At 47.7% G+C, this 71,824-nt stretch overlaps 1 protein-coding gene across 1 annotated transcript; it reads right to left on the minus strand.

Moving 5' to 3' along the window:
• Nucleotides 1-15,939: 15,939 nt before the first annotated feature.
• On the minus strand, nt 15,940-44,032 carry LOC130531498 (complexin-2-like). The gene is made up of 4 exons (XM_057043554.1): nt 43,689-44,032; nt 42,991-43,101; nt 20,441-20,616; nt 15,940-18,416 (listed from the first exon to the last, which is right to left on the minus strand). The coding sequence occupies exons 2-4, from the start codon at nt 43,019-43,021 to the stop codon at nt 18,222-18,224; spliced, it is 402 nt and encodes a 133-aa protein (XP_056899534.1). The 5' UTR covers nt 43,022-43,101; nt 43,689-44,032; the 3' UTR covers nt 15,940-18,221.
• Nucleotides 44,033-71,824: the final 27,792 nt, after the last annotated feature.

Below are 71,824 nucleotides of genomic sequence, written 5' to 3' on the forward strand. Positions count from 1 at the left end.
TCCTACATTTACTTTCTCCTCTGGCTGCAAGAGCTTCAAATGGAACGCTCGTTCTCTGGAAAAGAGCCACATAAGAGCAGGGGATAAAGGAAGAGTTCATATATGTTACTAAATATCAACGGAGCTTGTTGTCCTGCTCTACTTTCACCACCTCAGACCATCTCTGCAGGTGCTGGACTGAGGGTAATGGCTTCAGGGGCCCACAGAGCACAGAGGTCCCTTCCTGGTGTAACCTGTGGGGAACTGGCGTCACTACACAGACTAATATAGTCAGCTGTGCCCTTGAGCAGCTCTGGAATGAGGACATTGACCCTGAAAGGAAGCGAAGGCAATCAACAGCAAATGAAATCCAAATAAAAGAAGTGATTGGATTATTTTGGTCAGTCCTGCAGCCAGCGTTGTTGGCAGGATGAAACCAGAAGCCAGACACGCTCAGGGAGCAGCGGAGCACAGAGGGAAGCCTATTTTTGCTCCAATTACCGCACCATTGCTGCCTGGGTCTTTTATTCGATATTTAAAGCGGAGAGCACAGCGATATAGTGGCGCTCTCGCAGCGACTCTCATCTCTGGACCGGCTCAGCAGGCTTTGAACTTCAAAGTGTCGTCATCACAGAGAATTCCCTATGAGGTGTTCCACATCTGGGAGCCCCAATGATCCATCTCATGTGTGATTGCGCCATCATTTCATCCTCTATACCACAGATTTACTCTCAGCAACGTCATGAAAAGCCTCAAATCTGACACATTTCTCTGCTCCGGGGAAAACACAGAAAAAAAAAGCGGAGCAACAAAACAAATATCAAATAAAATCATAAAACAGGCAGGACACAGAAGAAAATGTGTGTGATATTCTTTGATTTAAACAATCTATTTAAAAGCCAGACTTGTTTATGTTCACTCTTTTTGCTCATGTGTTTGAGACCAAATGGGAATAAATGCATTTCCTGACTTTAAGAAATTCAGCTTTTAAATATTCAATCAGTTCTAAAGGGAACCGACGACATTTGGGGCCATAAACACGCAGGAAAAACTGGTGTTAGAAATGAGCCCTGAGTTACATCATAGCTGGGGGGAGCAAAAGTCAAAAGAAGAGGGTTAATAGCTAAAGGGAGGAGGTCCAGGTCCAGGTCCAGGTCCAGGTCCAGGTCCAGGTCCAGGTCCAGGTCCAGGTCCAGGTCCAGGTCCAGGTCCAGGTCCAGGTCCATGCTGTGCTAGCCCAGTGAGTCAGGCTCTTACGGACAAAGGCAGGTGAAGGCAGGTGTTCTCCGTCTAAACCCTTGGCTCCTGATGTTCTCTGACTATTTTAAAAGAGTTCACCTGCTAAACATTTAGTGTGTCTTTGGTTGTGGGTCGGTCAAATCCCTGTTGCACCTCAAAAGCATGCGTTTATGGTGGGTTCTTCACTGTGATACAGGCAGGAAATGGTCCGATATGAGGGTGATATTGGGCGTCGTTCACAGTGGCAGTGTTTTATCACACAACTACCGTCGTTGTTGGACGTGTTGTGGTGATTCAGAGCTGCTGTGGACGGTCAGTACTCTTTTTTATAATAGAGCTGTATCTAAAAGGAAAAAACATGACCTGGTTTTATTTCCTCAACATGACTGGTTGTGGGTGATTAATTCATCAGTTCTATTGACAAAGAAATTGCATGAATGGACTACAAACTCTTGACCATCATGATGGCTCTGCTGCCTCTGTACCACTCATTATTCACTTATTATTTACAGATGCTAGTTCCTCCGTGGGAGAGGAAGACGCATATGAAGTGGTGATCACACAACAGCCAGCAAGATTAGAAACTCTCAGCGAGATCAGCCGCTGGTCAGTTTTTACAGGCTGTTACACACCTCCACCATCTGACGACGCTGCGGTTGACCTTTAAAGAGATGAACCTCCATCCAGGATCAGGGACATTCCCACACAGACGTCGGCCTCCGCACCAGCAAATCTGCGCATTTCTTATACTCACATCAGGAAAATGTGAGGGAGAATAAGAGGAGGAGGCGACGTCTCAAACACACCGGAGTTTACATTATTTAAACCATTCCTCAGAAGTCTTGAAAGGCTGAATGTATTAAGTTGTAGGGGGGAGTTTAAGTGTATGAGGCAGGGCTGTAATTACATTTCTATAACCCATGAGTTCTCTGCTGCTGCCTGGGGATGCAGATGTGAGAGCGGGATGAAGGAGGCCCCCCCTTCCCCTCACTTGTTCTCTGAATACATTTGAATATGAACCTTCTTGTTCTCATCTACACATCGAAATATCATACATTCTTAATGCCTCCATCGCTTGGTGCTAATGAAACGAGTTTTGGGATTTAAAAAATGATAAAATATGTGTTTCTGCTTTTTTGATTGTCATTTCAGACAACAGAGTTTTGACGAGTTCTCCTGGAAGAGCATCCATGTTCCCACGTTACTCTAACAATGTGCTTTTAGCACAGAAACAACAGTTTATGGACTTAAACAAAGCGTAAAATCCACAAGCGCGAGCGTATGTGCACAAACACGGAGGCCATTTATTAAACCTCTGCAGGAGTCTGGTGTGTTCTTGTGCGCGACCTTCACAGGAGCGACAGGAGAGAAACGCCTGTGACTGCAGATTCAGCCCCTGAACAGCTGGAGACGCTTTGAGAGGCAGGGGCCCATAGTTCCACCAGCTCGGGAGCCCGCCGCAGGACACACAATGCTAAATTGGCTGGATAAGATTGAAGGCATGAGGAAGATTCAATACGTATACATGTAGCCCGGAGCGGAGAACAATGGCGACAGCAGGGGCTGGTGGATGGAAGTCAATATACAAGACTCCCCCTGGAGACAGACTAACTCCTGTAACAACAAGCAGATCAGCCTGAGCCACTTAGGGGCCCATCTCTCTGGCTCAGACCGACACCGATGCTGGTCCAGGGGATTCCAGATGTTGGAACTTTGTAATGGCTGATTGCGTGTTGTAGCCCAACCTGTGACCTCCACGTCACATTAATAAGGCTTCGACGGGGAAGGAAGACCCTCAGAGTGACGCATGAGTCCTGGTTTGTTGAGTGTAGATGATGATAAAGGCCCGCCTCCGCTGTCCTCACCTACAGTAAGTGGATCAGCCTTCAGACACCAGGAATTATTGCATCCAGTTCTGTTAGATATTGCCCACAAACGCCTCAAAGCCCACAGATCCTGGGACCCAGGTCAGCAGGAGAAGAAGCCCCCAGGTGACTGTTCAGGGTCTTTTCTCAGTGTGTCAGAAGTAGCAGTTGAGTAAAATTACCAGAATGTGATTCTGGGCTTTTTCTTTAGACCGTAAATTATTTCCTTTGAGTCTGAACCCCAGGGCAACCTCCAGTTTCTCCTACTGGGAGCCGAGCTGGAGAAGGGAAAGAGCGTTCGCCCCGGGCTGCCCCGTGCGGCAGAGAGAGGGTACCTGGAGGAAGATGGAGGAATGTAGCTGCTGCTCTCTGCTTGGTTGTCTGGCCACACTACATATTTGAAAAGGTAAAAAAGAAAATAAGTACAAAGACTGTCTGAGTAAGAGAGCCCATATCAACCAGTCCCAGTCCATTCTCCTGTGGGTCCAGGATGTAGAGGAGTCTATTTTTCAACTTTGGTCCTTTTAAACTTGCCAGTTAAATCCATAAACTGCAAATAAATAAGAATAAGGCAACACAGAAGTGATTTTTCTGCCAGATGTTTTCTGGACACGATGCTGCAGCGCTGTGGCTCTCGCTGGTGTCACCTGAGGCCAAGCAGGGTTGGACCAGCCTTCCAGAACCACTTAGGTTATTACTGCTGCCCTGCAAAAGCCCGGGAGTCCGTGCCGCACTGTGAACGTGTGTGAGGCGTCGCTCAGTCAAACCCAGCGTTTTCAGCACCAGGCCAGCAGAGATGATTCTGATTTATGAGCTTTCACGCCTCATCTACTGTTTCGTGCTTCTACACTCACATTCTTTTTTATTTACTGTTGATATTGTCTTGACAGAATGACAAAATTGAGGCAAAAACATCTTTTGCTGGAGGCTGTTTTCATTAAGAATTCAGCAAACTGTGGACGCCAGTGGAGGAATTCAAAGACGTCCTATAGAGGGAAGACCAGCAGCTTCAGAAGCCTCCTGGAGGCCTGAGCATTAAGCATGAAGACTGTGGCTCACCATCAGTCACATTTGTATCCAGACTACAGGCAGGAACTCTTCCTGTGTCTTCAGGAATCACAGTTTGTGTCATATTGATATTTGATAGTTAAACTGTTGATTTCGAAACGCTGTTTCATAAATTCAGCTTCATCTCAAATGAACCTTTTCTCCTTTGATTGTGTCGTGTTTTTCCCTTTAGAAGTTGCCTCTTTCATGCCGGCCGTCCACGCTCATCTCCTTTATTTCAAAATGCAATTAGGTGCCACCAACACTGTCATTCAGCGGTGCCACCAACAAACCGGTCCACGAGGTACCTGTGGCTCAACATCAAACATCTCACACCTAATTGGACATTTGAGAGGCAGCAAGAGCACGACGAGAGCTGGATGCCGTCTCTCACAAAGTGAAATAGCCTAATTGGTATGCAAAGCAGGTCCCCCAGTTTCCCTCCTGGTATATTTATTAACCTTTATCACATCAGCAGATGACGAACATGAACTTTTGTGTGACCTTTCGGCGTTCACCTACTGGCCGTGCAGGAGGGAGTCAGCGTGCGCCACAGTTCAGCAGCAGCTTCGAGAAGGTCAGAAGTTGAGCGACGAGACGTTTTGAACGTCCTCGGCTGTCCAGTTGGCAGCTGCAGATGAAGGCTGTCTGTCATCTTCTCCCGGGCTTCTCTCATGCCCACCGTTGGAGCCTTTGTGCTCCCCTCTGTGCAAATAACAGGGGCGGAATATTGATGCTCCACTGTCCTTCATGTATCACTGCCTCCCAGTGCAGAACAGAAACACACGGCCATCAAAACCAGTCAGCTGTTCAAATGAGCCCACTTCCTCTCTGGCTGGGTTTTTGATGTCTGAAGGATTCCTCTGTCGCTCTGATGAAAGCAGCCACACATCCTTCAGTGAGCCGAGCTTCAGCGGCTGTGCTAACACACCCCAGTTAAAGCAAACCTGCATCATTTCCACGCCTAAAAATGCCTGTAGAAGATGCTACAGAGCAGCAAGATGTTAGGCTGGAAGGTGTTGTCAACGGGTCGGACGCAGAAACAAATACTGTGAAGGGAAAGAGTGAAGGGGAAGAGTGAAGGAAGAGAGTGGAGGAAGAGAGTGAAGGGGAAGAGTGAAGGAAGAGAGTGAAGGAAGAGAGAGTGAAGAAAGAGTGAAGGAAGGAGAGTGAAGGAAGAGAGTGAAGGGAAAGAGTGAAGGGAAAGAGTGAAGGAAGAGAGAGAAGGAAGAGAGTGAAGGGGAAGTGTGAAGGGAGAGAGTGAAGGGGAAGAGTGAAGGAAGAGAGTGAAGGAAGAGAGTGAAGGGGAAGAGTGAAGGAAGAGAGGAAGGAAGAGAGTGAAGGGGAAGAGTGAAGGAAGAGAGTGAAGGGGAAGTGTGAAGGGAGAGAGTGAAGGGGAAGAGTGAAGGAGAGAGAGAGAGTGAAGGGGAAGAGTGAAGGGGAAGTGTGAAGGGAGAGGTGAAGGGGAAGAGTGAAGGAAGAGAGTGAAGGAAGGAAGAGAGTGAAGGGGAAGTGTGAAGGGAGAGAGAGAGTGAAGGAAGAGAGTGAAGGGGAAGAGTGAAGGAAGAGAGTTGAGAGTGAAGGAAGAGAGTGAAGGAGAGAGAGAGAGTGAAGGGGAAGAGTGAGGAAGGAGTGGAGGAAGAGAGTGAAGGGAAAGAGTGGAGAAGAGAGTGAAGGGGAAGAGTGAAGGAAGAGAGTGAAGGGGAAGAGTGAAGGAAGAGAGTGAAGAAAGAGAGTGAAGGAAGAGAGAGTGAAGGGAAAGAGTGAAGGAAGAGAGTTGAAGGAAGAGAGTGAAGGGAAAGAGTGAGGAAGAGAGTGAAGGGGAAGAGTGAAGGGAGAGAGTGAAGGAAGAGAGTGAAGGAGAGAGTGAAGGGGAAGAGTGAAGGAAGAGAGTGAAGGAGAGAGTGAAGGGAAAGAGTGAAGGGGAAGAGTGAAGGAAGAGAGGAAGGAAGAGAGTGAAGGGAAAGAGGGAAGGAAGAGAGTGAAGGAAGGAGTGAAGGGAAAGAGTGAAGGAGAGAGTGGAGGAAGAGAGTGAAGGGAGAGAGTGAAGGAAGAGAGTGAAGGGAAGAGTGAAGGGGAAGAGTGAAGGAAGAGAGTGAAGGAAGAGAGAGTGAAGGGAAAGAGTGAAGGAGGAAGAGAGTGAAGGAAGAGAGTGAAGGGGAAGAGTGAAGGAAGAGAGTGGAGGAAGAGAGTGAAGGAAGAGAGTGAAGGGAGAGAGTGAAGGAAGAGAGTGAAGGGGAAGAGTGAAGGGGAAGAGTGAAGGGAAAGAGTGAAGGAAGAGAGTGGAGGAAGAGAGTGAAGGGGAAGAGTGAAGGAAGAGAGTGGAGGAAGAGAGTGAAGGGAAAGAGTGAAGGAAGAGAGTGAAGGAAGAGAGTGAAGGGGAAGAGTGAAGGAAGAGAGTGGAGGAAGAGAGTGAAGGAAGAGAGTGAAGGAAGAGAGTGAAGGAAGAGAGTGAAGGGGAAGAGTGAAGGGGAAGAGTGAAGAAGAGAGTGAAGGAGAGAGAGTGAAGGGGAAGAGTGAAGGGGAAGAGTGAAGGGAAAGAGTGAAGGAAGAGAGTGGAGGAAGAGAGTGAAGGGAAAGAGTGAAGGAAGAGAGTGAAGGGGAAGACTGAAGGAAGAGAGTGAAGGGAAAGAGTGAAGGAAGAGAGGAAGGAAGAGAGTGAAGGGAAGAGAGTGAAGGGGAAGAGTGAGGAAGAGAGTGAAGGGAAGAGAGTGAAGGAAGAGAGTGAAGGAGAGAGTGAAGGGGAAGAGTGAAGGGAAAGAGTGAAGGAAGAGAGTGGAGGAGGAGAGAGTGAAGGGAAAGAGTGAAGGAAGAGAGTGAAGGAAGAGAGTGAAGGGGAAGAGTGAAGGAAGAGAGTGGAGGAAGAGAGTGAAGGAAGAGAGTGAAGGAAGAGAGTGAAGGAAGAGAGTGAAGGGGAAGAGTGAAGGGGAAGAGTGAAGGAAGAGAGTGAAGGGGAAGAGTGAAGGGGAAGAGTGAAGGGAAAGAGTGAAGGAAGAGAGTGGAGGAAGAGAGTGAAGGGAAAGAGTGAAGGAAGAGAGTGAAGGGGAAGAGTGAAGGAGAGAGAGTGAAGGGAAAGAGTGAAGGAAGAGAGTGAAGGAAGAGAGCGAAGGAAGAGAGTGAAGGAAGAGAGTGAAGGAAGAGTGTCAGGTTCCCAGTTTCTGGGAACTCTTTTGCAGGGTTTCTCCTGCGGGGGGCGTGGTGGAGCCATGCTTCAGCCACAGGTGGTGCCGGGGACTGGTGCACCTGCAGACTATCGGCAATCAAGCCACCTATTTATGGACTGTTCTCACGGGTGGCCAGCGTTGGAGTGTCTTGTCTGTTTCGGAAGACCCCAGCTACACTCACTTGGACTATTGTAAAACTTTTTCCTTCGTGGATTACTTTTGTACCCGTTCCTCGGACTGTTCGTTTATCTATATCCTTCGTGGTCTGCTTTTGACTCCGCTCGGAATTTTGTAGTAAGTTTTCATTTTTCTGTTTGGGTGAAGAACGGAGTCGTGGTCAACACGCATTTTGAGTTGCGCGATTTTGTGTGAACAGAAATAAAGCTTCACGGAAGACGATACGCCACTGTGTCCTGCCTGCTTTCGGGTCCTAACACAACCGCTCGTAACAAAGAGAGTGAAGGGGAAGAGTGAAGGGGAAGAAGAGAGTGAAGGGAAGAGTGAAGGGGAAGAGAGTGAAGGGGAAGAGTGAAGGGGAGAGAGGAGAAGAAGAAAAAGAGTGAAGGGGAAGAGTGAAGAAAAAGAGTGAAGGGAAGAGAGTGAAGAGGAAGAGTGAAGGGGAAGAGAGTGAAGAGGAAGAGTGAAGGGGAAGAGAGCGAAGGAAGAGAGTGAAGGGGAAGAGCGAAGGAAGAGAGTGAAGGGGAAGAGCGAAGGAAGAGAGTGAAGGGGAAGAGCGACTGAAGCGTCCAGCATCTCCAGCGTCTCCAGCATCTCCACCGTCTCCACTGTCTCCACTATCTCCAGCATCTCCAGCGTCTCCAGCATCTCCAGCGTCTCCCAGCCTTTTCCAGTGTCTCATGATTGACGCCGCTCAGATCCTGAGGGAGATACCCTGAGGGTGTTTTGAAGGTCTCTGTTGTCAGTGTGAACGTTCCTGCCTCCTCCAGTTTGTTCCAACATGGAGCTGGTTTATGCTGAAAGTGTCCATAGTTGGACATTAAGGTCCTGGATCCACCGTTTCTCTGGGAAGGTGTAGTTGGCTCATCCCTGGCCTCCACTCTAGGGTCCATTTTCCATAATAGATTGACTTTTCAGCACTTTGTTTCCTTGGTAACCACCCTGAGAAGGAGCTACGGAGCGACGTTTATTGTTCTGGACAGAAGTGAAGAGATGTTGGTTTTACTTTTTGAGCTTAAAAAAGATGGAAGAAATGTTGACATTGGTCAGTCGGAACCTTTGGAAATGACAAGTTATTCGAATAAAAGGGAATTTTCCTGAAGAAACTGTGAGGAAAGCATCAAGGTTTTGGCCCCCTGGCCCGAACATCCATATCTCCTCGTGGTCCTGCTGCATGTTGATGTGGTGGCTGAAGCATGTTCAGAGCACTCAGGATGTTCCTGGCGTTCCCACCACTCCACTGGTCTGGTAAATAAATGATCCTCCTCCGATGCTGCGGCAGGAAGGGGTGGGAATTCCATGCTTGACAAGCGAGCGTGAGATATGAACCTGAGCTTCTCTCGGGCTCTTTAGCTTTGATGTCTACGTAGCTTTAATGTTCTGCTCTCTGCTCACATGCAGGGCTGAGGTGGTTCTACTGTTTGGGCGGGGCCACGAGGGCAGCGGGTCTCGTCCCCGAGGCCAAGACCCACAAAGGTTCCCACCCTCACCCAAACGTTCTCCCCATCCTAAATGTCATTTTAATGGTGCCTCCTCAAAGCTTTGTTAGCAACATAAAAATGATGATTATTGAAGGTCTGTTATTGGTAAATGGAATTCTGCTGCTCCATAAGTTGCTTTTTAATGCAGTAAAAGCTTTAAAACACCCACTAATCCCACCTTGTTGCTCTGCCCTGATGGTTTCAGGTTAGAACCATTCAGCATCGCAGATAGATCTCAGTCTGCAATGTTTCCTTCTGACTCACGTGCACGCTCTTAAACAACACACACACGTGTGTGCTGCCTTTATGGTCTAATCACAGCTGATCCAGACGTTCTCAGCATCCATGAAATGGAAATGAAGGTGACACTGAGTGATCCTGTTACTGGAAAACCAAGTGAAAGTGGGAGAGCGGGACTGTCCACAGGTCTGTTCAGCATCCTCCGAGCACCCTAGCGACTCCTCCTCCGAGGACTCCTCAGAATCTTCGGCTCCTCCTCCTCCTCCTCCTCCTCCTCCGACACCCCCAACACCAACCCCCTCCTCATCGGCCTCCTCCCCCACCACTCCATCTCCTCTTCCTTCTCTTCTTGCTCCTCTCAAGAAGAAAAGCCTCAGACCTCCACCTCCACCTCTTCCTTTTTCATCTTCCTTCCCTCTCCACCTCCTCTTCCTCCTCCTCTGCCTCCTCCTCCTCATCTTCCTCCTCTCTTCCTCCTCCTCCACCTCCTTCTCTTCTTGCTCCTCCTCCTCCTCCAGTTCTCCAGCTGGATAAACTGTCTGCTTACAAGTCACGTGCATGTTTCATTTCATGCGTTTGAATTATTAAGCTCTCAGCTGCAGAAGTTTCTGCTCCACTTTCAACTGCAGCCTCAGCTATAGCTCAGCTATAGATCAGCTATACCTCAGCTATAACTCAGCTATAGCTCAGCTATACCTCATCTATAGCTCAGCTATACCTCAGCTACAGCTCAGCTATACCTCAGCTATACCTCATCTATAGCTCAGCTATACCTCAGCTACAGCTCAGCTATACCTCAGCTATACCTCAGCTATACTCATCTATAGCTCAGCTATACCTCAGCTACAGCTCAGCTATACCTCAGCTATACCTCATCTATAGCTCAGCTATACTCTCAGCTACAGCTCAGCTATACCTCAGCTATACCTCAGCTATACCTCAGCTATACCTCAGCTATAGCTCAGCTATACCTCAGCTATACCTCAGCTATACCTCAGCTATAGCTCACTATACCTCAGCTATACCTCAGCTATACCTCAGCTATAGCTCAGCTATATCTCAGCTATAGATCAGCTATACCTCAGCTATACCTCAGCTATACCTCAGCTATAGCTCAGCTATACCTCAGCTATAGCTCAGCTATATCTCAGCTATACCTCAGCTATACCTCAGCTATACCTCAGCTATACCTCAGCTATACCTCAGCTATAGCTCAGCTATACCTCAGCTATAGCTCAGCTATACCTCAGCTATCCTCAGCTATACCTCAGCTATACCTCAGCTATACCTCAGCTATAGCTCAGCTATAGCTCAGCTATACCTCAGCTATACCTCAGCTGTATCTCAGCTATAGCTCAGCTATACCTCAGCTATAGCTCAGCTATATCTCAGCTGTAGCTCAGCTATACCTCAGCTATACCTCAGCTATACCCCAGCTATACCTCAGCTATACCTCAGCTATAGCTCAGCTATACCTCAGCTATACCTCAGCTATACCTCAGCTACAGCTCAGCTATACCTCAGCTATAGCTCAGCTATACCTCAGCTATACCTCAGCTATACCTCAGCTACAGCTCAGCTATACCTCAGCTATACCCCAGCTATACCTCAGCTATACCTCAGCTATACCTCAGCTACAGCTCAGCTATACCTCAGCTACAGCTCAGCTATACCTCAGCTACAGCTCAGCTATACCTCAGCTACAGCTCAGCTATACCTCAGCTATACCTCAGCTATAGCTCAGCTATACCTCAGCTATACCTCAGCTATACCTCAGCTACAGCTCAGCTATACCTCAGCTATACCTCAGCTATACCTCAGCTATACCTCAGCTAGCTCAGCTATACCTCAGCTATACCTCAGCTATACATTGTTCCTCAGCAGCTCCCAGATGTTTCCGCTTATTTGGAGCTTGTGAGATGTTTGACGCTCCTGAAACGGATTAAGGAGCAGAGATTTTATGACCATTGGAGCGTTTAATTACATGCAACTGTTGAACACTTGATTATAATGAGAATGATTAGAGATGAAGTGAATATTTATAAGTTCCATGAAGAGGCCACAGTAGAGCCGTGCTGATGTTACTCACCAAGCAAATGAGATTTAAAGAAGTCGCTTCATTACAGATGTTTCCTCTCAGGGAGGAAGCCTTCCTGCTGCCTGCGCTAGTTTAGCTATAATCAAAATGTGCATGTTTATACAGGAGGCACGTACGGAATCATCTCCTCCAGCTGTGATGTGGCGCATGAGTGCGTTTCCTATCTGAGCTCTCATTATTGGGAGAAGATCATGTAGCCAGCACCATCTGCCATCAAAGCAGTGGCAGAACCACCACGTGGGGGGGCACCTGACCCAGAGGAAAGAGGTGTTCCACACCACAGCGTCGGGGACAGACGTGTGCCTGGGCCCCCGGCCACGTGGCTCGTTGCTGGGGCACCTCCCTGTGCATGTCTGGGACGATCGGGCCCCCGTCTCAGCCTCTCTGGAACCCCCCAATTATAACCCCCCTCTCAGCTCTTCTCACCACTTTGTTGACAGTTTAGCAAATGGAGCATAGCCCCCCCTCGCATGGTCAGCTCATATGTTTCATGACAGTTCGCTTAATAATCTGCCACACAGCTCAAATCCCCCCCCCCCCCCCCCCCCCCTCTCGCGTTCTATTTTTAGAAACCTTTGGATTGGGAGGATGTTCGGTGCAGCACTACATGTGTTTGTTTGTCGAAGCCAATTTTAAAACTCACCGATTTGCTCAAATGAAAACGTTTCCCAGAGATTTTCTGTGGTTTTGTGTTTTCATGGTGCTGCTCCGTGTATTCAGACGGTTTGATCTTACAAACTGAGCTTATTCTAGCGTTAGCCAGCGGCCGCTAACTTAAGCAGCAGAATATTGCACCTGCTGACGCAGCTGTGTGTCCTCAGATTAACCAGTTTGTCAATGAACAATTACATTAAAGTTGAATCATTTAAAATAGGACAGCTATGATGTGTAAAATCCAGATATTTCATGAACTGGTATTTGTTCTGCAGCCCAAATCAGCTCTGAATTAAGCTAATGATCAAAAGGTTCTGGTGAATATCAAACGCTCCATCTTTTCCCTCTATAAATGGAGTTTTTTGGCTCCGTACGGTGTCAGTGAAAGTGACTTTGCCAAATAAAACATATGAAAGAGGCTGCTGTCCCATTTTCACCCGTCCACAGAAGTTCAGCCAATTGTGAGCTGTGTGTCCTCGTTAACGACATTTCTGCCTCTTTACGCTTCAAAATCCAGCACGTTCGCAAACTCACCTTTGAATTGAGGTCAGCAAAAAGATTTGAATGATTCAGCTTGTGATTTTTTTCCTTAATCTTGTGACTGAAGAAGGTTCTTCTCCAACCGTTCGGTGCAGAAGCCTCCATCATCAGGTCAACGGGTCTTTTCCAATGAAAAGCCTTAAATTGAATGAAGGGACCTCTGTCACCCCACCATCTCCAGCCGGCCGCAGCTTCTCAACTTCAAAGCTGCTCCGCTAGCTAAACACGGCTCCTCTTCCTCACTCTTGAGCCGCCTCTTGACTGAAGAACAAATTAACGTCTCCAATTAATTTGGAGACAATTAGTCTGCCTGCGAGATCCAACTAGCTTTGTGATGGATCAAACTCGGGTCTCTGTGGGGGGAAACGTGGGCGGATCAAGAAGTCTCAGATGTCCCATCAAACAAGGAAACAGTCACTCAAACGGGAATTTCCTCCTCCTCTCCTCTTTCTTCTCTCTGCACAGGGAGGCCGAGGACGTGGCCGAAGTTAAACAGTCAAATATCCGTTACCAACGGTTCCGGCTGACGGACGCTTCACTTCTGCAGCCCAGCAGATCCAAAGAAGAGCGGCTGCAGATTAAGCTGCAATAATTCAGTGAAAATCATCGGGTGAGTTTGGGAAAAGAAAGAGTTTCTCCACCGTCTCCACCATCCTGGAGAAACCTGCTTGTTTCTGAATGGTTGATATACACGTGCACCTTGTCATATGTGCCTAAAACTTTATCTTCACGTTTCTTCTGAGGAAGAAATCCACATGCGTGTGGATTTTCTCAGTATTAAAGGTTCGAACATGTCCAGGACGACTCCACCCCTTAGAAATCTTAGCTTAGCTTAGCATGAAGCGACGTGTTTTGACCCTCCAAGCTCTGTTGGGACCGGCGGAAGGACGAGTCTCGTCTCTTCCTCTGAGCAAGTTTCCACCAAGAACATTTGTTTTCAGTTGCTGTGACGCCTGCGGGCGCCGCCATCGCCTCCGGAGGCTAACGGCGGTATTCCAGGAAGCTGCATCCTGCAGCCGATGGTGACCTTCTCTCAGAAGGGTAGTTATACAGTCACAAATATTCAGTGGAAGAAGAAGAAAAACATACTTTTGAACAACAACAGCGGCCTTTGTGGTGCATCAGGAATGTGCTCTACATGCTTTCAGACAGACTTTGAGTTGATGAAACAGAGTATTTATGTGTTTATTGAACAGGCAGGAGAAGCAGAAACATCAGAGCAGCACTGAGGTGAAGCAGCGGTAATTATAGACGGAGCAGAGCAGCGTGTTTATTCTATTCAAACCCTACGGTGGAACATGAACTATTCATCCCGTATTCTCCTGTCACCAAGGAGCTTTTATGTATAATGTAGAGCTGAACGCAGGAGCGGCCACCTCCTCAGCCCGTCCTTCAGACGCGGGGGTGGGGGGGGCTCGCTAATTGAGGTCAGAGCCTGCTTTAACTGAACACCGTTTGGTCTTAAATCCTTTTCAGCCCATTTGTCGGCCCAGTTTAACCTGCTGAAATGGAGGACCGTCCCCCCGGAGCTCTGCTGAAATTAAATATTAGATTTATAAAACCTGGGACCTCTTGTCACTGAGGTGGATGCGGGAGCAGCTTCCACACATTCCGCTAGTCCTGACTGGCTGGTGGGGGTGGGGCTGGGGAGCAGGGGTGGGTTATTCATTAAAAGAGGGAGGGAGCTGTAAGTCATGTAGGTCGGATCTTCCTCTCAAGAATTCATTTCCATATCATCAAAACACACAAACGGGGGCTGGTCACCATTCGGTTTGGTGGGAAACCTTCTCTGACCTCCAGGAGTTCCGCTGTGCTGCTCGTGCATAAATCAGCCCGTATCCGCCTTTCACGGTTCCGGTTCCTGTTGTCATCCAAGGAAAAGACAAACAAAAGCCCTTTCCAGATTCCCGCCCCGGTCCGTGCACTCTGGCTGCTTTATGGTGCCCAGTGGAGAGCAGTTAATTGACATTGACTGGAGCATTTGGACAGGACACCGGTGGCGCCGCAGAGCGCCGGAGCAGCGCTGCCTGAAAAGGCCGCCTCAGAGCATGAATGCTAATAGAATTGATTTAGGCCCCATTTCCTGCAGCGAGACTGGTGGACTTTTATTGCTGAGAAGGAGCTGGGAATCGTCTGTGTTCAGCAGTCCGAAGAAATCAAAACGCCGCTCGACGCAGAGCGCCGTGGGTCCGCCGGCGCCGCGGCTGCCTGGATATCACGAGTGGGCCCAGATCTAATCAGGAGGTGGAGATTCAGGTGCAACAACCACCCTGCGGCCTGGTGCTGTGATGATGTGGAATTATTTCAGTGAAAACATTCATTTAAATGCTTTAGACCCTTTCAGTCAAGGTCCTACACCTTTAAAGTGAGATTTCATCCATTTTCATGATGCATCTGGCCCAGCAGCATCTTTATCTGCTCAGAATCAGCCACGTCCTTGGTTTCAAAAGTACGGCAGAATCCATTAGAAATGGTGGTGTTCTGCTTTTCTGAGCACTGAAAAGGGTCTTCGTCTTTTATAAACCCTGCATGAATCAGACTTCAGAGGTTGAATCAGAGGATGATGAATCTTTTGTCCCTTTTGGGTTATTTGGTGGATAATTTCTCGTTTGTGGGGGTAGCGCGAGCACAGCGGTGATCCAAAAGTTCCATCTGCTGCTGACAGACTAAAGTTAGTCAGTCTGTGGGAGAGGAGAACGGGACCTTCCTCGCTATCCGCTAACATCTGGCGCAGCAGACAGGAGCCGTGCGAGCGTGACGGCGCTCCACCAACTCAGGTAAATCACATGATTTTATTTTTAACGCACCGATCCATCCGCTACATAAACATGTCGAACAGAACCCTTCGGGTCTGACAGGAAGCTGGCAGCCGGTCTTTGTAGCCCGGTTCTTCTGAGCGTGGCAGGCTGAGGGGTGAAGGCCAGAAACCTTCTTAAAGAGCTTCATTGGCAGCCTGAAGCACCACTTCAAACAAGGCGGCTCATTTGAACGCTGCTGTCCTTAATCCTTGCTCACTGTTCCTCCATTATGGTTCCAGTGGGCTTGTTTGATGTGGAAAGGTTCGCCAATTTCGCTGCGGCGGCGCCGCTCGCCACAAAAACAAATTGCTATGAAAGGAAGATGCTATTCGCGTGGCTTTGATGTCCCTGCAGGGGAAAGCCCTCCAATCTCAATTTGAACAACACAGCGCACTTTCTGTTTGCAGCCCTTTTCGCTTTTACTGAAGCGACGCTGAAAATCCTCTGGGGAAGAAAAGAAATGATTTTTTAAAAAAGATAATCACAACGTTGGGATGAGAAGCAGGCTTGGTTGACAGTGACAGTAACGCCTTCTATACATCGAGGCTCAAATATATCGTCACCGATGACACCACCCCCGTCTGTGGGGGGGCAAGGAGGCCTCCTGCATCCAGGGAGGCCCCACACCAGCGTGCAGAAACACCAGACGGAGACAAATCTATGAAATCACTTTATTCTCAGTGTGCTGTGATTCCATTTTTGCAGTAAATGTACAGACTGAAATCTGTCTAAAAGAGCATGCAGAGAGGCTCACGGTGAAACACACAGAAGACACTTTAATCAGCAACCTGGCCTACGTCACACACCACAAGCATGCACACGGTTTGGCAACAAACAGGGAAGTAGAGAGAAGGGGGGAGAAGATCTCCATGATGCACCAAAACCAAGGAGAGGCAAACAAGGAAAAGAGGCAACCACCGAAGGACGGAACAGGAAGGACAGCACGCAGGAGAGCGAAGGGGAACTACCGCCGGAGAGCAAACACCTTCGCAGCGTGGACGGAGCAGAGACGAAGCAGAGACGCTTACATTCAAGTCACATCAAAGGAGCTTTTTTCACGGAATATTGTTCTATTGGCAGTTTTATTCATCATAATGGCAGCGCGAGTGGTGAACCGAAGGAGTTCCGTGTCAGCGGACAGCTAAATATCGATCACGCGTGACTTGGGCAGTTGGGGCGGCGGCGGTGGTCTAGAAGCCATTTAGAGCGCAACCGGTCGGCATTTACAGGAAGATGGATGGGTTTGTGATGGTTGGGGACGGGGGGGGTGACAGCTGTGACCACGCCCGGCTCGGACGCCGAGGCTTCGTTTGTGGAAGGATGCAGACGGCTTTGACGGGGCAGCACCGTCCTTCTAATGCTAGAGCGCTACACATGCTAACAGCCACAGAAATTCTGTAAGGTTGCAAACAAAATCACTAGAAATTTTCAAATGAAAGGTAGAATCGAGCAAATCACCTGAATGAGCGCCGCTGTCTAGCTGTTATCAGCTCTAGGTCTTTGGTTTGATTGTACGTCTGCGTTAATCAAGGGTGGGGTGAGTGGTGCTGTGGCCCAGAAGGCTAAATGCTAATGGTGGAAGGTTAGCAAAGGCAGTTCACGAGTACAACAGAATCACAGGAAGCTCAGTAAATATTCTCTAGACTGAAAGTACCACACTGATCACAAAGAGCCAGTAATGTAGATTTTCCTCCTCTACGCCACACAGATGCACACAGATCAGAGTCAGTTTGGAATGTTGAGCCGGACACAGTTCCGTTCCAGTGGCTCCTACAGCTACTGCTCACGTGGAAACCACAGAAGCATTTCTGCCGCCACCAGTTGACCCATTCCTGCTAACGGCTAATTGATGCTCCCGTTTAGAAACCGCAGCTAAACTCGTTCACAATTATCTAGTTTTGGATTTGGGTCATTTTCCAGGACTCGTCCGGGCTAAAACTTCAGTGGAATGTTTGAGATCTCTGGAATGTTTTGACGTGACGGAAGATCACAGAGGAACTAAAACGGAAGGAGCCACGTTGTCCCTCTAAGGATGCCTGAACGGGCCGGCTGTGTTGCCATTGTGTTGTCGTGTCATTTGGACTTCCGGTTTGCGGTTTTTTAAACACCAAACATGCTTTTCACAAACACTTTAGACGACACGGAACAAAACATCCCACCTTCCCCCTTTTCTCGTTAGCAGTTTAAATCAAATACGTCCACGGTCACAATGCAGACGCGCGTGTCTTTTAAATATGGACGAGCACATTTAGGAGTCTAAACAAACAACACTGAAGATTGTCTGTTATTGCTGATTCGGGGGTTTGGGCTCCCATCAGTTTAACCAACTGGACAACTTCATTTCTAACAATATATTGCACTATTGTCACTGTCTGCTCACTGTTGGCCTGTGAGTTGAACGTTTTCTAAATTTTGGAAAGACAGAAACTGGATGAAAACACAAGGGGGGTCTAAATGAAGTCCTAATAAATAAATAAATCAATCAATGGAGAAGTGTTATTGCCTCGAATATCAATGGACTTCTGTTCTCTTTAAAGTGGCGTGGGGGCGAGCCCGACCCTAACTCCAGAGACGTTCTTGACGTTCCGCTCCCACAGATGCAGATAACAGACGGAGAACAGAGGAAACGGTGTCTGCGCACATAAACCACCAAACATCAGCAACAACACAACAGAAAAAATGGTTTGGATCATTTCTTAAACCTTAAAAATATGGCTTATACTCTGTATCTTGATATATGTCACGTTTCACGTCTTTATAGTAATATCTGCGGTTATTTACACAACCAGAGGGGTGGGAGATGGATGATGCTTTATTCTATGTGCTCCACAGTTGGGCCCCGTGGAGGTGGAGGTGGAGGTGGAGGTGGGGGTGGGCGGACTGGAGGAAACTACAGCGTTATTCTCACCGCACCGACGTGTTCATCACATTTCACATTGTTACTTTTTGTTGAACATGTCCATGATCGGGGTCGGGATGAATTTCATCACCGTGTCCACGATGCTCTCTTCCTCCTCCTCATCGCCGCAGCCGGTGGGCACCGCCTTCTTGGGGCGGGTGAGGCTGCCCTCGGAGGCCTGCTCCATCGCAGCCGCTGCCTCCGCTTCCTTCTCCTCTTTCTTCTTGATGCCGTACTGCAGCGAGAAATAAGCCAATGAAGACACGACTCAGGACGCTGCTGAGGTTTAGACGTGGACGACAAAGAAATACAGCTTTAATGGGAGAAGAAGCTGAAGTGAAACGTCCACCGTGCTGGTCGACTATCCTGTTATTTGTGGCTCCATTTTAACAAAATCAATACATCTGGACTGGGTGGAGGCAGCGGCCGAGCTCAGAGGGGTCAATAGACTGAGTGATGCTTGATGGGGAGGCAGAGATGTGGAAAATGAGCTGGACTCCTGCGTGACCTCTCTGCCGCTCTCCCGGGCGTTTGTTAATGTGATTCTGGACCAATAAATATCTTAAAAGGAAGATTGCCAGTGTGTGTTTCCTCTCACAGAAGGCTTTTAAAATAGCTAAGACGGTGCTAGCGAGGCTGCTAGCCTGGGAATAATGCAGCAACGGTCGTGTAGCATTCTCCTAAATCACATTAAGATGATGCAAATTCGGTTGTTTGCTGCACACGGGAAGAGAGATTCGCTCACTCTTGGGCTGCTTTTCATCCCCAGGAAGTTTATGGTTTCAATAACTGCAAACCAGTGGGTCCAGTTCCCCTGACATCAGTTCTGCCATCCCATAATAGCCAGCCGAGGCCGGGACCGCGATCACTCGCTGCTCGTGAGGCCACTTTGGCTCAAAGGCCTCTGCGTGCCCCCAACAGTCGCCCGCTGCTTCGCTCTCGCCACAGTAGCAACGGCCCTCCCCCCCCCGCTAAAAAATACCCCGTCACCTCGCGTGTGGAAGTGGGATTCAGCAGACTCACGACAGCATTCTGGAATATTCCACCCAAAGCTGCAGGATCAAGCTGTCAATGAAGAATTCATTAGCTCCGGTTAATCAAAGCCCAGAATGAGCCCAAAAAGGCTCGTTAAGAGGAGCGAGTCAGACTCTGGATGCAGCTCCCGGTGCTGCTGTGCTACTGTGCTACTGGGCTACTGAGCTGCTGTGCTGCTGTGCTGCTGTGCTGCTGCGCTACTGTGCTGCTGTGCTGCTGTGCTGCTGTGCTGCTATGCTACTGTGCTACTGTGCTGCTGTGCTGCTGCGCTACTGTGCTGCTGCGCTACTGTGCTGCTGTGCTGCTGCTGTGCTGCTATGCTACTGCGCTACTGTGCTGCTGTGTGCTGTGCTACTGTGCTACTGGCTGCTGTGCTGCTGCGCTACTGTGCTACTGTGCTGCTGCGTTGCTATGCTACTGTGCTGCTGTGCTGCTATGCTACTGGGCTGCTATGCTACTGTGCTGCTATGCTACTGTGCTGCTGTGCTGCTATGCTACTGCGCTACTGTGCTACTGTGCTACTGTGCTACTGGGCTGCTGTGCTGCTGTGCTGCTGTGTGCTGCTATGCTACTGCGCTACTGTGCTACTGTGCTGCTGTGCTGCTATGCTACTGTGCTACTGGGCTGCTGTGCTGCTGTGCTGCTGCGCTACTGTGCTGCTGCACTGCTGTGCTACTGTGCTGCTGTGCTGCTGCGCTACTGTGCTGCTGCACTGCTGTGCTACTGTGCTGCTGTGCTACTGTGCTACTGTGCTGCTGTGCTGCTGTGCTGCTGTGCTGCTGTGCTACTGTGCTACTGTGCTGCTGTGCTGTGCTGCTGTGTTGCTGTGCTACTGGTCTACTGAGCTGCTGTGCTGCTGTGCTACTGTGCTACTGGGCTGCTGTGCTACTGTGCTGCTGTGCTACTGTGCTGCTGTGCTACTGGGCTGCGTGTTCCATTTTTACCCCAACTCTTCCTCTTAATGACGTGTCTGATTTAATCAGTATCATCGCGGTGGTGATTGATGCCGCTTTAACCCTACTGTCTGATTTAGCTCTGTGAGCACCACTGTCCTGCCCCCCCCCCCCCCCCCGAGGGTTTAGGTGCGTGATGTGTTAGCTTTGCCTTAGTGATGGCTGTACAACACAGCGGGCTTCATCTCCAGGGAGAAACCTCAGGACTCAGCGCTCTTGCAAACATTTATGATCTCGTTAGCTTGGTTGCTATATTGAGTTTTTTCATCACCTTGTCTCTGATCCCCTGTCGGATGTTTTCTCTCTCTGCCTCCATTTTTGCATACTTGGCCTTCCTCTCCTCCTCCTGTTGCCTCAGTGCTTCTTGTCGTTCTTCTTCTTTCTTCTGAGCATCTGGGTCCTTCTCCTCCTCCCCTCCCAGCATCTTGCCCATGTCCTTGGTGGCCCCTGTTAGCGGTGAACAAAAAAAAGATAAAACACATTTGAAAGAAACCTCAAACCACATCGACCACCTCGGTGGCCTGAGCGGAACCAACGGCAGAGCAAAGGAATGAACGAATGAGCAGAACAGTCTCAGAAACCTGCACCTTCCCTCGACTGCTCTCATTTCAACGGTGTCTTAAAGAATCAGGAAATTAATGCTCCCTGTTGGAGATGAGAGTTTGGATCCAAATGAGCTCCCCGCGAGGCAGAACTGAGCGGGCGGAACATCTGCCTCAGCGAACAGCTGCTGCGGCCCAACGGTTCCGCCACCACCCAAAGTCACGTTGCCTTTGGGCTGTTTGGACCCTTAATGCTCCAGTCAGGGTGGATCCGCCAGCACCGCCTTTGACGTGCGTTGGCAGGAACGATTGGAAAACGTCGACCTTCGGCTCTGAGAGGGCGTCGAACCCTCCTCCTTTACAAGGGCAACGACCATCTTGTGAGGTGGTGACGTTAGGTCGCTGCTCAGGAACCTGACGAGTCCTGAAGGTCGCTCTGCTCTCCTCACGGGAGAGTCGGGAGAGGGCCGATCTGAAGGGCCTCCTCTGATCTGCGTCACGCTGCCGCTGCCTGCTGGTCCTCGCCTGCTAAGCTGCCCCCCCCCCCCGCACGCACGCCATCAGCTCGAAGACACGGCCATCTGCTACAGACGCTGCTTTGATGAGAAAGCACGACCTTGAGGTTCTTGGCTGCCGCAAGAACCCGGCGTGTTGGCGACCCGGGACCCGCCTCGGCCCCTCGTCACGCAGAGCAGCGTGACTGCTAATTACCAAACAGACGCGATGACACGGCGGCGTTCTTCTTCTCTGGTGGCAACATGCTCAGAAGATCAAAGCCAGTTCGCAACCTCTGATTCTGCAGGGATTTTTCACTTTAATGTGCAAAAGTCGGGAAATTATTTATTTAGAATTAGATCAATATTGATTTCATGAACAAACCAGTTCACTTGTTGTAGAAAACAATCAACGACTTTGATTGTGCAACACTGTTAAGAGGAATTTTCAGCAAAGAGCTGAAATTTGATTTAAAGATTGGATGTTTTTATTTTAACGGGTAATAGTGATCGGCCCCTAATAGTGACACCATCTCTGGCCTCACTGATACTTTGTATCCTCCTCCTGCACGTTGGCGATTAAACTCAAAGCATCAAAGCTATTTCTGTGCTACTTCCATGAGTTCTAAATCCTTTATTAATGTCAGTGTACCTGCTGGGAATGAGTAATGAGGTGGGTCTCAGCATAAACCCTGGTTTTGCCTGCAGGTCTGGAATATTCACCACAACTTAAATCATGACTCTGGGTCAACAAAAGAGAAGAAAACAGCATTTAAAGGTGTCAAACTGGGTTCAGAGTGAATTGGGAGCTGCTAATTATCCTCACAAGGATGTTTGACTTTATCCTTCAGCGCTAATTTCAGGCACCCAGAATCAGGAGAGCCTGTGATTTACCCCAAATAAAGCAGCGTTTACAGCAGGGTGCTCAATCCAACGCTGGCTCGAAGCAAGATTTAAGTGGGGCCCCATCCATGCAACGCACCCCCCCCCAACACACACACACATGAAACATGTAGCTCAAAGTGGGGACCTGTTTTAAGAAGGAATCAAAAACACGTTTGATTTTTAATTGATAATTCAGCTGTGATGTAAAATCGTTTCACATTGCTTCAGCAACAACGATCTTTCTTTCCTCTGATGAAGAGTTTTAAATGAAAAACCAAGTTTCTGATGAACTTTATTCAGGTTAGGTTCATGTTAAAAATAGCACCTGTTACATTCTGCTCCGTTTCAGACGCCTCAACAGAACAGAAACGGAAGCGATAATTAGCACTAAAGCAGGTCAACGAGGAGGAATGGAACAGTTTTAAAGTAGCCAAATCTGCATCGTGTTGTTTTTAGGGGACACATTTGGCAGCAGTATTTATAATTGTTGTGTTTTGTGGAATTCTCCTATTTCATCTTTAATTTTCCCTAATTATTTCTTTAATTCTCTTTAATTATTTCTCTCTAAGGGATAAAATGACTAAAAAGCCAAGACCTACTTGGTAGCTAGGCTAGTTGAATGAGCGCTGTCACTTTATTAGCGTCTGCACTTTGTGCCCATGTGACCCTTCTGCCTGGTTAAAGGGAGCGGGAGATTTCAGGTGCTACCTGTCCACATTCTCACCTGGTGTCGGCTGCTGGGTGAGTTTATTGGGTTTCTAACTTTCTGCTGTCATGCTTTGTCATCTGCTGTCATGGTGGCTCCTGCGGTGCTGTTGGGGCTACTTGGTAAAGCTAATGATCAGTTCTGGATAAGTCTTGGGTTTGTTTGGTTTACTTGTGTCACTGTCATTGTCTCCATGCTCCTAAACTTAAATATTGATATTGTGATGTTGTTAATGGAGATGGATTTGGTGCTTGACCGTCTTTCTGAAGCTTTAAATGTTTGTTCAGGTTGCTTTTTCCCTTTTGAAATGTTAGATTGTTTGGCCAGCTTGTAGCAAGGATGTCCACTTCCTGGTTTGCCCAGTGGTTTCTGGGAGCTGTAGTCCAGCTGTGTTTCCTCTGGAGAGACAGAGGCTATTGGGGCTGCTGGGCTATATCACATTTGCCTTTCAGACGTGCATAAATGCTTGGGATTTGCTACTTTGAATGTTATTAATGTGTTTCAAGATTCCATTTGCTGCTGATATTTGATGTTTGATATTTGAATATGATGCAATGTGTATGTAAATACTGGAAAGTTGTGCTTATAATGCACATGAGTGAAACCTTGCATTTCCTGATTTCAGGTTTATTACCTGCTCACTGCACTTTGGAAATAAAAATAACAAAAGTGGAAAAATTAAAGAGTAATATCCTTATAGTTTGGACACCAAGTTACCCTTTCCATGGGGAAAACGGAACAATAATAATGTTCCATGTTTGCGGCTTTAAACTCTTATTTTAGCTCTTCTGCTGATTCTGTCTCCATTTTGTAACTGATGCCAGCTTCTCTTCTCCCCAACATCCACACGTCTAATCTCCATGCTCGCGGCTAATTAGCTCGTCTGATTGTGACAAAGTTGCCGGGTTGCGGTGTGAGACAGTTGCCGCTCCCAACCGTTTCAGTGTCAGGAAGTGTCGCCAGCTGTGGCGTCTGACAGTGTTGACAATGGAAAAAAGGGAAAAACATCTCGGAGAATATGGAAAATTCTTCTAAGCACCTCATTAGAAAACACAACCATTAACTCATCCCTGGCGGCAATGTTAGAATTACAGACGCCCACAGACAGAAGGCTTCTAAATGATGGTTTCAAAGTTCATTACATTGCCTAAAAGTTCTCATTTGGATGAGCAACCCCCCATTTCGTTCGCTGCCCTGGTAGCTTTGCTTGTCAAAATCGATCTCTGGGTTTTTCCTGAGGTCACCGGTAATCACGCCGAGCTCAGCAGTCCCACGGCGGCTGCTCCGACCCCCATGACCACCACCATCAACATCATCCTGGTGCTCCTGAGCTGCTCTGTGCTGTAGCCCCAAACCCCCGACCGGACCTCTCCACTAAAACATGGCTGCCGGATCATATGACCCCCCCCCCCCCCCCTTTGATCTGACCGACTTCCATCGTAACAAGCGGTTCTGTTCGAAGGTTCGAAGGAACAAATGAAGACTTGGAGTCGTTCGTGTAGGCCGATGTCGGAAGGTGAACAATCTACCTGACCGGTCGGAGATGGAGGAGAATAAATCCTGACAGGAGCTTGTATGTTGCCATGGTTACCAGGCTGCCTGGGGAATATTTGTCAGTGTGGAAACGGTTCACTCGGTTCTTTTGATTCATTTTTGGGTTAGGGTGGATAAAGTACCTGGTACTGGATGGGGCTGATTCTGGGGATTGATGCTGACTCGAGGACCTGCTGGAACAGCTCAAGTGTTCCTGTTGAGCTTAAATATTTGCTGAGGTCATCGTGTTGGGAGAGATGGGCGCCTGCGTGACGCTCTGGGGGCGGGTGGCGGCCTGGCCGACAGTAGCAGGGGGGAGGATTCATGACTGGCAGCCGCTACACGCCCGTCATCTGCTGGGCCGCCTGTCAACGCTGACAGAGGTGCAGACGGATCCTCATGTGTCGCAAAACGGTCTGAGCCAGCGCCCCCCCCCCTTACACACACACACACACACACACACACACAGCAGGTCTCAGTAAATCTGAAAAGCACCAGGGAAATGGAGGCTTGAGGTGCATCAGTCCTGTGCTTTATCACCCCCTCACACCCATTATCACTGGAAGACAGCCCACAGAGTCCGACCCCGTGCACGAGCAAGGCCGCATTTATCACCTCTGAGGCTGGTGCCAAGGAGGAGGGAAACCAACACACACACACACACACACACACACACACACACACACACACACACACACACACACACACACACACACACAGATACATGAAGACTAACCCTCTTCACCCTGTGATGACCACACCAATCATTTTGAATGTCGCCATGGGTGAGACTGCCTCTTTATTTCCATTAAATTGGTGGAATTTGACCTGATTTCGTCCAGTTTGGTAAAGTTGTGCCTGAGCAGAGAACTACCAGGACGACACGAACACACGGCACACGATGCTGCACGACAGTGCTGAGTCCACATTATTGATCATGTGCTCCCTGTGGGTCATGACCCCATGAGGAGACTAACGCAGCATGAGCGGCTCTTCCTGCTCCCGGGTTGATGAGGGGAGAATATGTTTGAATCTTCCAATTTGAATCAATAATCTTTACGAGGCGAGTCTGGAAAGTTATTTTGTGTATTTGACAACAGGAATCTTCTGGAAGGACTCAGACGCGTTGTAGTTAACAAGGTTCAAAAACTGGAGAACAAGTTGGCTTATTTCTGCATCCGTGTTTGATCTGTGGGAGCTTATTATTGCTCCGAGCGCTAAAGCTCACAAAAGGTTTTAGTCACGTGGAAAAACCAATTAGCTTCATGGAAAAGCTTCTACTTGACAGATGGCAAAAGCAGGTTCAGTGCTGTTTTGATTGTTAAACTGTTTTCAGGGCGTCTCTGCTGCCATATTTGGAGCTTCTTGACCTCAGGCTTCGTCAGTTCTGCTGCGTCCTGCAGGGTGATGAAAGCACTAATGTCAGATTTAGCTTTGACAGAAGTGAGTCGACTTCACACTGAAGGTGCTGAACTCTTCCACCTTATTCCTGTCTTGACGCGACACCTGCTCCGTCACTCTTAAAATATCCGACCCCAGTGAGCAAGCTTCAATTAACCCATCCCTCCACGTGCATGAGCAGAAGGGTGAGCAGGTCCTTTTGGTGGCTCTTTAGGAGCCATTTGTGTTTGATTCAGTTCCAGATTAAAAGGTTCGTTGGCCGATTTCACGTTTCCACTTCGTCTTTCCTGCTTGGCTCCGGATTCCAACATTGTTCCGAAAAGATTCTGACAGGATTTTCATCTTCCTGATCTCCGGCCTGAATGTAACTGCAATTCCACGTCTGGAAGAATGATGCTCTCCTCTCAAAGGTCTCCGTGTTCATTTCCATACATGCTCAAAGCCTCCGAGGCTTCCATCAACTCCTTGTGGGGCAAAGCTGCTCAGATTCCCCTGCTGTGGATTCTCTGCATATGCAGCTCCGATCCCTCGGACCTGAGCCGCTCCTCCACCCTCAAGTGTGTTATTAGCTCATTTTGTCTTCCTACTTTCCAGCCAACGTCAGGAACTCTGATCCCATCCTCTGTGCCTCCTAATGGAATTGGAACGGCTGCAGTCTGAGAAGGAAATCCGACTCCAGTTACAACATTATCGAAAGAGGAAACGGTTCCAACCTCTTTGCTAGCAGGAGCAAAGCAGAGACATGTGGGCCTAAATATTTGCTTGGCTCAGAAAGCTGGATGTCAGAAACAGGCCCTGGAATTTCATTTTCAGGACGGGGAATCACGGACCTTTGTGGCTGAATTGAAACGTCCCAGCAACTCTGGACCAGGACCATGGTTTTTAAATCATGTCCCAAAGAGCGCTACAAAACTGGGAGGAGAACGTTCAGCCGGTACGAACATGGAACACAGTTATTTCACGGTGTGAATCAGAAGCTGATGAACAATTACAGCCTCTGATTTGGTTGTTTCGCTCTATAAAAGAGGTGAAATGATGAGCTGAGAAACAGCTGCTCTCTTGATACTGGCATGATCAAACGTACAGCTGTGACCTCTGTCTGTGACCTCTGTCTGTGACCTCTGTCTGTGACCTCTGTCTGTGACTCTGTCTGTGACCTCTGTCTGTGACCTCTGTCTGTGACCTCTGTCTGTGGCCTCTGCAGGTTTACAAAAGAACTCTTTAGGATGTTGGTGGAGGTTTTAGTTTTCCAGCCTCTCCATCTGATCTTTGAAGTTGTTGAAGTCTAGGAAGTGAGCGAGGAATTGAGGTCACCGCCGGATGCGGTGCAAATCTTTAGTCACGAGACACTTCTGGCTGTCTCTCTTCTCTGAGTTTCAGGAAATTTAATCTCCATGTGAAAGCAGAGTGAGAAAGAGAAGCAGAGGTGTGAATAAGGAAGCCAGACGACGGAGAATGAAATTGGAAAGCAGCAGATCCAGACAGTTTGATGTCAGAAGTGTGAGTTGACCTTTGAACAGGCGGATTTATTTGAGGTGTCTAAAGTGTTTCATGGAAAAGCTGAACGAGGACACGTTCAGGCCATTTTGGCCTTTTGTTGGAAGATCTTTCCAACTTCCCCCAACTAAACTCTCAAATAACAAACTCTCCCAATAAGGTCAATAATATAACATCTGTACTTCAGTTATTTGCAGCGTTCTTCTCCAATCTTTAATCTTTCCTGCACAGGTTCACCTGTAAGAATGCAGGTAGATGATGACGATTGTGATGCTACTGAATCATTTAGCGAATAAACCAATGAATGCTCGCCTGTTTCCCGAAGTGTCGCGATGAAATCAGCACCGAGACTCCTGACAGGAAGAATCAGCAGTTATTATTACGCTAGAAGAAGATGATGATGATGATGAAGATGTCAGATAGTCACAGACTCTGTCAGCACAGCAGCATCAACACGCTGTGGTGACACTTTAATTAAGATAACATTTTAGCTCCGTCTAACAAGCCCTGGTTAATGAGCTAACAGGCACACGTTGTGTTCAAAGGCCACATAAATCAAATGTATCACTTGATGTGCTACACTGGCATCATCATCCTTCTCTAGTCCTAGTTTCTGGTCAGATGTCTGCTTTTCTTCAGCAGAAAATCTGTTCTTTGACGCAGCAGAGGTGTCATTTGTAGAAGCTCAGTCCTGTTTTTGCAGAATTCCTCCAGTAAAGATTCCATTCGGGGCAACAGATCACACAAATCTGGTGCTAATCTTCACAGATCACCTCATGGTTCAGCTCTTTTGACGGCGGTGGGCTGTTCAGGAGGTTACACCTCTGTTCTCCTGCATCAGCTTCATCCTGCCTGACCTCACAATAAGAGAAGAGCCAACAGATCTTTGCTGATTACTTCTGCTCTCCTGATTAGTTGCACAAAAGATTGTGATGAAGTTTCCTGTGAGTTGTTATTAGAGAGCGAGACAGACAGAGGTGCTCTGAACCTCTCCTCCGCAAGGGAAGAGTCATTGATGCAGCTTTATCATCATCTCATCATCAACCTGGATGAACCGATTTATGGGAAAGCTCAGGTTCAGGGTGGAAGCAGAGCACACGGCTCACACCGAGATTTCAGGGATTAGCCTGCATCAGAGTTGCAAATAATAGTTAAATATAAAGTATAAAGGGACCTTTGAACACTTCTGAAAACAATTAGGACTCATCTGTTTGCCAGGGTCACCATGACAACCAACGTCTTTGCATCTCTGCTCCGCTTGATCACGTGGCCGCACCTCTTATTCCAAAGTCGAACAGAGTCGTCCAAGATTCTGGACAGAAGCGCACGTCTGCTGACACTGTGGAAAGGCTGCAAACCCAAGTTAGCTGTGCTGCTGCGTGAGCTCAGACGGTGCCGCTCTGCCCCTCAGACTGGCTGGATGCTGCAGGAACAGCTGCTGTTTGTGTATCGCACCAACACGCTGCACATTAATGCATCTGACGGGAGCAGCTCACTCGGAAAATTAACCTTTCCACCTCGGGGGCTTGATGCTGGTCCTGGCCGACATGTTCAGATTAACGGGATGATGAACAGCCGGAGAAAGTCGCTCTGTGGCCTTTCAGGCTTTCTTAAAGACTTCCTCCGGTTCTCTGAACAGCTGGTATCTAATTTGGTGTCATTTAAAACAAGACCGTCTTGACTAAAGTTTTGGGTTCAAAGGTTTAAGGCTCCGTACCTCCAGATCTGATTAGGAACATTTTAATGTGCTTCCATAAATAGTATGATTGATTCACCCATCAGTGGAATAAAGTTTAGTGGGAAACTATCAACGCAGCTATTTAGATATTTTGTCTTTAATCTCTTTAAGTTATGCAAATAATCTGTCATAACTGGTGAGATGATAAAACAGCTTCCAAATGCAACGTTCACAAGAGCCTCGCTTCAACAAACGGAGGTTTCCAACATTCAAGGCAACTCCAGTTGCTCTACAAGAAGCTCGGTTGCTCTCAGGGAGGTGAAGCCACAGCTGCTTCTGCTAAACTGTTTTTGAGAGTCACGTCATCATCCAAGAGTGGCTTTAGCATTAGCATCTCATCAGCGCTGCATCGGTAATGAGCCTGTCATTTAAATTGTATCATCGTGTCTCTTCAGTCTCATCAGGGGGAAACAGGAAACCACATCTCAGCCTCCTTCTGCTACACTAGAATATTTATCTGGATTATTCTAGAATGCACGTTGCCATTAATATTTGATATGGATGGTGAAAGTGAAATGATGAGGAAACATGAGCATGGTTTAAATCTTAAACATTCTACATGAATGAACATCGTACCGCTTTTTGAAATCATTTTCCTGTCGCCGCGGTGACAAACCTAAAATTGCCGACACTGCGGTTGTCGTCACAGCTTCTTCTGGTCATCGTGCCACTTGCACGTGTCCATTTTGAGCTCTAATTTGCTAAAGCTGCAACAAGAGTCTCTCATATCAGGTGATTCGGAGCCTCCTCCGGATGGGCTCTGACAGCTTCCTCTTGGTTTGGTGCTTTCCTGAACACTCTTGGGGACACGGGTTTGAAAACTCGGCCTCCAAATGTGTATTTTTGTGTGCATCCTGCACGCCAGCTGTCAGACTGTGACTTCCATCACTACAGCTGTCAGCTCCATCAATAACATCTCTCCAAGTCAGTCAATTACGGGCTTTTATTCTGCCCGTTTGGCCTGTGGGACACGTGTCTTTGTGAGACTGCAGATATGAATGGAGCAGATAGCGACACTCTATTCACTGGCGAGACAAAAACCTGCATTGATGCGTGCACCGTGCACCGCCCTGATAACACAACTGCCAATTCACTCTCATAATGACTCTGCTACTAGAAAGGGCAATTGTCCTGTTTTTATGACCCTCAGGCTGCTATTGATTCCACAGCGTCGCCTCGGTGTCGTGACTTTGGTGCAGCAAATACAAACGTTACTGTATGTGAAGCCCTGCAGCCGGGATGATTTTGGAAGGAGTGACCTTTGCAGGAAAATGGCGCCCTGCTTTACATATTCATGAGAATACTCCTTGTGTCAGGGAAATGAGGTTGCCTTGAGTGTCTGACAGGAGGCCGTGCTCCTCGCCCTCAGTCGTGACCCTTTCACCATGACTGAATAAATTAGCCAAATGCACGCTTGAGCTAGCAGGAGGCAGCTCCGCCCTGAACCATCTGCGCCGACACACAACCTACTGTTTAGCATCGGAAAACACGTTCGCAGGACTAAACTAGTGCAAATCCAGCCAGCTGCTGCTGGACACGGTTGCTTCTCACCTCACATGCAAGGAATGTTCTTTTTGCATAGATGCTCTCCATCAAACCGGCCGTGTCCTTCAGCTCATATCTGCACACCAGCTTCATGATATGAGCTTCATCATTTCCACGTCTCTTAGGTGCTTTATCGAAGTTAGTTCCTCACCAAATTCACAACAAGCTCAAAGAATCCAGACCTAAAGAATCGACTCTATGACATCTTCCGATCCAACAACAATGAAAGGATCTGGTTTCCGGAGTGGCTGCCTTTGCGTTCTGTGAGCAGGCAGCTCCAGAAGCTTCAAAAAGCTTTTTAGCAGTCAGCAGAAGTTCACACTCCCACACACAGCAGCCTGCCAGCCTTTTCTCAAACACCCACACCTCCGCTCCTGCCTCTACCTTCAGAAAGTTTCAGAGTGAGGAGAGAAGCTGAGGGAGTTCAGAGACTTTCAGCGTCGCAGCGCGACTCATCTGTTCACGTCTGACAGAGGAAGAACAACTTTTCAAAGACCCCAACGTGCGTGACCACGTTCCACAGTGCCAGTCAGTGGAGAGGCCTGTCCAACAGATTCTTCTCTGAAAGCTTCAACATATTCTGTCTTTGTGGGTGACAAACAAATATGCTTTCATTTGCTGTTACATCACATGTCTCTTTGTTGAATCTGCATGTTCTCCTTGAGCTTCTTTGGGTTTCATCTGGGTTTGGAGACATCAGTATGATAAACTGGTGACCTGATAAAAGTCTATTTCTGCCTCTTTGTGTGGTCTGTCCCCCTGGTTGGGAACAGTGAAGAACAGAAGATGAGGGATGGATGGATCTCCCCAAAGAAGCCACCTGAGCAGATGTAGATGCTGCAGGCAACGTTGGTAGGTGTGTGTTTCACCACAGTGCCGATGCAGCCGGGTCCAGAACGGAGCATATTGTGGGCAGCACATTCAGCCTCTGAATGCTTAGATGCAGCATGAGCCGACAGCCTGGAGTCATCACCTGAGCTCAGGTGTCAAACGATGACTCAGCTCTGAAGGTATCACCACCGAAGCCTCCAGCGTTACCACCCTCAAAGAAACAACATAAAAGACTCAGGGTTTCCAGCCTGAACTGTGATGGAGCTCCAACTGCTGGGAGAGAGCCCGGACAACAGGAAGTAACGGTTTTCCCGACCAATACCAGAGCCGATCAGACATGTTTCTCAGGTCCAACGTGTACTCTAGCGTGTGCATGTGTGTAGCTCGCCTTCCGTCTCCTCCTCTGCTTTTGTTGTATCTGTCACCGGTCCCTGAGTCTAAAGCAATACAGGGGACGTTTCCAGAGACAACTGATGAATGACGGGTACCTGAATGCATCACAACCCCCTCCCTGGTCACGTGCATCTCTCCAATAATGAGACCAAACACCACCAGCTATTAAATGCACACAACCACAGGAAAGCGTGCGTGTGCGTGCGCGTGCGCGTGTTCGCCTCATGCAGGGATCACATCCCAGAACGTTTGGCAGAGTTTGGGATCATGGATCGTTCTCAATGCTCGGCAGATGATCCGCTACAGGACACCAAGTGTCACCTGTGCACACGGTTCGAGGACCATTGCCAACACCCATATGTTTCCCAACAACCTATGTGGGAAACATAGAGATAATCTGTAAATCAGTGGTTAGCAGGTCGGCCCCGATGACCTTTGCCAGGTGATAAGAGACAGATTTAGACCCCGGAGAGGGAAGGAGGTCCGATCACACCAGCTTCTGGCCGACTAGAAGAGCGGCAGAGATGATATCGGAGCTGTTCGTTTCACTGCAGCAACCATCAATGTCACTGAATATCCATTTTGGAGGGCAGTTGTTCAGTAGCAAATACACAAAAGAGACCAGCTGCAGGTTAATAGTCCAGAAGAACAGGTGGAAGGATACGTTTTAATATGGACTCGACCTCCATTTATAACCGCATTTGCATGTGTGGGTGCAGCGCAACTTAAATCCTCCAGTTATTGGAGGTCGATGCAGAGAACAGCCGGAGGTGTCGTACGTGTGAGGGCGGCCAGTTTGGAGGACAGTCAAGAAGGTGTGGTGAAGGTCAGCTGCTGCTTTTTGCTCTTGCCAGAGAAATACTGTTCTCTCCGCTTGGAACTGCACAGCGGGTCCTATCCCAGAGCCAAGTGGAAGATTAGCGGTTATCTGAGAACCTGCACGTCACGGCGGTTATTTTTAGGCAACAGTGGTTCCTTCGGAAAGAAATGTGCATTTTTAAATCAATAAAAAATGATCGTGTGTGCTAGGTAGTATTAAGGAGCAAGAAACTGCACGACACCAGGACCGGCTGAACAACGTGGACACACCAGCCTCTACAGCCACCCAAGTCATAGACTTTTTGTCCTTCTTCCTTCAGGGCCATCAAGACACAGCGACCAGCTTCTTCTCCAGAGCCGAGCTTCTCTTTCGGACCGCCTCGACCTCCACACGCGCCCGGCGAGTGAAGCCCGATTCACCCCCAAGGCAGCTGCTAATGCATCGGTGCCTCTGCAACAATAACTGCAAGTCACTGTGACATAAGCCAGTCGCAAGGTTCTCGGTGCTCAGAGCCCCACCAGCAGCACCAACACGGCAGACCTGCACACCACCGAGGCCCGACTGGCTGAAGCGTGTCCACGGGCAATGAGATACGATGCTCTTTTACATTCTTGGACCAAAAAGGAGAAGTTTGCAAAGATTTTGTCATTTCTTCTCGGGCTGATTTACTTCTTGTGTTTTCCTTTTTTTTCACCTCTGGTCCCTGAAGTTATCATAACGCAGCTTTTCCGTGCGTGTGCGACTGCTGACCCACCGTAAACGGTGTGTTTTGACGTTAAATGGCCATAAACGCACGGCAGAGGTTGTCACGCCACTGTTGCGTAATGTGGGTGCAAACACTCAGGATGAATCATTTCCTCGCTGCAGAGGTGGAGACGGAGCCCATCTGTGGTGTCCATCACTGTCTCCATGTCTGAACAAAAGCCTCCAATTTCAAGTTAATGAGCACTTTGGATGTGGCTGAATGCGTCTGTCTTTTGCCTATATTTAGGGGACCCACGTGTTTATTGGTGTACATCTCATCATAATGAGTGCAGGTTCTTCCCACAGCTCCCAGCACACACACAGGTTTGGAAGAGTGGCCAGTGGCGGCCATGAGGAGCTTCCCGCCTGTGTGTGCACGTCTCTTCGTATCAGGACTGTCAGTGGCAGCTGACGCCATCGATGGCTCTTCCTGAGCTGCCGCTGCCAAAATGGCTTTGACTCCATTCCAGATGTACGTGCACGTTAGCGTCAGACCCAGCTAAGCTTAAGACATGCTAGGGCAAAGTCTCAACTAAAATCTCAACTAACACAGGTGAGCGAGTGATTGCATTGATAAACGAAGGTAAAGATGGTTTTGTTTTAAAGTTCTGCAGCCGGATCCCCCCAACCTGTCTGAGGAGCCTCTGACATGGAGCTGAAGTTTGTTTCTGTTCTTTTCTGCTACATTGTTGTGAACCATGTAAACCAGATAAACAATGATAATATTCGCAATCGCTTGTGCACGACCGCCATCCGTTGATCGAATCGCACGTGCGCGCTCATTCCAGCGGAAGCCAGAATTTACTTTGCAGAGATGCAGTTAAAAAGCTGAGTTTATGTTTCCACCTCTGATAAAAATGCCATTTCTGAAGGAAAAGGAGACGAGCTTGGTAAATGTGACCTACAGAGGAGACAAACTCAGAATTTGTCTCGATGGCGACTGCTTTTATATCACCCAAAAGCCTTGACAGCCCATCATTCCTGATACATTCATTTCCTCTGAAGTGCTGAAGCAGCGTTTGTGATTCTCTGCCTGCTGGGAGCATCAGTAAAGGCAGACTATGTTTCCTACGGGACTGTAATTCATCTTGTTTCTGGTGTTCCCAGTTAATCCGCGGTTAAACACAACGTACAGAGGATTTGAAAGGTGTCGCAAAAATTACAAATTACACCAAAAACTGCTGCCATTAAAAGTCGAGGCTCCGATATTGCAGGCGAGTGTGGGCACCGATTCCGTTCCCCCACTTAATCTGGCCTGCCCATTTGGCTGCCAGTGGCTGGAAGAACGCCAGCTTGTGTTGTTCTTGGCACCGATCTGACTGATATATGAGCTATCTGAGTGCTGCCAGCAAACACGGAGGATCCACACCGGCATATAGTTTCCAGGGCATCTGATCTTTCAGGAGCTGCTGTAAAGCTGTGGCAGCACTGCAGCAGTCAGGTCCCCTTCACCCACACACGTGTCCCAGGAATACACCCGGAATCCTACCGCGTCTCTTATTACTGTTGAAAATGCTCGGTCGGGTCGGCAAAGCGAGAAAAATGTCACCTGGACGTAACCTGTTACAGAGAACGAGTCCGAACCAAAATGATAATATAGGCAGCTGTTTTTCAAATCCCCAGAACAGAACACACATGCTGGTGTTCTATTCAGTCTCTTCCACTGTAGCATAGATTGATGTCCTGCAGCCTTTGAAAGCTTTCTGGGTCAGAGCGTGAGAGGGCAGCACTCTCTCTGCTCCCTGGTGGTGCAGGTTGTGTGTTTGGGTGCTTGCGACTCCTCAGATCAAGAATATAATAATACTAAAGCAGCTTTAAGTATTACCAACCCTATCAGCACTGATGGGGAAAATGGTTGTGTTCAGGTTCTGGCTTATTTGCTTAGAAGATTCTTTAGAATTTTGGATCCACCCACCTGTTCTAAAAAGACACATTCTGGCTTCCGTCTTTGTCAGAAAGACTCGTCCCTCTTTATCTGTTCTGGCAATTTCCACACGGATGAGGTGTCTTTTCACGGTGAGTCTGGAATGACAGCAGCCTCATGGGGATTCCTCGCCAGCAGGCTGCCGCTCGGCAGCAAATCCCCCTCACACTGTTTTATGTCAATCAGCTGCTGTGATTATGTATAGAATGTCTGGAGAGTGTGTTGCTTTTTACAATCAGGAGGCTCGTGGCAATCGTGATCATTCGTTACAAAAGCTCCTACAGACGTGTTTTAGAAGAGGGACTTGTCAAACAGTGGGACGCCATTTGTGGTGGCCATGGTGATGAAAGATTTCAGCAGTCTGCCGTCACGTTTCACAGCAGGAAGGTTGAAAATAGAGAAACCCTCCAAGTGGAAATGGTCAAGAAGCTTTTTCCCAAGTTGGGAGAACATCAGATGGGCTGCAGCCTCTGTTGTGTTTATGGTTTGTTTGAGCAGAAAACAGGTAATTTAGCTGACAAAGATCTAAAGCTAGCAGTGAATCTATGAGAAGAGAGAAAGGCTGATATTATGGGTTGCTGAACGCTGCTTTAAGCTCAGCCACATGCTATTAGGCTGCATTTAGAGTCGCTACCTGAGGTGATTCTGATATCTGGTTAAAGCTCCAAACTCCGGAGGGGGACTGGTCGGGGCATGTTTTAGACCTCAGGGGGACACCTGGGGCAGACCTAAAACATCCTAGGGAGAATAAACCTCTCATCTAGTGGGAGAATGTTGGAATATTCTCTATGGAATACAAGTTAAAGTGGCTGAAAGAAGAGAGTTTCACTGCCTCCATGACCAGGACCACCAGGGCCACCAGGATATCAGGTTGTCCTCTGTTCCTCGGCTCGGAGTATTTCCACACAGTTGTACTGCACCTTTGTTTAAGCAGCCGGGTCAGGTTCATCTTCTATGTTGGTAACATTTTAATATTTTTATTGATCTAAGTGTAATTTATCTGGCAGCTTTAAGAGAGCACACCTGCCCTACCAGGGTTCCAAGAGAAGCATTTCCCATTTAGGCAGCTCTCAGCAGACTCTAACAGCGCGTCAGAGGATCCCTGCAGGTCACCATCATGTCAGCGTAGCCAAACACAAAAGAGAAACGATGACACCGAGACTTCAGGGTGAGCTGCTGCAACCAAGGTGACAACTAAAACCAATACATCAGCTTTTTTTCTTCCTCCTTGTGCGCCTCCAGTCAGCTGACGACAAGCTTTTACAAAGCCTGCCTTTCCATTGTGGATCCTGAGATAAACGCTTTCTTCGTTTAGGTCACGTCCATCTATCCCAGCAGTCACCAGATAAAGACAAACACACTTGTTCCCAGTACTAAGGAACTCCAGTAAAGGAACCCAGAGAAGCCTGAAAGAAGCTTCGTTCAGGTTGGCCCACACGCCCTCACTGCAAATTTAAATTAAAGGGTTATTGTATTATATCTTTCACAATAACAACTAGCAAACCTGCCCACAAAGAGGATCAGAAACCACAACCAGACGCCTTAATTATTAGAGTATTGAATTGTAAATAAAACTTAAATCCTTTATATTTGCTGCTCAGCTTCACGTTCACAGGTATAATCTTCCCGTGATCACTTATTATTGCACAACATAATACATTACTAATCAATATAAAAGAAAACAGCCTTTGTTGTGATCTTCTGATTATTCAACACCTAATTTCTATAAACACAATTCTAACACTGCGCTATGATTTTAAAGGCAATTTTCTTTTTTCCACGTGCTCTTCCCACCAATATGTTGGTCAGGAAACGACTGCAGTGCCAGCATGTGAACATGGGCCAGACATCATTACTGGACAGCAATTCGTCAGGATTACGCTGCGTCGGCTCCAGGCTCATTCCTGTGAGTTTGGCTGAAATTGGTTGATATGCGCCACAAAACATTATTCTTACAGGCCAAACCGGCTGAAAGGCAGTCGAGTGTGAAGAATTGCCCGCAAAGACCTGCCCCCACCTCGTGCACAAACAGCTCAGGTAAAATCCCGATGGGGGCTGAAAAGAATCAACATCATGGTATCTAGATATGTCTTATTCATTTCAGTCGCTGCTAACTGCTACAGACCATGGAAAAATCAATCAAGTTTTATAAAATGGTGTTTTTAGTGTGTGATCCCAAGCTGGTGAGCAGTGAATAACAGCCATCTTTGAAGTCAGAGATTCCTACATTCCCATATATGCTGCAGAGCTGCACAGCCAATTCCAATTAATCCTATAAAATAATTCTGTTGCGTTATTATGAGTTCCTCAGAGACCATGTGACCAGAGAACAGGAAGTAACAGCATACAATACACTGCACATGCACAGTCACAGCTGGTCCTAAATGTCATGTTGATGCCAGGCGTCCCGTTACTTTCTGTTATGAGCAAAAAATTGTTTATTTAAAGAGTTAATTGCCAAATCTCTGTGCAATGAGGTCATCAGCGCATGTCAGTACAGTCAATATGCTCATTCGCCTCCAGTAACAAGTTTGTCCCAAATCACCTGCAGCCCTGGCGACAGGTGATTTACAGGCCAAACAGACTATTTAACGCAGGGGTGCCCAATACGTCGAGGCAGTGCCAGAAAAAAGAAAGTGTACATAAATAAATAATAATATTTTCCACTGATATGTGTTACATTTGGAGTATGACTACACATTTCTGCCATTTTATTGAGTAAAAATTGCCGAATTTGAGTTTTTCCGATCAAATCCAGGGCAGAAACCCCGGGTGAGGCAGGGGCGAACTGTGCCTCACGTCTGACTGCAGGGTCCAATACAAACTGGGTTGCATGACGTGTGCCAGTTTTGGTTCCTCAGCATATCGCTAATATGAACTTTGCAGAAATAGTCGTTATACACCATGACTTTCTGCAGTCTTTAATGTCTTTTATGCACGTGTGAGAGAACTATTCCTGCTGACCGCACAATAAAGTGCAGAGAAAAGTCAGCAGGTGAGTCAGGCAGTACTCTGCCTCAACTCAAGGGGGCGCACGCAAGCTGGCAGGTGCGTTCTCGCTGCAGCGCTGGCTCATTTTAATAGGCAAACTTTATTAAAATTTATTGAAGCACCAGAATTTAAAGTTTGAAAAATAACTTTTTACTGTTGGTCAAAATTAAATTATTGCTGCACACATCTCTGCACTTTAATTTGTTTGCAGTATAAATGAATTTCTTAAAACACAAGATGGGTGCTTGATCCATAGCTATAAAAGAAAGTTCTTGATAGGACAAATATGTTCCTGTGTATATGTTTGTGTTGGTTTGTGAGTGTAATTGAAAGAGGAATGCTGATGGGATATGAAGCATTATCAGTAGTTGTATCCCTCACAATTGTGTTCCTGGGATAGTTGAAGGGGCCACAAAATCATTGGGGTCATTAGGTGGACCCCCTCCTCCTCCTCCGGTACTTCAGTGGATAGGTCTACAGCACCGCCTTAGGGACCGCCTGCACGCCCCACCCCCCTTCCCCACAGCTGCAGCCCCTTCCTTTCTCCATATATACCATTGCAACAGGTGGGCTTCAAGATCTCCTTTATTGGTAGGAGTTCAAAGACCCCCTAAAAACTTGAAAGGATCTTTCGAATTGATTGCCACACTTTTCCCTCAGGATTGACCAGTTAATGGCAGCTTCCACCTTTATTCCACAGGCGAATGATGCCCCAATGTGCTTGTGTCCTCTATGAACCGTTTTCCATCTCGGTGCTTCTCAGGAAGTAGTGATCGATGCAAGGTCCCTGTACCGCTATAGTCAGGCATGTAGAAGGTGCAGCATTTGAGGGGTGGATTTCTTGAGCTTCCTTTGAATTCTTAAGCGTTTTCGTGGTCTGATTCTCCTCACTTTATGGATCGCCTTCTTTAGATGGTTAGAAGCCAGTGTTGGGTGGAGAAGGTACACTGAAGATCGGCTTTGCTGGCTGCTCTCATCTCAGCAGAAGATTGTTTCCAGGAATGCAGAAAAAATGGAGTTCCTAAGTTAAACCCTAAACTTTGGGCAGTCAGATGTATTTGGCGTGACTGAGCTCCAATGCTATACACATGGGGACCACCATTTTAGCTGATGTGAGGGTAGCATACCAAACTGAAGCCCTTTGATTTCCATACTTTCTGTACAAAGTGCTTGAAAGAAATCACCAAAGCCTGCAAAATTCAAATGTCTACAGAGAGCTGGCTTTGAACTTTCAAACTACTTTCAAGCGTAAACGTAAATTTTGCTTTGAAATATAAACTTGAAAAACGTACTTAAATAAACCTTGATTGTAAACTATATATTGCTCAGTTTGAGTTGTTTCAATTAGCATTCGTCATATTTACAATTTTGTTTCTACAATGACGACAGAAAAGCTTTGCAATGTTGTTAAACCTTTGGTTCGGTCATTCATTGAAAAGATGACAGTAGAACAATGGAGCTCTTTGATTTCTACTTCACCGGACCATGCCTCAACTATTCTACTGGCAGAACTCATTTTAGGTGTTATACATAACGTCAGTGAGTTTTTGTTGATGAGCGTCGGATGTGGAAATGCACCTAGTTGTGAAAATAGAATGTCCACTCTTCATACGGACCTCTCACAGACCATCGGTGAATCTCTTGGTCTTAAGGACCGAGATGACGATAGTTTAGGCAGCCTGGCAGATATGATTCAGAAAGAGACTGAAGAGATTGTAACGTTGTCCATTACTGAGGAGTACACAGAGAACACATACATCATCCAACCTGAAAGACTCAACGCAATCGTCAACGTTACTATTGAACTGTTTCGAAAATTTGGCGACAAGATCAAGGCCGGCGGACTTCGTTTTAAAGACTGGTATCAAAAGAGGCACGAGGATGGTGAGTTGCTGGCATCTGGTGTTGTTGAGGGAGAACCTCTAGACAGCCAAGAAGACATTTGCTTACCTCAGTACGTGTCACCAGAGTCAGTTCAGGAGGTAATCAAGAAGGACTGGAGTGACATCAGCTCCACTTTGTTGGAAGACATCACTGTTGGTGAATACAAAAAGCTGCAGTCTGAAAGCTCCGTGGAAATCCAGAGTGTGCTTGATGAAATCACTACCGTACTGTCCGAGAAGAGGAAAAAGCCTTTTCAGGCTTTGAAAAAGAAAGTCAAATCCTTTTTTTCCACGGGGTTCCTCAGAGTGTGGCTGTGCCGCCTGTTGGCCAATGTGAGGAAGAAGCACCCTCAGGACACCACAGAAGAGAGCTATGAGATGGTGGAGTCCATCATTGATAGTCTCACCCCCGAGTTTGTGAATGCAACGGACGAAGAAGTTGAAAATGAGAATGGCGTCGTAGCTATATTCCAACACACGTCCAGACATAATATCCTAGGTTTAACCAGAGGCCTGACTGATTTAATTTACCAAAATGTCGTCCAGGACATTCCAGAACCTGAAAGAGCCACTAGTACTTTCAGAAGATATAACTTGTATAGTGACATATGGAAGCAATCAAAGCTCTGCATCAGCATGATGAAATGGTTCATGAAAGCTCGGACAAAGATACTCTGTGACAGACTGAACCTCCACAGGTTGGAACCAGAAACGTGTCCCATTATTTCTGATCTTCCAGAACAAGGAATTCTACCAATGCCATCTACCACGAGCATTGTCGGGCACACAGAGAAACCTTTTACAGGAAGTACCGAGCCAGAGGAGATCGGATGCAAAGGTGTTTCAAAGGTCGGCACTGCAGGAGAAGCAACTTCAAAAAAAGGGACAGGAGTTAATCTAGTGGTGGAGACTCAGCTGAAGAAGACCTACATCAGCTCTTTCATCGACATGGTGGTCTTCCACATCTGCAATGAAGCAGGGGTGATAGTTGAGGGCAAGCACAAATTCAGCAGCAAGATCTTTGAAGGAGTGTGGGTGAAGGTTCAGGAAGAAAAGATGTACATCACCCAATCATCCTTCAAGAACCTGAAAGGGAAAATTCACAAGTGCATCTGCCAACAGGTTGGATCTCTGGACTTGCTATATTTAATGGCCACGCTGGACCCGATCATAATCGAACTGATCACCTCCCTCATCAGAGAGAGACTGATGACACCTCCCAAGAAAGAAACATTCCTCTCTGCTGTCGTAAAATTTCCCTGCAAGAAAATGGGAAATTGACACTTCCAAAATGAGATGAACAATTGTCAGTAATTCAAATGTGAGCTGGTTCGCTGTACTTTTCACTTGCCTGTTAACAATGATTCGAGTACCACGAATAAACCTCTATTGTTGCCTTTGGACGATATTTCCATGGTTTAATGGTGTGTTTGTGTGTTCACTGCTGCGGGGTCCCATGTTTGGGCTCACTACAAACTCATGAAAATCATGTGCTGACCTGGGAATTGGAGAAGTTACACAAAGGAAACCACCCAACTTTTTTCTTAAGGAGCAATGAGTTTTCAGTGCACGGAGGATAAGTTGCGTGCTCTTAGCAGATGGAGCAAGGGTTTCTCCACAGAGCACCTACACAGGTGTGTTTCAGAAATAACCACCTCAAGATGTATTTTGAATGGTTTCTTCTCACTGGACCATAAGTAGACGCCAACTGTTTTTCCTGCCACATCTTGCCTTGTTGCTGGTATTTTGGCCCTTTCCAGACAGAATCAGTGTAACTGTCGGATGGCCAAATTGCTCTCTTTTTAACCCTAACCCTAACCCTACCTGACCTGTGATGGTCACCGGAGAACACTGACTCTACTGTCCTTAAGACACTTTGTAGTTCATTTGCGTTTGGAAGATCCATTTGTGCCAAAGCTTAAATTTCCTGATGTCAGAAAATGTTCCACGCCTGCTCAGCTCAGAACAGGAACGCCAACAGAGGTTGACCAAAGCGACCTGGACACGCGGTGCACTGCTGGATGAGGTGGAATTTCTGCTGCAACATGATCCACCCCGCCTGCTCTCAACAGTTCAGGCTGGTGGTGTCATCAAACTGGGATAGTGTCTTATTGGCACACTTTGGGCCCCTTTATTATTGCTGTGGACCACGCCCACCCCTGTCCACCCCGTGGTGAACCAGATCAGCATCACAGATGCACAGCCGACGGACCCGCAGCAACTCCCCGATGCTGAGGTCTCTAAATCTGTGCGCTGTTTCATGTATGCAGTTGAATCTTTGCCAGGAAAGAAAGATGATGTCAATTCTGAAAGCAAACAGGTCCAGTCTGGTACAAGCAAGGCGCCCCTCGCGGTAGGCTGGTGACGTACACCAAATCCAGTTAAAACCAGAAGATTGTAGCGTCCAGATGTGTGAAGGTGCCATGAATTTCTAATCCAACTGAGCCGAGATCGTTCATGCTGACCTCAATGCTTGAATATTCTATTCGGACTGCAGCAGAGGAGCAACATCCTGGCAGCGATGCACGTCCTTCACTTTTCAAAATATCAGTCCAGACGTGCATCAAGTCCAAGACGACTGCTTGGTCAGCTGCTTCTCATACATGTCAGTACGTGTGGTCCTGGTGTGGAGCAGAGACAAAGCCTGAGCTGTTTTTGTAAGCAGGTGGTGTTCACTGGAACATGAAAAGCCCTTTTGGCTGCCTCAGCTCCCCACCAGCCTGTTACAGTGAGCTGCGCCCGATGAGGCGGCTGCAGCATGTGGAGGAATAACTCAAGTGCAGAAGTGAGGCGAGCGTTAGATAAAGCGATCAAGTCGCACGGGCACTTGTGGAAGAAAACAAACACGCGCATTTGCACCTCTGGGAAAAGGGGAGTAAGAAAGGTCGTCTTACCTCCCAAAGCTTGTTTCATAACGAAATTCATGATGATGGCTTTTAATTCCCCCTCTTCTCCTTAATGAGCGATGTTACATTCAAGTGTAAAGAAAATGGTGACGTCCAAATCTGAGTGAGGAAAATGACAAAATGTCAACTTGGATTAGCCGTAATTTCATATCGGAGATGAAATGAGATGCGTGCTTGTTTCTCCGCGGGTGACAGATGGCGGTCAATATAAACTCGATGATTTCCTGAGAAGTGGCGCGGACAAAAGACGTGCGCGTTTCCCGTTTCCTCAATGCGTCAAATGAAGGACACCAAGGTCAGTGTGGTTCAAACGCACCGAGACGCGCATCCAGCAGAATCAGCATCTCGTCTTTGTCTCGGAGATGTAACTGTTCTGCCTGCAGACACATGACCCCCAGGAAGTGCTCAACCTGGTAGGACAAGTGTTTCATCACGCACGAATCGTGTAGTAAAACTTTCCATTCACGAACATTTGCGCCCCCCCCCCCCCAAAGGCGCGATGGTGGAAGCGTATTTACGGCTCGGCACCAGCGCGGAAAACGTTTCGGGAAGCAAATGAGACGCGGCGACGGCGAGGACGCGCGGCGGCACATGCACTTCCTGGCTCCGGACATTCAGCACCACCGCCGAGCGGAGCGCGGTCCGAGGCGAGGATGTACGCGCGGCCGCCAGGACGGCTGCTTTACCTCGGCCGGCGTCCTGGAGGATGTCCGCGTCGCACACGCACGTCGAACAATACGAAAGTGGAGCAAATCTTCAGAGTTATCCTACAGCAGGCGGCGCAGGCGTGGGATGGTCTAACTGGGACGAGTCCCGTGCATCTCCGGCTCCCGGGGCTGGATAAAAAGGTTGTCCTTGGTGCCTCCTCCTGCCTGCCTCTTCGTCTTCCTGCACGCACATACACACGCACTCACGCGATGTGTGTGTGAGAGAGAGAGAGAGGAGTTGAAGTGGGTGGTGATGATAGTGGGGGTTTACGGAGGGTGAAGCTGCACAACACACCGTGATGGAGTCACGTGGAGGGAAACGTCCCGCTCACGTCCTCCTGACCGACAGGGAGAGAGAGAGAAGGTGCCCTGATGGTGGCTCCTGCTCCCTCCTACAACCCGCCCTCTTGTCTGCTACAGCTTCACTTCTCCAGTGCAGATTAGAGGTGGAAAAGGACGAGCAAATGTGAGCGAGACCACGTCCTGAAAGATGCACATCGTCCAGTGTCACTATACATCAGCTGTAAAATGGAATTCCAAGGTCAAAGGGTCGGAAGCTGCTGTTGCCCTGTGAGCCAGCCTGACCCGGATGCTTCTCAGCCACGTTTCCACCAACATTAAATATTCTCAACAACTAATGCACATGCAAACCAAGACTGGAATTTAAATCTGTTGGCACTCGTTTGGAAAAAAGTATCCCCTGGTTGTTCTTGTTAAAAACAAACACGTTGCTATAAGAGATGAGGATTCTGAGAACTTTAACAGCGCTGCAGGATTTTGCAGGGACATTTAAAAAAAGCACAGCTGCACATGCAATCATCAGGAAAAATGGTTCTCTTTTTAAAAAAAAAATCACCTACATCAATATGACTAGTTTAAAAGAAGATCAAAGGGTTTTCATGGAATTCTTCTTTGTCCACATCCCATCATTAATCTGTGGAATACCACTGATGTTTATGTTGTTTTCTTAAACCTGCACTGAATGAATCACTACAGGACTGTGCTGCTACAGAGTTTCCATAGAAACAAGTCACTATGACTGTTTGTTGTCTTCCGTCTAAACTTAAACGGGAGCAACAGTTCAACAATAGTGGAAAAGAGAGATTCTGACAATTACTCTTCATCTGATTTTGCTCCTGTTTGTTCCCTTTCTCATCTTTCCCGTCTCTCGCGTGCAGAAACGGATCTGCCCATCTCCTGCTTGGCCTCATCACATCTGCAGTAATTGTTCAGACCTTCCGTCTCGGGTCCAAAGCAGCGCCCCCCCGCTCCCGCTTTTCCTGTGAAACGGTTAGAAAACAAAGTGTTTGCTGTTCTGCTGTTGCAGGAACTCGACACGTCTCCATGGCTGCTGTGACACGGGGAGAGTTCGGGTCATTATTTCATCTCACTCTCTGCTTTGTTTGAGTCGCTTCAGTCACAAATGGTTCATCATCGATGTCCATCACGCTCGCCTGCTGCCACAGGGCAGAGCTGCTGCTGGGGGGGGGGGGGGGGGGGGGGTCATCGGCGTCCACCCACACGCCCCCGTGGGTCCTCTCCATCATCCTCTGAGATGACTATTGATCAGAGCTGGAATCAATATTAACTCTCATTAAGTGATTTTTCTAAGGCTGTTGCTGCCATGGCTGAATTGTGCCGCCGATGAGACTTTGAATTCATCTGATTGTGATTAATCTACTGATCAATCACTGATCAGCGGTGTTTGAATTCACAGAACCTGCAGCGCCGGAGCACTGAAAGCACCAGCCATGTTGTGGGTGTTGATGAATGCACGCGCTGTTTTTGCTCAGGCGCTGCCCTGGACGCCACACAGTGATGTCATAGCTGCGCCTCTACTCCCCAGAAACCACAGTTAAGGCGTCAAACAACAACCACATACAAACCCTGAGGCTCAAATGGCCAGGCCCGCTTGTAGTTTACCATATTTGTGAAGCAACAATGCTCGTGATGGTGGTGGAAAGACAGTTTCCCTATGAGCAGCAGACGGCGGCACCGCGTGGGCCTTCCCGCTGATCCTGAACTCACCATTGTCTACATTTGATGTCAGCCATTTGAGATGTTCCTGGACCCTCAGTGGGTCAGGCAGCAGCTTCGTGGGCAGGCTCTTCCTGTGAAGACTGAGCAGAACAAGGGCAGAAAAACACTTTGCTCACATGCACACACTCCCCCAACACCTCGTTAATGCGGCCCAGGCCCAATTTAGAGCGCTATGCTGGCAGCAGTTGACCGCTTGTGTCTACATGTGAAGCGGGAACATTAATGCCTGCACGGACTCGCTGATGAGCGCCGGATCCCCTCTGGGCAGCCGACACTCATTTGTGCGGGGCGGCCTGTAAATCACCACGAGGGGCTCCCATCAGGCTATTGATATTTTGCTCTGATTCCCCTGAGAGGCTGATGAGCAGCAAGTCCATTTTTGCCCCCCCTGGAGGATGAATTAAACCTAAGGGTGGAGGGTGAGGTAAAACGGTGGTTTCCTGCACGTCTGTCTTCCATTAACGCAGCACAAGCAGGTCCAGAAGCATCACTGTTGGTCCAGTTTAGATGGGAATGGCTCAACAAGCCTTTGGATGTCCAAAAGTTCCTCCTCTGGACTCTGCTCAGTCTTCAATAATCTGGAAGGAATCCTGATTCATCTTAAATGGCCAACTTTACTTTACTATAGATGGGCAAACTAAACTAAACCGGTTTTCACTCCAGACTCATGACCGACCTGACAAGTTACACTTGCATCCATCACTGAACCTTTACCAATTTAAAAAGGTCAACAACTTGGTGAGACGGATTTTATGAATATTTTAACAGCCGTAAGCAAAAAAAAAAGTCTTGACTTCCATAATCTGCCAGCAGCCAACGCTGACACGCTGCCGCCATAATTACAGAGATACACCTGCTGTGTCCCTCCCTCTGGTGCTGTTGCTTTTTTATTATGTGAAAACCTGAAGGAATTGAAGCTTTATTATTATTATAAGCTTACAACAGCCGAGTCTACGTTATTAAATTGTGCACCATTAATTGCTGCCCTGTAGTGCTCGTCTCTCTTTTCATAATAAAATCAAATTGGTCGACTGGGTCACCAAATGGCACCAATGAGCTACAAACCTCCAGCCTTTAGAACACAGGCGGAAGCAAAGAGGGGCTTTATCCTTAGCGTCAGCACGATCGAAGGTGTCTGGATTGTAGCCACCGTGACTTGACTACGGCCATTCCTGGTTTATTTAAACCAAAACGATCCTGCAGCCACATCAGCAAATAATAATCCCTTTGTGGTTATCCACCAAAAAAGGATGGTTGTAAGTTAAAAGAACGACAGTAGCGCCTTCCAAAGATTTGGAGAATAAAATGGGGCAAGTCAGGACCCGGTCTTTCTGCTTTAATAATGGAGTTGATCCTATCAGCTAATGACTGACGGCTTTGATGCCCTCGTTAACATGGAAAATGTTACAAAAGCCTCCAGTTTAAAGATGCTAATCAACTAGCGGTGGCCTGGCGCGGTGACCTCCTGGGGAAGCTGTCCCTCCATTGATCAGAAGGCCGTTCCCTCAGTCTGCCTGTCGATGTGTCCTTGAATGCCCAGTCTGGGTTCCCGATGCACAATGGTGTGAACGGTTATCTGCTCTAATGAGCGGCTGGCAGCCTGTAAGGTCATCTGTCCTCATGAACAAGAGCGAAAGCAGACCGCTTGATTCACACAAGCATATTTTCATGCAGCCCTTTAATATTTAGCAAAAACATTGTACCAAAAATGTATTTAGAGTAGCACCAAGCAAAAGGGTGTGTTAATTAATTCAAATTATTTTGACGCAAAATGAATGTCATTTATTTTAGGATGGTGCTTTGTCATCAAAAAGAAGACGTAGCGCTCCCTAATCTTCAGGAGGATGTTCTAATCCCACAGAAGAGTTTGCAGAGCACGACTGACTGCAAGTGAACGCACCACCACACTTCAGTGGTTCCCGTCAGCAGATCCTTTATTGAAAACAATGTTGTGTTAGGTTTGATTTCCTCTGGACGGCTGCATCCTAAACGGCCTCTTTTTAATGAGTCTCATTGAAATCTATCAAGTGTTGCATTCATATTCAAATCAGCCCTTCATACATGTCAGAAATAACCTGTGACTAGACTGATCATGACGCTCCTGACAGACGGATGGAGGCTCCGTCCAGAATAAATCACACTGACAATCATTTCATTAAGGGGCAAAAACATTTTCTCCCGGCCGAGTGATTGAGGGAAGAGTGGTGAGAGATCAGGATCCATGCTGGGAGCTGTGCTGCTGTGATGGTGGAGCTGAACCCCCCATCAGGCGGGAACATAGTTTAGTGGATAAATAACGGACAGTTTAACGTTCAGACATCTTGGGTCCAGAATAGGTACAATGGAACGATCCATGACGTTCTTTAAGGGGAGAAATTCAGGAAAGATACGAAAGTGTCTGAAAGTTCCAGCTCTATAGGAATTCTCCTTCACTTTGATTTTAAACTAGCAAATGGTGGAGAGATGATCACACCAGAGTTCTCGCGATGCTAAATATCTGAAATCAACTGCTTCGGTCGCTTCATCCATCTTTTTCTTGGCAGCCATTTTAACGTTTTTCTATAAAAAGCTCAATAAACAAGAACAGGATCCTTCTGCTTCCTCTCAGGTCTTCTCACCTTCGTCTACCAACAAATAAAGAGCCACTTTTCACCCTCGAGTCTCGCACGAGTGGGTGTGGCACAGAGGGGAAGAAGAAGGGAGCAGAACAGAACCACTCGGTCTGTGGTGGGTCCTGGTGTTGGGTTGTTGACTGGTCACTGGTTACTGTGGGAACGGTCCAGTCTGCAGGGAGCGTCCCCAGCATGGACGAGCGAGCAGGCAGATGGATGGCGCTGATTCTCAGCAGGGCTCTTCTCCCCGTGCAACTTCTCATGACAGCAGGAGTAAAGACGGTAATCCAGGAGTCCCAGTTTGAGAAGAATCTGACTCATCTCCCACTTCCCAAATGTTTGGTTGTGACTGTAGCAAACAGGAGTCGCGGGTGGCTGAAAGCTTCTTGTCTTCCATAACCTGCAGAAAAATCTGCCATCACAATTCAGAATATTAACCCCAAATGATGTCATTGTCTAATTCACAAATGAAATTATTTACTGGAAGTAATTACCAAGTTATTCTCCTCTTGTGTTAGAAGAAAGGCTAATGGAGAAAAGCTGCGCCTGGCTCTTAATGTTGCTTCCGTATGAGTCATTACTTTAGCATCCAGAACTGATTACCAAGGATAAAGCACGTTAGTCTGCGTGCCTGCAGATGTCTGAATATTGGCCAACTGTTTGGAATTACAACGTATTTTTGCTGGCAACATTACAAATGAAGGACATGCAGCTCCTTAAAAGCTATCACACTTCTCGTTTTAAAGAGAATAAATGAAACTTGCACCCTCGTATTCAACCCTCGTTCTTTTAACACTGCAGCATCTCGCTGACAGGCTGTGATGTTGTGGAGGATCACAACGTCTGAAGAAGCCACATGGGAGGCTCCAGTCGGCTCGGCTCAGAACAGGAACCAAAACAAAGACCTTCACAGGCTGAGCTGGCAGATTTTCCCAGAATAGCTTTGGAAAAGTTCTGAGAGAAAAGAAAGCTGGAAAACTTTGCACGCGCCCGTCCGTCCAGTCCTCTTCATCCTTTTAACCCCCTCTCGCTGTCGCCCTTTGAGACAGCAGGAAGACTGTCACAGCGTGCTCGGCGCTCCCCTTCAGTCCAGAGCGGCTCTCCATCAGGCTTTTATTCCTTTTGGTCCAACATTCATCTGCTTAAAGCGAAATGAAGAACTCCAGTGTCGCATTTATTCATGGGATTAAAAAAATAACTGAGGCGGAACATTGAAATAATGACGGATACATCCTGCTGCCTAACCCTAAACCCTTTCCCATCTATAAACATGACATCTCATTTCTGAATGTTACGTTCACAATCCTCAAATAAAACCAATAAAACTGGCGGGATTTTTACTGCAGCTCTGCCGCAGACAGGCGGCCGAGGCGATAAAGGGCGATCAACCCAGAGATCAGAGCCCCGTGGGGGTGTCAGATTCTGTTTTTCAACCCACAGAACATTTGGAAAGGCGGTGCTGTTGGTGATGTCAGTGTGAAGCCAAAGTTGCTGCCACCACACGGTCGTCGGTCTCAGCAGGACGTGCTGATGGTAAAAATAAAATGTTTGATCTGGGCCGACTCGTGCTGGCTGATTCCCGGGATTCCATCTCAGAAAAGGCCAAATGTCTGGAAACCTACAAAAGGAGAAGCTGAAAAATATAAAAATGACGGACTACCATCTCCACAGCCACTTCCAGCAGTTAGAAAATAACCCCAATCGCTGCCGGCCTGGAGGAAACCTGCACTGGTTCATAACAAATTAGCAGCTCCAGTGCTGCCAGAGGTGCTGCTGTTGCTGAACCACTTTAATTAAAATGATCCATCTGATGCGCGGCTGCGGTTTGCTCTTGTTTGCGTGCTCTGACCACATATTGCATTTAGAGAAATGATTAATAATCAACCGCAGCTTGTGTGGCCCCTGGAGGAAACCTGCCGTTCTCAGGTGTGCAGAGGAACCCGGAGGGGAACGTCAGAGCTCTGCAGCTGAGGGGGATCCTGCAGAGGTTTCTGCCTGCTAGCAGAAGCCCAATCCCTGCTGGCCTGTTTAGCAGCACTGGTTTCAAGACGTTGCAACTATAGGTGATGTTTTCATGAATGCTGGTGACCATGTTGGTGCTCAGAGCCTCAGGGCTCTGCTTGAGGCTCTGAGCACCTTGTGCCGCCGCTACGCAGATTTGGTGTCGTCACGTTCGTCTCCGACTGGACTGACCTTCTGGAAACGACGTCAGCTGAAATCCGCCTCTTGGGTGTTTTACACAGCAATTGAACCTCATCCAGGAAAACCTTAAATTAGCCGGCTAACTGGGAAATTTGTGACCAACGTGATTATTTCTATAGCTTATTCTTATGTGTCGCGGGAGTGTTGTCACACTTCCCCAATAAGCCTAAAATACGTAAAAACTTACTGAACCAGGATGAACAAGACAAAGGAAGTGAGACAAATTGGGAATTGTCATCTTCTCCTCGCTCCGTTTCCTGCGTCCAGTCGACCGCTAACGAGGGTGAAGCTCATATCCTGCGACTCTGCTCGGCCCGGAGGTCACCGTCATCGCCGGAGCGCAGACCGAGACCAGCCAGGGGGACCGGCAGCGGCGCAAATGAGAGTTTATTGTGCTGCTGACAGAAACCCCATTTTCCAAAAAGATGGATGTGAGAATTTAATCAGCAATTTCCAGCAGGGTCACTGAGAAATGATTGTGTGTCTCTATCGCCGATACACCACATCACACCTGCAGGGCCTGTTTAGATGAATTAGGCTGTACAATTAGACTGTTCAGTGGTCGGAATGTGAAAGTGAAGGTCTGGAATTGCCCTCGGAGCCACAGGCGGATGTGTTGAAGCTTTTAAAACCTCTGGGAATCCTTCAGGACTGGCGTCCAGGTCTAACCCTGACGAGCACTAATTCAGCCGAGTGTCGCTTCTCATTCCTTAAGATTTATGAAGCTGGTTGTCGTAGCAACTTTGTTTGGTGAAAAGTTCTTAAATCCCACCAAGGTCCTCAAGAAGTGGAATACAGGACAGAAAACTGGACTGTCGAGCCTGAGGCAGCGATATTTCGATGCATTCGTGAGCTGTGTCACTGCTGCAGCTTTGGGATTCTGTCACCTGCAGTTTTCCTTCTGAATTATAGAGAAAATGGAAAAAGTCTGCTGAATATTTGTGGCTTGAATTTGACTCTGCGAGAGGATTATAATAATAATAATCATAATGTAAGGATCTTTTGAAAGGGCGGAACACAGGCGGCCGGATTAGAATCTATTTTATTACAGCTGAGATGCACCTCCGCTCAGGCTCTGGTGGCTCCTAAATGCTGCCAACCGGTTCTGCTTTCCACCATTATGACCCACCGTAGCCCAGCCAGTATCACCGAGGTCCCCCGAGACTCTCCCCTTCCTTACAGCTTGCCTTATCACACATGCTAATTAGCTTCTGGGAAAAACTGAATTTATCCAGGATTAACTGCTGACCTTTGTCTCCTCTGGCTGAACAGTTGACGTCGGGACACCGTGAACCAGTTCTGGAGCTTCATCCAGTCTGCAGAAACCTCCTGCAGTCTTTGGCTGCTGTCAGAGGGACACAGCCCGAAGCTTCCTTCTCCAGGTTGGCCTGTCGACCTTGGAACTGTTTCAGAACTGATTCAGGGAGGATTTCCCAGAAACTGGACGTCATCTGCTCTTTACAGCTGATGTGGTCCTGTTGGCGTCATCGGCCCGTGACCTCCAACGATCACTGGATCGGTTCGCCGCCGCTTGTGAAGCGGCTGGGATGAGAATCAGCACCTCCAAATCCGAGGCCACGGTTCTCAACCAGAAAAAGGTGGAGTGCCTTCTCCGGGTCAAGGAGGAGATCCTGCCCCAAGTGGAGGAGTTCAAGTACCTCAGGTCTTGTTCATGAGTGAGGGAAGAATGGAGCGGGAGATCGACAGACGGATCTACACCGGTCCGTAGTGGTGAAGAGAGAGCTGAGCCAAAAGGCGAAGTTCTCGATTTACCGGTGGATCTTCGTTCCTACCCTCACCTATGGTCATGAGCTTTGGGTCATGACCGAAAGAACAAGATCAGCGGCCGAAATGAGCTTCCTGCGTAGGGTGGCTGGGCTCTCCCTTAGAGAGGGTGAGAAGCTCTGCCATCCGGGAGGAGCTCGGAGTAGAGCTGCTGCTCCTCCACGTTGAGAGGAGCCAGATGAGGTGGCTTGGGCACCTAGTTAGGGTGCCCCCTGGACGCCTCCCTGGTGAGGTGTTCAGGGCATGTCCCTCCGGTAGTAGACCCCCGGGGAGACCCAGGACACGTTGGAGAGACTATGTCTCTCGACTGGTCTGGGAACGCCTGGGGATCCCTCCGGATGAGCTGGAAGAGGTAGCTGGGGAGAGGGAAGTCTGGGCCTCTCTGCTCAGGCTGCTGGCCCCACGACCCGACCCCGGATAAGCGGTAGAGGATGGATGGATGGATGGATGGATGGATGGATGGATGGATGGATGGATGGATGGATGGGTCGATGGATGGATGGATGGATGGGTGGGTGGATGGATGGATGGATGGGTCGATGGATGGATGGATGGGTGGGTGGTGGGTGGATGGATGGGTCGATGGGTCGATGGATGGATGGATGGATGGATGGATGGATGGATGGATGGATGGATGGATGGATGGATGGATGGGTGGATGGATGGATGGATGGATGGGTGGATGGATGGATGGATGGATGGATGGATGGGTCGATGGGTCGATGGATGGATGGATGGGTGGATGGGTGGATGGGTGGATGGATGGATGGATGGATGGATGGATGGATGGATGGATGGATGGATGGATGGATGGGTGGATGGATGGATGGATGGATGGGTGGATGGGTGGATGGGTGGATGGATGGATGGATGGATGGGTTGATGGGTCGATGGATGGATGGATGGATGGATGGATGATGGATGGATGGATGGATGGATGGATGGAGCGTCTCACTCTTTGCCGCTCTGTGATGCAGTCAAGAATGTAGAAGCTCTTCCACAAATAACCGCAGGAAGCGTTTCCCGCTATTATTCATTTGCAGAAGATCAAGGTCGGTCATTTCTTGCAGGTCAACAAAAGCTCGACAAAAAGCTCGATTATCATGCAAATGAGCAATATTATGGGCTGCTCCCCCGGCACTCAGCCTAATGTAATAATGCTGCCTCTTCTCTGGGCAGTGCAGTCGCGTGCTCTAAAAGCCGCGCACGGGCCCATTTCTGCTTTCACCAGGATGTATTTTCGTTATCTCCATTTGCCCCCAAGAAGCAGATATTTAGGCTCCAAATGCAGCTCAGAGAGATGAGAGCCGAGCTGGACGGTGGCCAGAGAGGGAATTTTAATACCAGCAAATGATAGTTGCATTATACTTTACCCTTTTTCACCCAATTTTCAGACACTTCTATCACCTGAATTTTTAAGTAAATCGTCACAAAATCCCCTGAATTTTGTTTAGCTGCCGTTGATGCCTTTGATGGGATTTCCTGCACAAATGATCAATGTGCCGCATGAATAGTTTCGGAGCAGACGCCGACCCTGGAGGGACCCCACAGACGCCCAGGCACGATACTGGGATACTGGGATACTTGTGATACTGGGATGCTGGGATACTGGGATACTTGTGATACTGGGATACTTGTGATACTGGGATACTGGGATACGTGTGATGCTGGGATACTTGTGATACTGGGATACTTGTGATACTGGGATACTTGTGATACTGGGATTCTCCCAGCATCACACGTCTGAGTTGCTGCTCCACAAGATTTCATGGTTTATGGTGTCGAATGCTTTCAGAGACTTTGAACACTGCATATTTCCTGTTATGTGACATTTTAGTGTAACAGGTTGAGCGGTTAGACCTTGTAAATGTGTCCCAGCTGTCAGAGCAGGTTGTGTTAGTCTGTAAAATCATCTAATCTTTTATTATGAGAGAGACGAGGGGATGAGGGAGACGGCTCATCTGTTCATACAAATAAATTGTTTTTTTTAAAGATCTTTACATGTTAAAGCCTCTATTTTATTGCGATCTGGTTACTTTTTGCTGTGTAATGTTGCCCGTGGCTCAAGAAACCATGGAAACATGGACAGCGGCCTTCAATAGACCCACTGCTGGGTTTTCTCTCATCCACTATGCAAACCACGCAGCCCACAAGGAAATGCTGCATTACAGCGAGGAATAAAGGAGGGTGGGGGGTGTCACTTCTCTCTGCAATCTCCGTCATTTCCCATGACTCGGGCCTTTTAATGGGTTTTCTCATCTTTGTGTGTGAGGTGATGTGATATGTATCTGACTGGCACCACATGGGGCAACAAATTGAGGGAGCGGCTGCTCGTGCGCAAACATGCCCGTATTTTTCCTGCAAGGATCACATTGATACCCCCCCCCCCCCCCCTTCATTCATCGCCAGCAAGCCCTTATGTCACGGCTTCAGCCCAAACACTGTAGTATCTTGTTCCTGCTCTTTGTTCAGCAGCGGCTGGTTAATCTCAGCTCTGTTCTTTTGTAACGTGAAGCACAAACCCTCAGTTATGAAATTAAGAATTCTCGGTCGCTGTACAAGCACGATGAATCGGAGGCTGACAAATTCAGCCTGGAACAAACGGAAGATTATTGCATCGATGCAGCGTTGGATGATAAATGTCACAATGAAACGTCACCAACTTTTAGCCGGCGCTATTTTGCCGCTCCTTGCTAACTTTCGAAAGGCCTGTAAGACCCAACCAGAGTCGGGCTGGCTCCAGCATTTCTAGCACTGAAAGGCAGCAGCACATCGTTACCCGTCTCATCACCGCGGCGCCTGCCTGAGCTTTAATAATAGATCAGTCAGCGAGCAAGAAGCTTAAAGATGTTGGTTCTTTTCGTACCCACATTGTAAAGACAAGGTCAATAGAACCGGGCCGGGGGCAAATTACACGTTGCAGTTCATAAAGACATAAATCTTGATTTGAGGTGTCTGACATGTGAACCCGAAGGCTCCTCTGTGGAAGCCAATTTAAAATGTACCCTCCATCACCCCCTCTCCCTTCTTCCGCATCACTTCACAGCAAACGCCCCCCGAGTCCACACCGAACGTTGGCGTTAGATATAACCCTGGAAGGGCAGACGTGTGCAGCACATTTATAAGCCTTACATGTTCTCTAAAAGCTCCTCCTCAGAGCTTCTCACACATTAGTGACCGAGTCCGCTTTAGATCGTCCTCTGCTCGCCACGCCTCTTAACGTCATGGTCGAGATTCCTCCTGTTTAGGTTGGCATTTCAGATTAAAAGGAAGATAGATGAGGCCGACATGGAGATGAAAACCTAAACCCATCCATCCATCCAGCATCGCTGTCATATCTGCGGGCGGCCAACGCGAGCGGCGTGCTGTGAGCTGTCAGTTCAAGCATTCAGGACGTCTCGACTCGAGCGTCAGAACTGAACCCTCGGCGCCACGAGCGTGTGCAGTCAGCCTCCACCTCACTGATCGTCCTCTCCGGTCAGAGATGGAGGAATGTGGTCTCCCAGGTGGAAGTGCTGTCAACAGGATCCAAGCTCAATCAGCAGATTCCACTTCAGGCTACTGCTGTATCAGCGCAGGCACCACGCTCGTTGTCTTCATTAGAGCATCCGTCTTATTTCATTTGGTCCATCAGCAGGTTTCAGATGTTCTGGAGGACTCCTGTTGTCACGCTATCCCACCAATCTTGGGTTTGGGATCAAACGCGGCCCCTCTGTGCTGGTTTCTGTTTAACTGGAGATCCCTTTAAAGACTTGGTCATATTTAGATGTGCGAACACATGGATGCTGCCATTTTCAGTGAAAAAAATCTATTGGTCCTTAATGTTACCAAGGCCTTTTTCCCTTCAGATCTCTGTAAATAGCACAGAACCTCTGGAGACGTGATGACTGAAAGCAGAGCCCCCGTCTGACCTCAGCCGTCACTCCTGTCATTGTTAAAGTGTTTTTATTTCTGCCAGAGGCCACAAAAGCAAGGAAGCTTTTAGCGGGTGTAAAGACGCCACAACGTTTTAGGCCTTAGGTCTTCTTCACCCACGGTTTAAAGCTCAACTCGATGCTAGATGCTGTGATGCTCAGTGATAAACAAACAGAAAATGGCTCCTACAGGGTCTGAAATGAAGAAACTGTTAATCAAACAGCTGCTGATTCAACAAAAGGGGAGCAAATACTGAGTGAGAAGGCGAGCTGGACAAAAACCCCAAACTGCATTTAAAGAACCTCCCACATCCCCACACAACAACCAAGTGAAGCAGCTGAAGGCGACGTCCCCGAAGAGCCTCCCTTTATAGAGCAGCAGCTGATCAGGCCCAGCCGACGGCCTCCCGACGACAGACTGGCTGCAGCTCATCAGTCTCCAACCTGTTTCCCTCACTGACAATCAACATCAGCTGAAGGTTTTTGGACCTCAAACCTTGGAAGGTTTTCAGAAATTGCTCCAACTTGCTTCAGCCTCGATTCCAAGTTGTGGAGTCGTGCTGACCGAAAAAACCGAGTCTTTGTCTGCAGAAATGTGGGGACAGAGCATTCTGCTGGCAGCACATCTACTGATTTGCATTCTAATTAGCACCCAGACGAAACAGCAATAAGCCAAAAAACACTGTTGTTGTTTTGTCTGCAAGCGATTCACTGTTATCACAAAAGAGTTTGGAAATCAAAGCTAGGAGATTCTTTATTGCTGCTAACTTCAAACTTAAAACATGACGTAATCTCTTTGAGTTTTGATTCAGAACGATTAAATTGTTCAGATTCAACCCTGAAAAATAAAAGAGCTGAACTTTATACTGCAGGTTTTCAAATTTCTCCAACTTTCCTGTTTAAAGCAGATAATAAGGAGACATAATAAGGTCCATATTTACAGTGGGATCTCAGCAACTTCAGCCATTTTCTTTACAGTAGAAATGAGGGACAAGTGATCTTTTTATTGTTTATTCCCCCTGAGACTTCTCATTTGAGGATTAATGGGAAAGTTTTGGCAGGCCAACAAACCGGAAGGTGGTTGGTGGATCAGAGACAGCTGGATATAATCTGTAATGAGCAGCTCTGCTCGTTTCCCTCCACGCTCATCGTCACATTTCCTTTCACATTTATAGATCCACAAATCCCAGTTGGGCAGAGCTGCCGTTCCCTCAGCGAGAGTTCGATCCACTGACCAGTAATTCATCATAATCCCAGAGGCGTTAAAGGATCAAATCAGATCAGTTGTCTTGGCTCACAAATCACTGCGATTTCTTTTTTATCTTCTTGTTTCAAACTCTCTTTTGCTTTAATTGAGTTCATTTGAGTGCTGAAACAGTTTTTTTTTAACCTAAAGGAAAAAGTCCACTAGTAATAAAGACTCAGCAAAGAGCAGTTGACAGAACCACCAGCTAACGGTGGCTGCTCCACACCCAGCTCTGCATCGTGGGTCGAACAGGAGTTCCAGCACACAGGTAATATAACTATAGATCCAATTCTGAAGGTCCAGCTGCAGTTGTTAGCGTGTTCCAAGCCGGTCTGATCCGATTCCTCGAGCTTCTCTCACATTTACAGCTGAGAAATGATTTTCCTTTAGAGACACGGACAAAAGCTGAGACGTGTAGAAGGGACGCGTGACCACGCAAAAACCAGCACGAATGTGGCCGTTCCCTCTGTGGCCACGGTAACAGTGTTGTGTAGGTGTGTCTCCAAGCCTTTGCTGTTAAAAATATGTCTCTGAAACAACCAGGAAACTTTCTGTCTTCACTTTCTGCCACGACAGATCCAGGAGCAACAAGACGACATTTTACCTTCATCTGAAACATCCCAGAAGTCTATAAACAGCCCGACTCTGGAGAAGTGTGCGGAAGCGGATCCGCTCTCAAATATATTCAACTTTCTGAACTGCATGAACAGCGAAGACGCTGAGGGGTTTTGGAAGAAGAAGAAGAAGAAAGTGGGTCACTGTAAGTCCGAAAGCTAGTTCCTCACATCTGAACCGCCGGCTCCAGCAGAAATGTCCCCTGGAAATCTACTGGACTGTTTTAGATTTAGTTCCTCCAAACTTTACTTTTCTTTTACTATTAGTAGGAACGTTTATTTATATATACCGTGTTGTGCTTTAGATAATGAACATTAGCTAATAACTGCGCTTCCTGTCTGAACGAAGGTCCACACAAACCAATCCCGTCCACATTGGCTGTGTGTGGGTAGAGTGGCAGCAGGTAATTAAAGTGCACATTTAGTGGCAGTGCTTCCTATGTCTGCCCTAAAAAGGTGGCAGCTGTTGAGTGCAGACCTCTTTGTGTGTGATGGATGCTGTAATTACAGAGCTGCAGACTAATAATGGCTGGAAGTCAAGTGGAGATTGGCCCCATCATGCCACCTCTTCCAGGACGAAGGCCTTTAAAAACAAATCCAGCCTATTTTAAACCGCACGCATCGGCTGCGTGTGGCTGCTTTTCACCGTCACGTCCCAGAGAGTCGGTGTTAACACCACAACACCATAACTGCAAATATTCCTGCACGAAATGGCTCCTGGCTGGACGTTTGTAAATGTCACCGATGCAGCCTCCAGACTCTGCCATTAGAATTCACTACACTCAAAGCCTGCTGAATAAAGCCCATTGCACCATGGGATGCTGCATCTGATGGCTGCACGTTAAGGGGGGGGGGGGGGGGTGGGGGGCACAGATGCAGACTGAGCCTTCTTCAACTCTACAGTCAAACTTTTCTGTCAGAACAAACGTGTCTCTGAAATAGAATGTTGTAGTTAAGGTGCTATAAGGGAATGAGTCCTTGTATCTACGTAAAGGTCACCTTTTAAGATGACTTTAAATATGCTGAGCTGTAGCACAGGAAATGTAGGATTCAACTGATTTCAGGCTTCAGAGGACACTGCAGAAGGTGCTGAGTGGTTCAGTTTTGCAGATCTCCTGCCGGTCCTGTCCAAACCCACCGCCATCGCCTCAAATACAGGAACCTGGTGGGGCTTCGGATCCCATTCTCATGGATTGGATTTTACATCACTTTACACTTGTGTGATGTGTCACCACATGATGTAAAAATACTCTTATTTTGCTGTTGTTATTTATGCAGTTTATTAAGGCTCCCCCCGAAAAAACAGGTTGGATTCCAATTGCAGTTTTTGGAGCTTAATTAACATTCCCGAACAAATTAGGATCCGTGTTCCTGACTACGATAATTCCAGGAGCACTTTCAGTTTTCCTCACGGCTCGATGATTTCCCAGATGATGGCGGAGAAGAACGTGTGGCTAATGTAGCAGCTTAATGAAGGCAGTTGTTTGAAAGGTCATCTAATGGGTGGGAGTGGAGATCATATGTTAGCCTTTATCACGACTGCAGGGGGGTCGTGGCGAGCTGGAAACACCTGCCGGCCCCTGTCACAACATTAACTCTTGTTAATTAGCCAAAGTGAACTCCTGCTCGCACCAGATCCTCTGTGGCATAAATATCACTGCAGGGATAAAATGGGCCGTCCCGTTCACCCCAACCACACCACGGAGGAGGAGGAGGAGGTGGAGGAGGAAGAGGGGGAGAAGGAGGAGGAGAAGGAGGAGGAGAGGAGAGGAGAGGAGGAGGAGGAAGAGGAAGAGGAGGAAGAGGAGGGGGGAGAGGATTTAGACTCAAGTTGGTGCAATATTAATAATTTCTCCTGTATTGTTGCTCCTTGGTACAGGACACACACACACACATACACACACACACACACACACACACACCCTCACACACTGAGATCCTCTCAAAGCTTCTCCCAAATGGAGTGAAACCCCTCTACCGGTAGTGGCCACAGCCATTAAGGTCCTGTAGCAACGGTCTGGCAGCCCTGGAAACACTTAAACATTATTACTGAACCTTTGGCTGTAAAAGCAGGATTTTACTATCACAAAAGCAATAATCATTTGACCGTTATTGGTATTTTACTGGGGATGAAACTACTTTTTCCTGTTTTTTGTTGTCTATAAAACCATAAACTGTTAGGAGTCCCGAGTGCCCCCCCCATCTGTGTCTGGTCTGTCTGTTCTCAGGCAGGGCGGAGCGGCTTCCAGACTCTCCCCCATTGGGCGATCAAGACACACCTGAGACTGATCTCCAGTCAATCATCCACACCTGCCGTTCTCCTTAAAAGCCTGGTCAACTCCCCACTCATCACCAATGTGTTGTTATCTGAGGAAATAATGAAGAAGGCAGACAGGCAGACAGACAGGCAGGCAGACAGACAGACAGACAGACAGACAGACAGACAGACAGACAGGCAGGTAGACAGGCAGGCAGGCAGGCAGACAGACAGACAGGCAGGTAGACAGGCAGGCAGGTAGACAGGCAGACAGGCAGACAGGCAGGCAGGCAGGCAGGCAGGCAGACAGACAGACAGACAGACAGACAGACAGGCAGGTAGACAGGCAGACACCTCTGCCTGCAGCACCACTGACACACATCTTTGTACTTCTATCTTTATGAGGACTCTTGGCTCCACCCAAACTCAGCTCCGACCCCCCAGAAGAGCAGCAGGTCATGGGCGTCCTGCTGTTGTCCCTGTCGTCCCTGTCGTCCATGTGCATAGCTGAGGCATAGTTGAGGACGCAGCTTCATGAAGGACTTTTCTCTGTCTTTTCCAGGCAGACCACTGAAGTTCTGAGGACCAGACAAAAGTCCTCACTTTGCTAGTAAAATGTAGTTTGGTGGACAGGTCATCCAGGTGTCCTGTTGTCCCCTCCTCTCATGACTCCCCTCCCATTGTCTCCTCATTAGGACTCCTGTGGAGCCTGAAAGGTCAGAAATGTGGGACCACTAAGTTCAAAATGAGAAAGTCACGCAAACAAGAACCCTGAAGGTTGTTTTTTTCATCCTTTTTTGAGAAGATTTGTGCTTCAAAACACATGAAGCCCAAACATCTGCAGCTTGTGGACACAGTCAGAAGAACACGTTGAGGAGCAGCTTCTCTGATGGTGTCAGCAACAGGTGTATTTTTCCTCATCCCTTTTTCCACACTATAATAAAACCATAGTGTTCTGCTGAGATTGACCATTTTCTATTGAGTTCCTGAACGTCTCCGACCAGTTGCAGCTCTTCAGTGTGAAGGTCTGATGAGATGAGCCCCCCCGTAATTAAAAAGGGTTTCACTCCTTAAAACGTCATGTGTAGAAACCAGAGGGAGAGTCAGTTTTTGCTGGTTAGGCTTCATCTACAGGTCTTCCGTGTCTGATTATTCCAAGTACCAAAGAAGGAGAACTTGGTCCTCAGAGGAATGCTGCAGCCTCTCCGCAGCTACGCTGATCAAACCCTGACTGTTTCGTTGCAGAACCGTCTGGCACAGGAGTCCACGGGGGATCTTCAAACTGGGGGCAGCTTCGCCGAACATTGGGAGCGAGGTTGGGTTTTTAACAAGCTTCCTCCTGTCCGCTCTCATCACCCCAACACTCATCGGCCAGCCATGGACTCGTTCAAATGGGCTGTTTGAAGAGGCCGAATCAGGCAGGACTCAGAGCTGAAGCCAAAGTGTGGGGGGGTCGGGGGCTTCAGCTGGGCCGGGCAGCTCTGCTTTTGGAGTTCAACCAGTTGTTGCAGTTGTTGATGTTGAATCAGCCGGTCAGACGTTCACGTTTGTGCCTCAGCGTAACTCCAAATGATGCAGTTTGACTATGGAAGGTGTTCTTGGAGTGGACATGAGGACTGAGAGGACTCATGAGGACTCATGAGGACTCATGAGGACTGAGAGGATTCATGAGGACTCATGAGGACTCATGAAGGTGGTGATGCAGGAGACAAACTCAAGACGAGGCAGCTGCAGTTGTGCTGCGTGTGAACCATCTCAATACTGACCTACACAGGAAGACGTTCAGGCACAAACTCTGAAAACTTTCACCACTGACGGTCGATACTGGTTTTGATTACAGTGGGATTAAAACCAGTATCGACTGGTTTTGATTACAGTGGGATTAAAACCAGTATCGACTGGTTTTGATTACAGTGGGATTAAAACCAGTATTGACTGGTTTTGATTACAGTGTGATTAGTCCAAGATTGTGTTTGTGTTTGCAGACTAAGTAAATCTACAAGGCCTCTGTTGGGTTGTCGGTCGATAGGACTGACTCAGTGAAACCAACAACCAATAGGAAGCATTTCAAGATGGAATGAAAAACACGTTATTGTTTCATTAATCCGACACTAATCTTCTTCCTGACACCTCGCGGGATGGTCTGCCAACAAATCTGGGCTTCGTCTTCACAGCTGTCATGAAAAAGGAGCTAAAATCCCTCACACACACTCCTGCACTCCCATCTTTGTGAGGACTTTCCTAGACCCAGGTCTTGAACCGTGACCCCATAACCGTGACCCCATGACCGTGACCCCTGACCTTGCGCTAAACCCAATTCTAACCTCAACCATAAAACCAGGTCTTAACTCTCAAATGGTCCTTTTAGCTGGGCCTCAAGTCAAAGAACCGTTTGACCACTTGGCTGAATGTAGAATGAACATTTTGGTACCAAGTACAACGCACACGCGCACACGCACACACGCACACACACACACACACACACACACACACACACACACACACACACACACACACACACACTCTGAGCTACATGCTGCTTTATGTTAACAGCTTCTCACATTCTTCTGGTCAGAGTAAATTAACGACAGACCCATCAGCTTCTTCCACCTCTCAGCTTTTATCCTGATTATTCGACTGTGCTGTTTCATTACTCAGATAATGTGACGAGAGGCCGACAGGGTTTGTTTATTTTCTGTGTCCGATATTTAATCCTGCTTGGTCGATTTTGATCTGTTAATAAAGACGAGCGCTCACATTGAAGCCGATTCATTAAATAACTCACAGGCAGCTCAGTTTCCTGCATCAGGCACATTTCCATCCTACTTTAATTCAATATGAATTAATCACAAAAAGATAAGAAATAGTGTTGAAGGGTGAGACAGAGGTTGAGCTCGGCTACTGAATGTTCTTAGTTTTGAGCCGTATTATAATTTATATAAATGAAACACATTTTTCCATCATGTGGAAGGAACACAAATTAGACAAATACAGTATAAAGTAAATCTTCCAAAATTAGGTAAATGAGTAATCAAGAGGGTTTGCGATGGTTTTAGTGGACGTTCCTTTTCGTCCTTCTAGCAACTAAACTCTTTCTGAATAAGGATACATTTGATTGATTTAATGCTGCACTAATAATTCACAGATTTCATTAATTTCCCAGCTGTCTGAATGTGTTTTTGACCAAATATTTAATCCCACACAGTTTCAAGTGGGTAACATCTCCGAACACTGGAGCGAACTCTGAAGCCTTTAAATGGAGAAATTAGCAGGACCTGATCTTTAAAAGAATGTCAGCGTCTCATCAGTTACCATATGTTAGCAACCTAGCCTATGGTTAGCATTAAGACAGCAGAAAGGGTAGAATAACATAAATAAGGCAGTCAGACACCTAAACTAACCTTGCAGGTTCTTTAGGTCCTTCAGAATGAAATTAGTCATATAGTGACTGAATTTAAAGAGGACAACAGTAGCAGGAAAATTAGTCCTTGATGCTTCTAATGTGGCCAACACGTCTGCCAGACTTTACCAAAAATCTGTCTTGCAAATAAACAATGAAGGTCGCCAACATCGAGGTCCTTCTGTCACGCCGTCAGCGCTGCAGCACATCAGCGTCTCTCTCTTTCACTGCAGTCATTCTGCACCACACCCTCTCGCCATAACCAGGCCGGTCACATGACCTGCTCGCTCACTCCACCTCAGCCCGATGCAGCCAGGAGATGCAGACACCAGGAGGCATTGGTGACGAGCTGTCGTTGCTCATCATTACTCAAATCAAAGTTATTACATGAGAGTAGAGGAAAGAAGTGTTGAAGAGCTCAACAATAATGACTCCACTCACTTCTGACTACAGCTTCTTTAGGCCAATCCAATTTAGTTTGAAGGTTTGACTAAAAGAAGGTGTCTCCATGGAGGGATTGGGCCTATAAATCCTGTGAATGTGAGCATGGAAGACTCCAGACTCAAAAATAACTAGAAACGTATGTAGAAACTGTCCACTTATCTGCAGGTCTCGAGCTATTTAGACAGAGAGTCCAGGACGACTCACATCGCGATGCTGTGGTTGCATTAACGGGGACCCAGCTGGATAATTACTGCTGCCCGACATTGTTGAAGGTACTAAGTTTGAATTGAGCAGCGGCGGCTGTGGAGCAATGTGACATGGAGATGAATCACCTTCCCCAGACTAAATAAAGGTCATAAAGAAAACTGACATTTGTTCCACCCACTTGACGCAGTGGTAGCTGGCTCGAGGTGACACTGAGAAATGTCATGGCCATAAGCGGAAATGTGTGTCCACTCCCTGAAATCAGAGTTCAGGCACTGTGACAGGTCTGTGCGTGTGTGTGTGTGTGTGTGTGTGTGTGTGTGTGTGTGTGTGTGTGTGTGTGTGTGTGTGTGTTGTGTGTGTGTGTGTGCGTGTGTGCGTGTGTGCGTGTGTGTGTGGGCAGCTGAGATCGTTGTGTGTGTGTGTGTGTGTGGGCAGCTGAGATCGTTGTGTGTACCTGCTGAGCAACAGAAGAGGAAAACAACCCCTTTGTTGTTGACTACTCAAATGTGGGCATCGAAGGCATCTTGGTGTCCATCCACGGCGAAAACACCCCGACGACTCAGTGTGTGTTGAATACACACTACACGCCTCACATATAAATTTGCCTGTTTCTTGTGTGCGATCTTAATGGAGGAGCTGGCGGGGAGTTGATCTTGTCTCGCAGCCGTCCACCAGAGGGCGATTGGCTCTATTTTCCATCTTACTGTAAAATGGATTTAATGTTCATCTTTGCTGCATCGCAACTGTGCTCAGGTCTTTTATTTAATGGCACAAAAAGTGTCTGCAGTGTGTGTGTGTGTGTGTGTGTGTGTGTGTGTGTTCTTGTACTTGATACAAATTTAGAACCAAAATCCTCCAAAAGTACCAAAAGTGAGGACATTTTTGGTCCTAACAAAATCAAAGGACTGTTTGAGGATAAAGACATTTTTTGAGACTCAGGTTAGATGTGAGTTTAGGACGGGGTCAGGGTTATGGGGTCAGGGTTATGGGGTCAGGGTTATGGGGTCAGGGTCAGGGTTATGGGGTCAGGGTTGTGGGGGTCAGGGTCAGGGTTATGGGACAGGGTCAGGGTTTTGGGTCAGGGTTATGGGGTCAGGGTCAGGGTTATGGGACAGGGTTATGGGGTCAGGGTTGTGGGGGTCAGGGTCAGGGTTATGGGGTCAGGGTTGTGGGGGTCGGGGTTTTGGGTCAGGGTTATGGGGTCAGGGTCAGGGTTATGGGACAGGGTCAGGGTTATAGGTCAGGGTTATGGGGTCAGGGTTGTGGGGGTCAGGGTCAGGGTTATGGGTCAGGGTTATGGGGTCAGGGTTTTGGGTCAGGGTTATGGGACAGGGTTATGGGTCAGGGTTATGGGGTCAGGGTTATGGGTCAGGGTTATGGGGTCAGGGTTATGGGACAGGGTTATGGGTCAGGGTTATGGGACAGGGTCAGGATTATGGGGTCCTGAATAATGTCTATGGAAATCCTCACAAAGGTGAAGGTCGGGGATTTAGCTCCTTTTTCATGGCAGCTGTGAAGACAAAGCCCTGATTTGTTGCCAGGCTCTCAGAGAGGTGTCAGGAAGAAGATTAGAGTCGGATCAGAGTCGGATCAGAGTCAGATTAAAGCCGGAGTCACATTACAGCCAACAAGCAGTGGAATTTGTGATGCTGATGATTTATTCATCAACATTATTCTAACAAGCTTTATTGGGAGTTCCAAATCTGATGTTTGCAGCTGAGCATATAAAAAGGTTTTGTGACGGGAAACCAAAGGTCACCTGAAACATTTAATTACGCTTTGATCTTAAAGATGTGAACATTTCTATGAGTCTGAAGAAGCAGCTCATCCTCACACTGATTCTCAACGCTCCTCTTCGGAATAAAGAGCACTCTCAAATTCAAGATTTCCTCATTTCAAACTGAATCGACTAATCAATTCTTTTCATTTCAGGACTCTAATTTGCTAAAAGAGGATTAATTAGCTGAAGCGTACACGCCAGACCAACGTCTTCCTCACCTTCATCTCCATTTTTGGTTTTGTGGAATTGGCCAAGTTTAAACGACTTGCTTCAAAAGCCCACGTCCTCAGATTAGTTTGGCACATCCACCTCCTTTTATGGATGTCGTCATGGCAACAGCCACTGAAGAACACCTCATTAGGTGAATCTGACAAGGACAGAATTCTGTATGATGACCCTGATGCAACAGTCTGAAGGTCAGACTGCGTTTGTCACATGGCACGAGACCCCCCCCCCCCACCACCACCACCACCATGGCACGAGACCCCCCCCCCCCCCAACACCACCACCATGGCACGAGATTTAATGATTAAAAGCAGAGTTATTGGAACATTCCTGCTGTAGGATCATAAACTGCAGAACCAAACGTGTCACATGACTGTCGCACTAAACTTGTTTGTGCTCAGCATTCGGTCAAATGCCTCATCGGTCGCCACCAACTCACCTCCAGCAGTGGAAACGTTGGTGGTGTTTGGTTTTGGGGAGAACTTAGTTATTCCAGCACAGACAGTCAGGAGCCAGGAGAAGGTTGCTCCACACGCCTTCTCTGGAGGGTTCACGAGCAGATCCTCCACCGTCCTCGGAGACCGCGTTTGGGGAGAAGAGAAGGAGAAGGTCCAACATTTGGTCTGCAGAAGGTGGCTGAAGGGAGGAGATGCAGCATGTTCTGCACGTTCTCCCTTTATTTCCCTGAAGATCCGCCAAGTTTTGCTCTGCGTTCTCTCAAAGAAGGAGAAACTAACGACCTTTGACGTCAGACAGGGACTCCGCCTGTAACCTGCCCCCAACCTAACGAGCTTTACATTATGGGAGGAGACTTTTAGGAGGTTTAAGTTCTGTCCATCAGGTCCAATCATCAAGAACCTGCAAAGATGAGCAGCGTTGGACAGTGGGGCGAGAACTGTCAGGAGGATGAAGTTAAGCACATCTGGCAGAGTCGCTTTTCCGGAGAGGGAATTCCAGAGTGTGACTGAGTTCTGTCACAGCTTCACACTCGGTCGATCCCCCCGCGAGAAATAATAACATAAAGGCAAATTGATGAATCTCCCAGGAAGGGAAGAGCCAAGATACTTGTTTATTTATGAGAAAAGATGGAAACCGGTGATGAGAATGGAAACATGGAGGCAAAAAGACAAACTCATATCAAAGATCTTATTGATTATTCAACGCGCCTGTCGACTCAATATCGTCGTTTAGTGGCTGAAATAGTTTTAATCTTGGCAGAAGTATGTTGGAAAACAAAGCTGACCTGAGCTCTGGCTCAGATGGGAGGCGTGTGCACGTTCGTGGGGTCGGGAACGATCACATTCAGGGAAGACTCGTTAAAGATGAGCAGAGATGAATATTGATCTCTTTAATGCTGTGAGGATCCAGGGTTGCAGCTGTGATTTTCAAAACAAAACTGCCATATAATAATTCTCCAGAAGAAAACATCAATCTGGGCTTGAGGCTTATTGTCGTCTCCCAGCGACTAATTAATATTGGAGCCTCAGAAGCTGTAAATAATCGGCGTGATGTGGGGACGGGAGGAGAGCGGACACGCCGCCCGTGGCTGCGTCAGAGGCGGCGGGCGACGAGGTGATGCTGCGTGATGCTGCTGCAGTTGCCACCTTCTCTTTCTGCTCACGTCCCACCGATGGAGCCGCACCTTTGAAGCCCGCTGATGCTGTAAGATGGATGCTCGCTGCCTCGCTGCCTCCCACCCCCGTCCACCTGTGCGGATTTGAGCAGCAGAATGGAGGCAAAGGCACCGAAGAGCTGCTGCAGCGCCGCAGCTTCGTGGGGGTTTCGCAGCCGCAGGAGCAGCAAAGCAAATAAAAAGCAAATCAAATGAAAAAAACATCCGTTGAACTCTTCTAAAAGTCTCTTTCCCTTGGAAGACAGCAATTCTATATCCTGCCTCACGTGGGAATGTCAAATTTGCGGAGTTTCAAATTTAGCCGTGCATTTCTCAGGATGTGACCTTTGCAAATAGGTTGTTCACCTTCCTTTCATTCAATTCTGACAGTTGGAACAATTCCAACGCAGACAAAATGCCGCTGAAGGAGGTAATAAAGCGCAGAGCGGCTCAGAGGAGGGGAGGCAGTGACATTTCACATTTCTTGTTCCATTTCTAAAGCTGCCCCCTCTGAAGACTGCAGGAGAGGAGAGGTTTTTCTGCCCCGGCCAATATGTGCGAGGGAAGGTGGCGTGGCGGCCCGGGCTGTGACAGCTGCCACGGCGCACGCTGACGGCCGTGGCCCATTATTGCAGCGTTGGGCCGGAGTCACGCTGGGAGAGCAAAAATAGCCTCGTTCTGTGAAGGACAAACGCTTGGAGAATGACTTTCCAGAGCAAAGGGGTTATGAGAAGCTAAGGGGACGTTTGTGTCTTGGACTGGGCCCAGCGACGGCCTGAACTGGTGGTTCTGGTATTTACAAGATCTCTGAATGCTGGTGTCCAACAGCACGTTTGCTTGTTCTGTCTTTGGGTTCCGTTGGATCGAGAGCGTTCCGCTCGTGTCTGCATCCTCGTGTTTGGTCCATCCAGGGGGACAAGGAGCGGCGATAGAACCCTCCACAAAGAATCGAGCTGGATGCGTTGCCCTCTTCCCCTTCAGGACTGGGTTTGTTTTAGTGGGGGCCGACAGAAGATGGATTCGCTCATTACCGTGGCCGTGCATGCCGATGAGTGAGACCTGGGGAAATCAATAAGTCCTGGAGAGGAGCGTGAGGGCCATACAAATGCACGTCCAAGCCCAGGTGAGGAACGCCGCTGAGATACGCAGGGACAATTCCCATTCTCTCCTCTTTATATGAATTATGAGACAGTTGCTTAGAAAATTACCATGTTAATTAACTGCAAATAGCCTCCTTTTGTCTTCTGTGTTTTGCATAATAACCTCATTTCAACCTGTCTGCAGTGAGTTGAAGTCGAAGCCTTTCTCAACACAATAACGCCTTAATTGTGAGGCTCCACAGAAGGATCAAAGCTTTTTGTGGCTTTGCAGGGTTTGACTCCGTCCTTTAAAGAATGGTTGGAAAGGCTGTCGGCTTTAGTAAAAGGCCTCTCAGCACTCAACCCTTTTCTTTTGTTGTGATTTTCTGAGAAAGTGAGAAAATTGTTAGTGAGAAAATTGGCTAAAAGTGAAAAGTTGCTATGTAAACCCTGGCAGAATAGATGTTTAACATCATGTTTGAGGATCAGAAATTGGATGATCATTTGTGCACCGTTAGAGAATTTGTGTTTTTTAACAAACAACAGCTTCAGTTTTCAGTTGTGATTCAGAGACTCTGGAACTGGATGATGATCTGGATCTGGATGAAGGAAAGATCGGAAATCAGTCAAGAGACCAACGGAAAACCGCCAAACACAAACCCATAATATGAAGCTTCAGCATTTCATTCAGTGATGAGCAACATTACATCCATGCAAGAAGACAACAACACGGTAAAAACCAGACTAAAGGTGGTGGCGATGCAGCGGCGTGCAACATCTCCCTCGTGTGTGCAGGAGTGTAAACTCACAGGACTAACTGAATACACACCAACACACTCTGTGAGTCTGAGGCCATTTGATACAGACTCAAGTCCCCGGATCCTTGACAGCAGGCAGCAGTTTTAAGGATTTATTCCAAGAATTGACTTCCAATGTGTCAGAATATTTTCAGCATGGCTGTTTTTCTCTGGCTTCCCTCCTGATATTTCTCTTTCTTTCTGCCTGAAACTAGCGACTTCCATGCAAGCTTATTTATTGTGGCTTCAACAAGTCAGCACCAGCTTATATTTCACACCCCAAAGCTCATCACAGGCGCTGGAACCCTCCAAAAACACGTTCCAAGCGCCAGCTTCTATCCCGTCCCTCTGCAGCTGAAAAGATTCGGATCCGTTGCATAAACGTCCATAAAACCCTCCAGTGGATCCCACAACAATAGGATGCCTGAGGTTCCACGTGTCAGGCCAACGCAGAGGCTGGAACAGGCAAAGAGAGAGCAGTAATTGAAAAGAGAGAGTGGCCCCTCTCAGAGCCGCTCTCTTGTGTCATCACAAAAGCAGCCCCTGGAGCTTTCAGCTGCAGGGAAGCAGCCACGTTCGCTCGCCACGTAGAGAGCCTCTGTTTACATTACGGCGGGTAGAAACGTCTTCTATATTACGCACCGCTCTCATCGCTATTGCTCAGCAACATATATTGTATCACGTGTGCTGCCTGCGCACAATTCCATTTCTAGCTCCGTGCTTCATCACCTCGATAACTCTTGATAACAGCCTTCGGTACAGGAGAGGCTTTATGCTAGTGTGTGTGTGTGTGTGTGTGTGTGTGTGTGTGTGTGTGTGTGTGTGTGTGTGTGTGTGTGGTGTGTGTGTGTGTGTGTGTGTGTGTGTGTGTGTGCAGCTCCAGGTTATTTTGATACAACACAGATTAAGAATATCTTTTATCCCTCTGGTTTTAGTCAGTATTGATCGTTTATGTTGAGGTGAAATCAGTACGTTTAAATGTGTGAGAACACGATCAGTGATGCAGATTTAACCATAAATTTGATCTGGTTCAACAATAACGTCGCCTTTATTAAAACCAGTAAAGAAAGAGCAGCTCTAAGTGCACCAGCACTTGAGGCTGGAGGGTCGAACCCCTGATGAGCGTCGTGATGGGAGGCTCTCAAGGGCGAAACCAAACACGGACAATCGGGCTCCGTCTTCGCTGCTTTGATTGTGCTGAGGAAAAGCTGATCAGAGCAGAAACATTATTCTATATTTGCAGGATATGAAGAGTTGAGCGTCTGACAGCAGCAGACAGGAGCTAAAGTGGGTCTCAACCTTCTAACCCGCCAGCGCGCGTCACGGAGAGGAACCGTTAGGAGGGTTAAACGTGTCAGGGAGGACCTGACGTGACCTCCCATCTCCCCCAGAACTGCAGCGTCACCCTGGTCAACTTCCTCTGTTCAAACTCTGACACTGAGAACCTGCTTTTAATTCATGGGAATATTAGAACGGGATCATCTGAGCCTTTTCTCCGGGCTCAGACGGGTTTTGGATGCTCCTCAGCTCTGTTTTTCTTGCCATCGTCGGAGCTGTGAGCATCGGTCTGTTGACTTTACTTTAGCATTGAAGAGGTTTCCATGAGAACACAAGCGACCAGAACAGAAATGATTGGAGGGCTTTGCAAAACAGGATCCAGTTGGAGTGGATTGCAGTTAAACACTGTATTTTAAAAGCATTTTTTGCAAATGAATGGTCATTTTTTCACGAGTGTAAACCAGTAACACAGTGATTTTAATGTTTGCTGGGAATCACAGCTGGGATAATAGTTGCTGTTCTTCTCAGAATGGCACTTTTCTCTCCGACAACATCGGGAATTCTTTGCGAGCTAATTATGATAGAGATAACTCGTTGCCTCCTGGAGCTGGTGGCTGATATGA

Source organism: Takifugu flavidus, chromosome 9 (genome assembly GCF_003711565.1).
Source record: "Takifugu flavidus isolate HTHZ2018 chromosome 9, ASM371156v2, whole genome shotgun sequence".
Classification (NCBI taxonomy): domain Eukaryota; kingdom Metazoa; phylum Chordata; class Actinopteri; order Tetraodontiformes; family Tetraodontidae; genus Takifugu; species Takifugu flavidus.

What these genes read in the sequence shown, in the direction of transcription:
- LOC130531498 (XM_057043554.1), bottom strand. Translation starts at nt 43,021, where the DNA reads ATGAATTTCGTTATGAAACAAGCTTTGGGAG. An exon ending in TATGAAACAAGCTTTGGGAG is followed by an intron (nt 20,617 to 42,990) that starts GTAAGACGACCT and finishes CACCGCTAACAG; the next exon opens with GGGCCACCAAGGACATGGGC. An exon ending in GACAGGGGATCAGAGACAAG is followed by an intron (nt 18,417 to 20,440) that starts GTGATGAAAAAA and finishes TTCTCGCTGCAG; the next exon opens with TACGGCATCAAGAAGAAAGA.